Source organism: Cupressus sempervirens, chromosome 3 (assembly GCF_028749045.1).
Source record: "Cupressus sempervirens isolate cs-2001-9-10 chromosome 3, ASM2874904v1, whole genome shotgun sequence".
In the NCBI taxonomy this organism is placed as follows: Eukaryota; Viridiplantae; Streptophyta; class Pinopsida; order Cupressales; family Cupressaceae; genus Cupressus; species Cupressus sempervirens.
Window position 1 is genome coordinate 202592058 of NC_143120.1, and position 72089 is coordinate 202664146.

The 72089-nt window shown below is 31.4% G+C and overlaps 2 pseudogenes; both read right to left on the reverse strand.

Annotated features, from left to right (window-relative positions):
• Window positions 1-25278: 25278 nt before the first annotated feature.
• LOC149565520 (transcription factor MYB17 pseudogene) lies at window positions 25279-27582 on the reverse strand (annotated as a pseudogene).
• Window positions 27583-44836: 17254 nt separating this feature from the next.
• On the reverse strand, window positions 44837-55103 carry LOC149565521 (transcription factor MYB17 pseudogene; annotated as a pseudogene).
• Window positions 55104-72089: the final 16986 nt, after the last annotated feature.

The following is a 72089-nucleotide window of genomic DNA, read 5'->3' on the forward strand; positions in this document are numbered from 1 at the left end:
ATGTTAACATGACCCTTGCATCCTTAGCAAGTAATAATTCAATATCTAGTTCATCATTTTCACCTCCCTAGAGATTAGTACTTCCTTCTTTTGATATAATGTTGTGGCAACTAATTTTGTTAGTGAATGTAATTGCTCTCTATTATGGTTATGAACATTATCATTTTTTACAAATAGATGAATATTATTATCAAATTCCTCCTTAATATTTTGGGGCAATGAAACATCTGTCCTTTTCATTAATAATTTCCAATCATCTAGAGTTGGAGTTGCGTCTTGTATATTAGTGTGTAATTGGCAAAACCTTTGTTGGCATCACTTTCACTTTCTTGTCTGAACACTTTATCCAAAGTAACAATAATCTTGAACTCTTCCCATAATAACTTTGCATGAACATTACTATCATAAGGTGGTTTGTCACTAATAGGAGGTAATTGTCCCAAATCTCCTACTAAAATAATCGATCTTCCTCCAAAACTCATGTTTGAGGGTATGTGCAGGATCATGGTGAGCCAAAAAGTGGCAATCTGGAAAATCTATAGTTCTAAAATATCTCAAACCATTTCAAAATCTATTCCAACATTTTTCCCACCCACCCTGATACTAAATGAAAACAATTAATATCTTTATAAGGTCTACTACATTTTTTGATACCAAACCTATATGGTCAACTTTAAAAACATCTTTAAAATGTGCTTTTGGCTTGTTTTTATAAGATTTTTACTTCAAACATGTACCTGACAACTTTTTTTTCACCAAAATTTGATGAAATGGAAAGGGTTTCTTAAGAATGTTTTTATCTTTCCATAAATGTAAGATTTGTCAAAGTATGAGTTTAGTAAGTAATTATTACTTATTTTCTAATGGAGTTATGCAGAAAGTGTTAACTAACACACTACATGAAAAACAACTATAACTTTCAAATAATACAACATTTTTTAAATCCAAAAGGTGCATCGCATTCTATGTTTCTTCTACTATAAGGAAAATAAATGAAAAAATGAATTTTGTAGAGTTTTGAACTAGTTAAGGTGGTCAGACACGAGAGGTTTCTATTCCAAAAATACTAAAGTCAAAAATTAATTATTAATTTTTAATTATTTATTTAGAATAAAAATACCCAAAAATATATGTCACATCTAGGCATGAGTCTACTACTTATATCTAAAATATTATTAAAAAATATTATCATTTGATTTTGATTAAGGTGGTTAGACATATGTCTACTTCTTATTTTTCCTTAGAAATTTTTCTAATATTGCATTAGAATTCAAAATTTTGACCAATCAATTTTTTTTTTTTGAGATAAATCCTAGTAGTTTAGATACTAGATTCAATTTTCTAGAGATTACTTTCTCTCAAATTTTTGATATAAAGTTAATAACAAGTAAAAAATTGCACATCAACTTGACATAACCCTAATTTTTTGATTTTTTATCGCCACTTAAGAGCATAGTTTGGTTGACCATGATCTGCAGATAACCTTGAATTTTCTAGAAAAGCTTGACGTAATCTTGAATCTATATTTTGTAACAAATTTTGACCAATAAAACTCATTTCATCAATTAATATGTACCTAATATGTTGAAATTCTTCTTGTAATGTTGTGAGCCTTGTGCCTTGTAAGTCAAAAAAATCTATAAGAGGACTTCTTAGAGTTGTATGTATTGTTGATGCACCAATGTTAAAAGCTACAATTCTAGTTGGTGCCAATATTAATAGGGGAGAACATTGTGGTGTTGATACATCATAAAGAGCTTGACGAATGGCTTGAATTGGATATAATTTCCCTGTTCTAGCTATTCCTTCAATTATCATACATAATGGCACGGCATGTTCACCTTGATTATAATGTGTCATAATAATATCAAGTGCTTTCTTTTGCTTAGCACCTAAAGTTTCATATGATATACTCATCATCATATCTTCAGGTATAAGTAAATCATTTTGATTCATAGCATTCATAAAATGTATTTCATTATTTGTGTATTCTTCTCCTCGATATTTTGCACTCCATGGATTTTGTCTATTGATGTCTCTTCTTCTTAGCATATCTATTTCTATTAGATCCATCATTTGTCCATGATTTAGTCTTGATATTGTCTCCCATTCATGTTCAATTATATTTTGATTATTTGGTAATTCACTTTCATCTTCAGAATCATCATGAGTTTCAACATTATTTTCAGATTCATTTTCAATAGTCCACCTATCCACATGTCATGGATTATAATTAAGGGACTCTCAATTGGATACAATTGTAGTATCATCTATTCTAATATCTCTTTGTATATTACGAAATGGTTTGTACAATAATAACTTTGACCAACAAAAATTAACCCAGTTTTTTGAGTTTCATGAAGGAATATTTGTAAATCTTGGAAACACTCTCACAATAGCTACCATTTTCCTTGGTTGCCATTTATTATCTCATTTTCTTCTAGAGTTATAAGTCCAAGATCTAGTGGCATCTATTACTGTGACAATTTCCATTGCATATGATTTATCCATATATCCTTCAATGAAAAGTTTTAGGTGAGCTTCATCATTATTTTCTTCATTCTTTATCACTAGCTTGAACACCTCTCTTCAATCATTTAATATAACAAATACTCTACTACTTTCTACTAATGGCAACTCTAATAACATATGACATGTTTTTTGTGCACCAATGTCTCTTTCAATCCAAGTTTCAGTCAGTAGTCTCTTATATGCCTTTGATGTTGCTTCATCTAGATTTTCAATATTTTCAAGTCTTACCAACATTTGATGATATGTCTCAGAACTCTTTTATGCTTTTGTTGAATACTTCACAATATAATTCATTACAGCATGTCTTGAAAGAATAGGTTGCCAATCTACATTTTCTCTCCATAACTGAAGTATGGTATGATTATGTGTGTTTACTTGATCATCATTTCTTGTTGGTTCATATATTTTATCTCATGTTATTGGATCTTCGAATAATCTTGATCCATCCAGATGTAATGGCGATGGTGCATTGTACCTAAAATTAAAGAAAACTATTAGCTTGTACACTAATTTTTCATCTCTTAGTAGAAAAACATATGAATCTATATAATTATTTTACCTACAAACCATGTTCCCTCATTTTTTACGAAGGCAAACACCCTCTTTGCATATTATATTGTGTTTAACACAATTAAGAAACTCTTCATAGTCACATTCGAAGTCTACTTTATTTAGTTGTTGTATATTTCAAAGGCATGGATGTTGTGTAAAATATTATAGGACCTATTATTGAAGAAATAACGTATTTTATTAAGTAAAATTTAAAAAATAAGCATAATATATGTTGAATACCTATAGAAGAATTGGTATCATACCTATATGTTTCGTAGATGTGCATCTCCCCTTGGATTCCATGCATGTATAATAGAATCAAAATATTTTTGAACTATCTTGATTTCATCATGATTTCTCCAATTAAGGTTGTCTATGTTAGGTGCTTCCTCTAACCATATGAACCTATGCACATGTGGTGATCCTCTGTGTTTCCATTCATATCTTGACCAAAAATCTTTTACTTTCATTCCCTTTAGTAGTACTTCCTTTCAAAACATTATATATCTTAGATGCATGTAATATGCAACAATATGTGGGTAGTCAATAATATTTTTTCATCACCATTTTTGTACTTCTTTTGGATTAGATGGTTCTGTTACTGGCATTAATGCATGTAAGTTAGGTCAATACATATCCGCTGCACTCAAAGTACAAAAAATTATTGGTGTTCCAATTTGATGCAAGAGATCACTTAATTTAGCTCGATATTTTTCCCAATAAGACCTTGTACCCCTTAGAGTTGTACCAAAATGCATCAAGCAATCTACTAGATGTGAGTGAGGGACATTTTCTATATGTTCTCATAACTCATTGATCATGATTGGCATATTTTGCAAGCTCTTTTTGGAAAATACTACTGATGAATTTTGTGCATGATGTCATGTGATCATATTCATCATCTAATACCTAAATCATGGGTGTTGTCCAAAGTGATGATCTCTATATCGAAGTATCTACTTAACAAATTGATGAAGATAGACTCTTCTCAATATTAGTTCAATCTAATCACATCATCCATCCACAAATAGTGTTGGAAAAGCCATATCAAGTAATCCTTTTGTGACATACTCATTCACTAGAGATGTTCTCATTCTTGGCCAATCAATTAGTGATCTAGGATCTACATTTGGGTTATTTATCCATGCATGAATTAGTTTCATCTCTCTTCATGCATTTGGTGGTTTAGAGGCCATTGATGTAGTATGATTGATAATATTTCCTTGATCCATCTCCATTGTTGGACCCGCAAATACATATTCATTTGCATCCAAATCAAACTACATATGAACTAAGTTTAGCTGATCAAAGATGTTATCATCTGAATCAGATGTAAGCTCACTAAGTGAATTTTCATCAATTTGAACATCTCTATAAAACTTATCATGATTTATTTTGAATTGAAGTGCTCTGTAACCCTCTATTTATTGACTATAAAATTATAACTTGTTCCATGTTGATCCTTCTTGAGAACAATGATAATAGGTAAATATTTTATGTGATGTGGTAAGATTTTGGCTATTTATTTTACTTCTTTTGGAAAACTTATGGTATGCCCTTTATATTTAAATTGACCTCCAGTTTCGTGTGTAACTTGAAGAATGGGGTTGATATGTGATATCAACATTTCTTAGATTTGTGTTAGATTAGAAAGTCGTAACGGTTGTGGACCGAGCTCCATGTTGTTTGATACTGAATATCGATGTTCATTCTTTTCTTGTTGACATCGATGACAAATAAGGTCTTTAGGGACCCGTGTAACCTTCATTTAAAGACAACTTTCTTGACAAATGTAGCACATACTCGGCATAGCAAGTTTATCTAGTCTATTCCAAAACATTATTTGTAACGGCCTCAAGTCAATCCCATTATTTTGAATAGCATTGATTGTCCCCCTATCCATTCTATTTTCTGTTCTTTTTTGTCTTCTTATTTATGATGTCAACTCCTATTGTAAATTATAATTGCCTGAATCAACATTCATAAGATCCTCTACTTGATTAGTTGGTGTTTGTAGAATATGATCTATTGTCATAGAATTCATCCCATCGAAACTAAACCCACCATTTTCATGAGATTGAGCTTGTCCTTGATTTGAGTCACATTTACATAGTTGTATTTGTTGTATTTCTCTTTCATTCAAATCGTCTAGGTTCATAGCTCTTTTTGTTTGTCTTCTTACTATATTTTGATTATCCTGAGATCTTTGAGTATGATGTGCTCTAATCTTATCTGCATGTTGTCTCATTTCTTCTTTAATCTCTTCCACTATCATATTTTCACTATGCTTGACATGTCTTTCTCTATCAAGTTGGTTTCGATTATTTATTTCTCTTCTCTTTTTGCATTAGTCATTTGTTCACATCATTGTCTTATATAATTTCCTACATATTCTCTGTGTTGTATTTGTTGGTCTTCATTTGTAAGACTTGTAGATTCTTCTCTTTGATCATTATTCCTTTGTTCATGTCATTGTCTCATATAATTCCAAGCATATTCTCTTTGATATTGTCTTTGTTGCTCTTCATTCTCAAAATTTAGTCTTGGATGAGGCATTCTAGAAAATGTGAATGTGATAACTTTAAAAGTAATAGGATTTAAATTAGTAATCTTTCACAAAAAAATAAAACATAAAACATATTGAACTATATATTATTTTAAATATTTAATACAAAAAGAAAACCATAGCCTTAAAAAACTAATAGCTTATTCAACATATTTTCTAGTGAATATATATTATCAATCTAAACTTGTCAATCTTACTAATTAATAATGTCAAACTTGCAAAGTTTGACATTATTATAACAATGATTTTGAAATCATCATTTTCAAAATTAAAATTTATAATAGATAAAATATGTTAAAATTTGGAAATATTTTTAAAAATAAATTTGATATATTTTCACTATTTAAAAATTTAATATACTTCTACCACAAATCTACTTGAAAAATATGTCTAACTATATATAATAGGTTCCTTTAAAATAATTCACATATGTTTTCCCTTGGTCTAATCGTCCATTTCAATTTTCCAGCTATTTTTTTTTACAAACATGAATATAGAGATGGACTACATTAGGGAAGAAAAAGTCTTCACCGAAAAAAACAATTGAGAGAGATGGCTACCAATATTCAAACTTCAATATGAGTTGTATAACATCATATTGCCAATTGAGAAAGTGATAGGGAGGATATTGAAGAACTTTAGCCTTTCAACCTCAAAAATTTAGAATAAACAATTCAACAGGCAACAATATACTTTTTTTTTTAATCCTTTTATTTTGTTCACAAGTATTTATTAATAAATTTTCAAAATAAAGTTTGATATGTAATAATATTATTTTTTGTACTTTAAAAAAAAAATAAAGAATTTTTATTTTTTATTAAAAGTAGTCATTCATTTTAATACTCTCATTTAGTTCACTGGTAGAATTATTAACAAATTCCAAAGTGATGTTTCATTGAGGTTGACACAAATTTCCATTTCAGGCTACTTGATGTTGTCACGAATTCATTGGTTTTTCACATGTGCACTTAAAAATCTATTAGAAAGGATAGAAGAGAGCAATTACAAAATCTATGAAAAATTCTTTACTATTTTATCTTAATTAATAAATTGATTTTTCCTTTCCACAAAATCAAAAGAAAAACCTGATACATATTGAATAAGCTTGCTAAGAGCTAAAGATGCAACAATATACTTTTATTGTTTAAATTTATTGTTTATTACCAAATAGAAGGAACCCCAAGAAAATAAGTGAATTATTGAAGACAAGACATTCAAAAAAAAAAATCTACTACAATCATATTACCCTTTACCTTATTTCATGTGCCAACGCCCTTCTCTGTTTTAGGTGCGAACTTTCAATCTTCTACCGTTGAAATATTGTTCAATCAAGGTTTGATTTTCAGCATGAATTTGGAAGGTATATTTATATCATTAATTTTACGGGATGCAACAATTGATTATAAATAATTCACATGTAGTTGGCTTAAAATTTTTAATATTAAAAAGTTAACATTAACACGGCCACACCATTTCAATTCACCCCATTCTGTCACTATAGATTATGCCTCTTGGCATAACTAGATAATTAATATAGTAATATATTTAATCATTTGTGTATAAAATATAAAATTCTCATATACTTATATCTCAAAGATGCAAAATCAATCTTGAAAATATATTAATCATTGCATTTACTATTTATATCCATCATTTAGTTAAAGATATTTATTAAAGTTCTCATTGTCAATGAAGTATTAATTTCGTGTGTGTGTGTGTGTGTGTGTGTGTGTGTGTGTGTGTGTACATATGTATATATATATATATATATATATATATATATATATATATATATATATATATATATATATATATATATATATATATATATATATATATATATATATATATATATATATATATATATATATATACATATGTACATATGTATATATACATACATATGTATATATACATATGTACATATGTATATATACATACATATGTATATATACATATGTATATATATATATACATATGTATATATATATATATACATATGTATACATATGTATATATATATACATACATATACATATACATATATACGTACACGATAGAAGCTATCAAACATCAACACTCCCTCTTAGCCAGGGACAATAAACATAAGATAGATATTACACCATTGGTAATACTAAATATTTTAAGGATATCTAATTTGATATCTCAAAAAAATTCCTCCATTTTATATTGCGTTTGATATCATGAGTATTGGCCTCCCAAAATATCAATGATATTCACCAAGTACTTAAAAAGTTTTGATATCACATCTAATATCAACAGTATTTGCCTTCCAATTTATTAATGGTATTCACCAAGAACACAGAAAAGCTTTTATACGACATCTGATATCAAGATTATTGGCCTTTTAGAATATCAATTATATTAACCAAGTACTTAAAAAGGTCTTCATATCACAACTGATATCAAGAGTACTGGCCTCTGAGAATATCAATGATATTCACCAATTAATCTTTAAGTAATGGCCTTCCAGAATGTTGAGATGCAAAACATTCACCATATACTTATTTTTTTTGATCTCATAATACAAGTTACTATAAGATCGTCACCTTACATCACTTCCTCATTATGTACATAGTAGGTAGGTCCATTAAAATCACATAGCCATGAGGTATATTCATGAATCACAAACCTTGTGACTACTACCATTTATTGATCATTGTAGAATCCATCTCAACATGGTTTACTCCCTCTGAATCAATATGACTGAGATCATTGAAGATTGAGTGAATCATATCATCTATCTACTCCCTCTCTTTCAAGGTTGCCTAAAATGCCAACCTTCCTCTAAATCTAAATCTCCCTCTTTTTATTGCAAGAAAAATCTCAGAGGAAGAGATCAAGGTACATAGCTCTCATAATACACATAGAAATATGAATAAAAATTAACTATGAATAAAGGTAGTTCTCAAGATACAATAATCCGAAAATACTTATCTCTTGTAATTAAAGGATGATACTACAATCATGACTCTCCTTTGGATTGATTTTAGATAGGATGTTTATTGCTTGTTATCCCATTTTTCTTCACTGCCATCAAACATTGTATACATTTCCATATCATTATAATTTACTCCTTAATCACATTTGGTCATGACTTATACTAATTACTCCTTGTGACATGGTAAACCTTTCCATCTATTATAATATTACTTAGTCTTGCACAAAACTTGTATTTCTTTGATATGAAGAATTGATAGTATTTACTCAATGTTGGCACATAATCAAAATCAATATAGATTTTTTATCTAGTGTTGGATGTTTTTTTTTATTCCTCTTCTTGGTCAAAACTTGATTTCCTTGCACCTATCTTCTCCTCTTCTCCTCTTCTTCCTATTTGACTCCCTTGAATCAACACTATAATATATAATAAATATTGTCTTACCAGATGATATGTCCAATTTGTTGGTTTCTTCTTCTAATTGGTGACTTGGTTGTCTTTATGGTTGGACAATAACTAGAATTATTATCATTGTCTTATCTGAAGCTCCTTGATGTTCTGAAATTTATCTTCTTTCTCTCTATATATCTTGTAATCAAAATATTCTCATCTTTGGCTCAGGGAGTCACATTTCTTCTAAAACATTTTTTTTTATCAAATGCATTACTTAGTTATCCATTAACTTTTATAAAGTGCTTCTCAAACTTATAATATTTGTTATTCATTGTGACCACTAGCTAACTAATCTTATGATATTTGTAATTCATGGTTTTTGGAAATGTTGGCATAATGGGTTCCTCATATAATATCCTCTTTAGATAGTGAGTCCATATTTAGATTCTCCTAGACTTATATAGTATTGTATTGATAAGATAACTCTGTGATCATCAATATTCTATTATTCCTTCATTCCATACACAGATCTCTCCTTGTGTAATTAAGTGTTGGACCTTACTATTTCTGATAGACTATATAATATTTCCAGTTTTGAATTATGTATTTACTTATTTGATGATGAATGATGTATATACACACAATATTTTCTTACCAAATGAGCTCACATGACCTCTAGCTGACTTGATATCATTTTTCCTGCACCCAATAAGGGTAAACATAAATTCCTTTGAGAATCTGTGCAACTCTACCTATTTCAACCAGAGTCTATATGTCCATGACAAGATATATGAATTGCCAATTACTTTATTTGAACACCAGGAATTGAATGTTGAGTTGTCTTTCAATTAGAATCGAGTTTCTTCCTCTATACTAACTACACAACATCCAACATATATCCCTCTTTATATTTTGAACCTTCTTTGATACCATGTTAGATTTCCAAGGTTCTACTAAAAATGTATTAAGCACTTCCATTGTATTTGGTATGCATGTTCCAAATGAGACTTCTTCTTATATTTATATTGAGAATAGATAGTGAATTGAAATGTCAAATGAAGGGACATGTCTATTTTTTTTTTAGATTATGGTAAAAATAGGTTTTGAAGGGACCCCAAAACCCTTTAACAAAAGCAGAAAAGATAAAGCATTAAAGTCCACCAGGTTTTACAAGGACTTGGAACCTAGGACATGGACATGGACATGTCTATTTGTTAATCAGATGATTAATATAATAATATATATTTAAACATTATATATATATATATATATATAAAATGTTTGTGTGTTTGTGTGTGTGTGTGTGTGTGTGTGTGTGTGTGTGTGTGTGTGACAGAAGCTATCAAATATCAACACTATGCCTTGTTGGTAAGGAAACTCATGCATGAGTGGGACACCATTTGCGGGCCCATTATTAATAATTACAAGTTATACATAATGAGTAGTAAAAATAATTTAAAATGATTTAATACTTAAATAAATAGGTTGACCTATCTATTGGTTTCCATGATGGTAAGTAGAGGGAATAATCCCTATTGATCAGGCACATACCAAGGGTATGAGGAATATTCAAACAACAACTATATATTATGAAAAGGTAACATCCCTCATGGGACTTTGAAGGTATGAGATAGTATATTAAAAATTCTCTATGTTAAATTTATTATTTCATATCCTGTATAACATAATTATGTTATCCATTTTTTAAAGGGTTGAATGATTAGAGTATTGTGAAGAGTTATGGTCTAATGATCTAATCTCAAATATTGTAATAATTTATAATATTTCTATGAAATATAATTGAGTCTAATCAATATATAGGTAATATGATTACCTTCTAATGTGGTTATGTTATATTTCTTTGTAAGGAATCCAATACAATAACTTATACCATTAGTAAGAAATTGATAATTCTATGTGAACCATTGTATTAGTTATGTAAGTGATAGGGAGTGCGTACAAGGGGAGGAGTAAATTGCTCGTGTTGGGGTGATAGAAATCCACAAATATGATGTCCAAACTCAAGAAGCTATAAATCAACTATCCATTATGTGATCTGATACATGGGGAATTTGGATTTTATCTAGAATTATTAATGGAGTTTAGTTATGATACCTAGAAGATTAATTTAAATATGATTAGTTTGACTTCAAGAGAATCTCATTATTTTAAAGATCATTCTAAACATACCTAGTGGATAAGTTCATTAAATAATACTACATCCCTTCTATGTGCTTATTATTCATATGAAACACAATTGTATATAATTTGGTATGAGAGGATAAGTCATTTTCTTAATGTAGTGAGTATTTAAGCTTCATTTTTGGGGTGAACAATTATTGGCCTATGGAATGATCTTTGAACCATTCTATGATACATTTTTTTTAGCTTTGGCTTTAATGGCCACTTAGATTTTTGAGATGGAATATTATTTAATGTAGTGGTCACTTCATTATTTCTAGAGTGTTGATGGATGTATGATAACCTATAATTTTCTTTAATGGAGGTAGTATGAGCTCTAGATCCTAGAGAAACCCTATTGAAATCCTACATACTTCTCAAAGTATCCTCTACTCTATTTTCTAAATTTACCCTTTTTACTTATCTCCAAATTTTATTCCTTGAGACCACCACCCTCCATTCTTAATCTTTTATGTCATCCATATAGGATATCTTAGCCTGGTAATCACTTCCCTTGAATTTGGAAGCAACTCTTTATCTCTAATAATCTTTGTTTAAAAAGGGTTTCCTCAAAAACCTAGGTCACTGCTCCTACTTGTGAGTGAAATCTTCTTGGTTTGTTGTGTAGGTATTAACGGTCTCATCTAGTACTGAGAGCAAGGTTGGACTAGTACACTCAACTCTGCCAATTAAAGAAGAAATCTTGCTAACTATCATTTTTATCAAATCTTGATCAACAAAAAATATTATGAGAGAAGTATTATAAAATCATAAAAGATCACATATGGAAGAATACATCAATGATGCAGATAATTTTACGTGAAAATTCTTAGTGTGTCGATGAGAAACATGGTGGGAGTAATATACCCACTAGCATTTTTTGCAAGTAAAAGGGTGCACTGTTAAAGGCTTACATTTGTTCCTTCTCAAAACTCATTCTATTAGGAATTTATATAATCTCATAGGATTACAAAAACCTATTAAGGCTACCTTGCTAGAGGATTTGATCCCTTTTCTAGATTTTCTTTCCTATAAAATTCAAAAGATAGTTTATAAGTATTCGATGTCAAAGTCTTACAATAGTTACAATGGTAAGAAATCAAACCAAAACTTAGTTTTAAAGATGTTGCACACCTTTCCTTATAGATCCACTATGAAACCCCACGATGTTTCTTTAATCTCCTTTCTCTATTCTAGATTAACTTTGTAATTTATCTGTTAACTTCCTTGTTTTCATGGCTTAGAACTAGTATGTTATTTCTACATTATTGTTTACTATTTTGATCTACTTCAACATATCTCTACTCGTCACAATGACACCAACACCATGATCTTCAAAAATGAAGTCTAAGTGACCTTTTATGTACACTCTTAATCCATGGGTGGAAACCCTAATTTTTTCCTACTTAAATCATTCAATTCAAATTTTGAATTTCATATCAAGCATAGTCATAAAATACCCATGTCTATCTTTTCCTAGGTGCATATTCATATAGGTGTTTTTCTCTACCTATAAGCCTACATCTAGATTTGTTTCCTTGTATCCTTCTGTCACTTTCATCGGTTCTTTTTGTTTCATGTCACATCACTTTCAAATTTTCTCATTTTTTAATCACATCATGGTTAACTAGGAACTACCATCAGATCTACATGTATGTCTTCCTATCAAAGGCTTGTTATCCTCTACATCTTTATCAAGATAGGTATACCACTCTACTAGTGGTTATGCTTACTTACAACACATCAGTCTTCTTGTTAAATAATTTCCGATCAATGACAACATTTAAAAAATTACTCAATTCTTTGAGTTCACTCTTCACCATTTTTCTAGTCAACCAAGCCAGTGACTATTTTAGTCAAATAATCTCCCCCTTTGGCATTGATCAAAAAATATCTATACTTGTAAATATATCTAGAGGTTAACAAAACTTAAACCTTTCTATACATTTACACTTTTCCTGTCTATTCTCTATTTGTTGAAGGGCTTAGATTTAATTTTTTCTTCTTCCTTTGAACTCGTTTCAATATTACATCTACATGAACTTGCACACTCCCACTTCTACATATTTCCCTTATGTTGGTTCATTTGTTACATTATGTTGTTGTCTCCTCTTGTAATTTTGTATCACCCCCTATAGTTATCTTCAAAACTATGTCTCTCCCTTTTTGTCTTCAGTCAAAAAGGTTTATGAGGCTTACAATTTGTGAAAGGTATCCTTGTAGTGCTCCCTTTCTATATTTGATAGAGTCTCCCATGACTCCTTCAAGTGAGTGAGTGTCAGTGTGGTACATCTCACTTCTATTAGTTTCTTATTGAGTGCATTTCATGTGTTTGTTGGTGGTACGACTATTTGAGCATTGATATCCTTTAGATGTTTATTGATGACCATTGTCATTAAGGATTAAAAACATTAAAGCTCATTTAGTTGGCTTTCTTTCTTCTCTTCTTCTACCCTTAATTGACATACCATATCCTAGATCTTTGAAAAATGCTTTGATGCTAATCCAATAAGTGGATCAAAGGCCTATGTTGCATCATCAAGCTCTTGTTGAGATTTCTCTCTCTATTGCTCCAAGTCACCTATTAAGGTACATAATATGTTGGGCTTTTGGAATATGTGATCTATGTGTTTCAATGCTTTTCACATCTCATCTCTTAGTGACATCAGTTCCCCTTGCCTATAGTTATGAAGACTTATTATCTTCCAAACATTTGTTGTAACATATTGTTTCAAGACCTATGTAATCTCATCTACTTTATCATATCTAGTTAACTTAATTAAACTATGATCTAACTTATCATATCATCCTCCTTTTTATACTGAGATTCAGTGCCAATTGCTGAAAATTTTATATTTCCTTTACTAGTATAGTTTCCCTCTCATGTCTTTTGATAGATAATTTCATGAATTTGTATATCTACGCAAGTTTAGTGTAGTTACTTATCTCTTCCCTATTGAGAACCTTAACTATTTTTCCCATTTATTCTCCTCTCTCAAAGATTTTTTTACATTTTTATGGCCTCCTCTGCATTTGCATCATACAATTTTCCTTCATCCACAAATATGGATGATTTGACTAGTTCTAGCGATTTTGGTTTCCCTTTGCTTCACTTTTTGCTATCATATTCATATGTATCTCTTTTCCTTTTGTCTTTTTTCTTCTCTAATTTGTGTACACTCCTTGGTCCTTTTGATTTTGATATGAGTGGTATCAGTTTAGTGGGTTTCTTTTCTTGTTTAGATGATTGCATAGCATCCCTCTCTTTTTCATGCTCTTCCTCCTTTACTAGTTCTTTTCCTTGTCTTTCCTATCATGTTGTGTATCTAGGAGTCTCCTTATAGGTAACTATTGATTACATTTCTAGTTTCCTTCTCTTCAGTTATCTTTTCTCCTTGTTCTATACCTTTTGGACTTATATCCATCATTGTGACCTCTAGATGATGTATGGATTTTCCTCACTAGTATGAGTATCATATTTCTTTTTCTCTACCACTTCTATGTGGGTCTTGGAAGGTTATTCTTGATGAGATTCACTGATTTCCTTTGGTTCCATTTTCAAATCATGATTGATCTAAAAACTCTTCTTTTCTTATGTGGACGGCTTCTCTGGTGATATTTTCTCTCAACTTCTTGTTTTTATTGTTGAGGCTAACTTCATTTCCTTCGGCTCTTCTACTACAACTTGTTATTTGTAGCAGCTCTTCTTTAAGCTACATTTTTCTTGATGTTGTAGAAGAGAACCAAATTTCTTTGCATTTGTAAATGCATCTCTTCTAGGGCTATTAGTTATTAATTCTACATTTGTAAACATGTAAAAATCCTTTCTACATGAATCTACTAGTCCAATTCTTTCAGCATCATCCATATCTGATCTAATCTTGGCTAGACCATTATCTAACATATTATTTTCAATCTATAATTCCTTTGGACCATATTTGACTTTTATGTGTGTGTGTGTGTGTGTGTGTAGTTGATCCTATGTTATTGATAGTGATGATGCTCATGTTGATCCTAAATAGATACACGTAATTAGAGACTACTCTTCACCGAGGAATCTCACTAAGTTTCCTACCACTTCAACTTACTCGTAGCTTGATGCGACACTAGAATGAACCCATCATCACTACAAGTTCATTCCAAAGAACCCACAAAATTAGCACCCTAAGAATTGGAAGAAACCCAATTAGGTGAACCATTCATGGCTTTACATAGGGGGGACAATAGCACCTTTACAATCTTTAGCATCTAGTAGAATATGTGAGAAGGAGATTATTTTGTGATAGGTATTGGAATTCAGTGTTTTCTTTGTATTCACTTTCATTCCTTCTTGAATTGTGAATGACTTTTAATTTATATTGGATCACTTTCAAAAGAATTTTTGCCACTTTACAATACTCAGACCAATCACAAAGGGAAGATCTAAAAAAATAATTTAAGACAAGTTGAAACATCAACTGGAGTTGTAACAAATGCATGATCCCAACCATCACAATCCTATGAATATTGAACATAGTCAATTCCTGGATTTAAAAAATCAGAAATAATCTTTCCCTATAGTTTCATCATCTTTATGTACTTTATCTCCCAAGATATTGAGATGTCAAGGCCCACAAAAAGGTAAAATAAAAAGATTTATCCTTCCCTGCCTATCCCTACCCCCTGGCATCGAACTATAGAAAGTCTTCCTAGTCAAGATGACTATTATCAGGTCCCTCATAGGCTTTGCTGAAGTGATGGGGGATAGTTGATTATATGAATGACCCTCTTTTCACCATACTCTATGCATACCTGAAAGATTCCACATATTTTACCTAGCTGGATGTCAAGCCTTGCCATCCAAGATGAACAAAATCTTTATTTTGTAATAAATTCCCTTTTATGTGAGAGACACCTATGAAAAGTATTATGAGATGGAAATTTTTTGGAAATAGTTTACCCCATTCTATAATTCATTAAATTATGCTCCCTTTTATGCATTACCCTTTTCAAAGGAGAATGTGCCTTAGATCCCTATAAAGTGTTCAAATTATGAATATTTTATTATGTTTCTGCTTGTTTTTTAGATTTATATGTTGCACAGTTCATTTAGTTATATTGATAGCTTAATTTTTTCAATCCTCTTGTCTTTTGGGTACCCCTATTTTTTTCCCTCCAAATCTCACTATGAATACTCATAGATGCTTGGAATGACACTCTACTAGTGATTATCCAATTCTAGATCTCTCCCTCTCTCTTAAAGAAAGTTGGGAGAATAGAAGAACCCTGGGGAACCCTCCTTCTAGGATACCTTGTGCTCTTTTGTGTAAATTTTGAGCACACAATCTACATTCATCTTAGAATTCTTGAGATTGTCTAATTTTCTATGTTTCAGCAATTCATTTTTGAATCATTCTTTTCATCCAATATCTACTTTGGCCAATGCAAGCTAATTTTTTGAGTTTATTTTCTCTCCATCCCAGAACAAGGCATACTAATAAGTTGTAATTTCCTTTGAGGTGGTTTAATACTAATATCTTATCTATATATGGTTGTTTGTTTGCTCATTCTTTGACTATGTAGAATACGGCTACTTGGCTACCTCTTTAGTATGATCTCAAATTTACACACCTTCATTGAAAATTTCTCAATTATCTCCAAATCACAATCAGTTGTAAGTCTAGGAATGCACACCCAAGACCACTATGGAGGCATTTCTAAAAGGGCAGTTTCCACCTTTGCTAACTAACTTGGCTTATGTAAATGAGTGTATGCTCTCCAAATCTATTAGAGGGACATTGAAATTATAAGAAATTCTATAACATATTATCCTCTAAATATATTAGATTAAAGAAGAAAAAAAAGTGGTTAAACCTATTATCTTTATTCTATTTATTTATATCATAAGGTTGATTAATAAAATGACTACCAACATGTTCAAGTAATGGTTTTGGTGCACATATAGCTAGACTGCATAGACCTAGCTAGGAAAAATAATGCATAAATTGCAGAATAAAATAAAGAAAAAATAATAGAGTTGCAAAATGAATAATATATTAATCATTCATGGTTTATAGTATGCATATGATGCACAATATATAGAAATTTAGCCATTGTAAACATTAAAATTAAGCTAAAGATCTCACAAAGAAAACTAGTGCTCTTCCTTGAATCATGGTGAAGGATGAGTTAACAATCTCTTAACTATGGCATTTGATGGTGAATGTGAAATAGCGTTGTCCTTTACTTAGGATTACTTCATGAAGTCAATTTCCCTTTATATTAAAGAGTGCGTGGAATTAAACAAGTCATCCATGAATCATTGAATCACAAGGAGATGATTGAAAAATAACACTAACACTAACCCATAAGGCTAATTGGGGAGAACAAAAAACTATTGAAAGAAAAAAGGTAGCTAAAAATCTTTTGTGCCAAGAAAATTGTACATGAGTGTCAATCAAAACCCCCATAGTACTTAATGAAGAACCTTCTTTGAAACCAAGATGATGACCTAGATCAGTCTGGCCCCAATGACACTACTCGAACAATGAGTATATGACAAACAAAGGCAAAACATCTACTAATCAAATTGAAGATACAATGTACAATAATGTGAATAGCCCTCTCAAATAGAGAATAGATGACAAAAATAAGAAAAAAATCTACCATTGAACGATGTAGAAGGCATGTGAAGATTGTAGAAGTGACCCTAACGACACTACACAACTATGCAAGAATAAATTGTTGATTAAAAAATAGGTGCCAAATGTCAATAAATCTGATCAATTATGCAACCAAAGGAAGCATTCACACCAAGAGGCATGATAGATACACTAAAATAGGTGTCACTAAACAGAAAAAGAATGCAAGATCCATACCGAGAGAGCATGATCTTGACCTATCTCTAATCTAAATTTGGGTTGAACCTCTGTTGTCATAACTTTTTAGTACAAGCATCTACTTGTGAGCCTAAGAATAATTTGTGGCTTCCATTTGAAACAATCACGTGAAATAAGGACATAAAACATTAAAAACTACATCTCTGATCTCTAGCACTTGCAAACAAAGCCTCACATTTCTTTTCTAATAACTAGGTTTTGATACCATGTTGAATTTTGTAGCATAAACTACATAGATCTAGCTAGGGAAACTAGTCCACAAGTTGCAGAATAAAAAAAAGAAAAAAAAAATTGCTGAATAAATTTTGAAAAATAAATCACAACCCTATAAATTTCGCTCGGCAACAATTACTGTCGAGTGCTAGTTTTCCTTGACACATGAAGGTGTCGAGTGGTAGTTTTTCTCGGCACCAATGGATACTAAGTGGTAGGAGGGTGCCAAGCAAGCATGACACAAGAGGAAGCCGAGTGACCTCGAAAAACAAAGGGCAACTCAACTATATGCCGAGTGAGTTCGACAAAAAGCAATGCCGAGTGAGCTTAATAGCCACTTCAAAGTAGTGCTTGATAGAAGAGGATGTTGAGTGAGCTAGGTAATAACTATAGAGAGAACTTGATGAAAGGAAATGAAAAAGGCTTGGCAAAAGACCAAATTGAGTGGGCTGTAAACTGCACTTACAACCTAGATTTTTTCACCATTAAAACAAGAGAGCCAAAGTATGAAGCTTTCAAATATGAACTTATCAAATAAGCAATAATGACTAGAAGATGAGAACAAAAAGATATATATGCCTACTTGCTTGTTTGCTTCTATTCAAATATTATAAAACTATTACAAAATCTAGGAGCATTCGGCTTCAACCAAGAAAACCCTAAAATCTTCAAACTGGTAAAAATTTTAAACTTTAAACTTTAAACTTACAGCTCTAATGGCTACATACAACAATGCCTAGAGCAATCACTACTTCATAGGAAAATCCAATAAATAGAAAACTTAAAGAATGACAAGAGGAAACACGTGCAATTGTAGACACAAGAACAAACTTCCTTCTATCTTCTAAACTCTAATGACTGGATCTGTTGATCAATTTCCTTCACAGCTCTGTGCACTTGCACTTCTCTACAATTTAATTCTTCCAACTCTCTGATCTGCTGAACATATCAAATGAATCAATAAACATTCCTTTTTTGTCTCCCTCAAAAATGTTTTCCCCCTCTTTTCCAAATTTGAAACTCACCTACCAAGCATTAATATTTTTAAAGTGGTCAGGGTGGTAGGTGGGCTTTTGGATCCAAGGGCGAACAATTATTTGCATTTAATATTTCAACACTCCCCCTTTGTCCCAAGACAAAAAAATAAGGATCACTCTTGATCCAAATCAACTACACCAAGACTCTCTCTTAAGTGTACAAAAGTTCCAATGCCTAAAGGCTTTATGAAAAATGTACGTTAGTTGTTTCTTAGACTTAAAAAATTCTATTTTGATATCCCCATTCTCCACCAACTCTCTGATGAAGTGATATCTAATCTCTATGTGTTTGCTTCTCCAATGGAAGACTAGATTCTTGGACAATGCACTTGATGAGATGTTGTCACAATAAATTGTGGTTCCATCCTCTTGCCTTTCATTCAAATCTTTCAAGATCCTCCTTAACCAAATAGCTTGACATGTTGCTACATTTGCTGCTATATATTCAGTTTCTACTATAGATTGAGCAACAATAGGTTGCTTCTTGGATGCCCATGAAATTGCACCTGATCCCATATGAAACATGTGTCCAGAAGTGCTCTTCCTATCATCTAAAATTCCAGCCAAATCACTATCTATATAACCCACCAACTTGAAATCATTTTCTGTAGTATACAATATTCCAAATCATTTGGTACCATTCACATACCTTAGGATCCTCTTTCTCACCTACAAATGGAATCCTTTGGTGTTTCCATAAATCTAGAAAACAAACTTACTGCATGCATCATGTTTGGCTAAGTTGTAGTCAAATACATCAAACTTCCAACCATGCTCTTGTATAGTGTTGGATCCGCACTTTTGTTGCAATCTAGCTTGCTCAACTTCAGACCTACTATTGTTGGTTTTGGAGCTACCTTACTATTTTGCATTTTAAATATCTCCAAAATCTGCCTTGCATATTTTTCTTGAGAGATGAAGATTTCATCATGCATTTGTTTTACTTCTATGCCTAGAAAATACTTCAAGATACCTAGGTCTATCATTTCAAATTTATTTTTCATGGACTCTTTGAACTCACCAATTAGGAAATTATCATTTCCAATGAAGATTAAATCATCTACATACAAGACAACAATTAACAAATTACCATTTGCTGCCTTGATGCAACGAGTGGGCTCACCATCACTTTTCTAAAGACATTGCTCATCAAATATGAGTTAATTCTATTGTACCACACCCTTGGAGCTTGCTTGAGCCCATAAAGAGCTCTCTTCAATCTATAAACTTTGTGTTCTTTACCTGCAACTTCATAACCCGGTGGCTGCTCCACCTATACTTCTCCCTTCAATACACCATTTAGGAAGGCAGACTTCACATCCATTTGATATACCTTACATTTGTACTATGTTGCAATTGCTATGATAGCATGCATAGTTTCCATTCTTGCAACTACAACATATGTCTTATCATAATCTCTACCATACTACTGTTTGAACCCCTTGACCACTAAACGTGTCTTATGCCTATCTATTTTTCCTTCAACATTGCACTTGGTCGTATAAACCCATTTCACTCCAATTACTTACTTCTTGGGAGGTAGAGTAGTTAATTATATGTCTCATTCCTTTTAATAGCATCTATTTCCTCATCCATGGCATTACACCATTTCTCTTCATTCACAACTTCCTCAAAATAAATTGGGTCACTATGAGAAAATAGTGCAAAATTTACACTCTCATCATAATCTTCCTCATACCTTTCATCTTGGTATATCTCCCTTAAACTCTTGGTCTTTCTTGGCAATAGGGAGGCGAGAGTGGGATCTAAATTTTTAGTATTACTACTAGTACTATTTTTTATACTAGCTCGGGACTGTCTTGAAGTGCTTAGAGATATTGCTCGACATTTTAAGGGATGCTTCCCTTTTTGCCTTTGTCTACAATCTATATTTGCTGCTCCATCTTCCTACTGATCACCAATATCATCTTCTTCCTCTCCAATAGTAGGCACTTTGCCTGAAGTGCTTGAGGATTCATCTACTAAGCCATCCCATGATTGATTTTCAAGAAACACCAAATCTCTTGGAATGATGATCTTCTTGTTAATTGGATCATACAATCTATACACCTTTGATTCTAAGTTATACCTTGTGAAGATGCACTTCACACCTTTTTCATCCAGCTTTTTTCTTTATTGCTTAGGTACATGTGCATATGCTACACATCTTAACACTCTCAAGTGCTCAACTATCCATCTATTCCTTGACCAAGCCTCAAGAGGCATCTTGTCATGAATTGATTTTATAGGACACCTATTGATCAAATATACTATTATTGCTATAGCTTCTTCCAATTATTTAGTCAGAAGTCCTTTTGCTCTCATCATGCTTCTTGCCATTTAAACAATGCTCTTGTTTTTCATCTCAACCACTCCATTTTGCTGTGGAGTATAACTGGCTATAAGTTCTTTCTTGATGCAATTCTACCTGCAAAATTTATAAATATATTGGAGGTATATTCCCTCCTCTATCTGATCTAAGGACGTTTACATAGTTTTCACATTCTTTTTTAGCTAGGGCTTTAAGTTCAAAAAATTTATCAAATGCTTCAGATTTGTTCTTCAAAAAATACACCCATGTCCTATGACTAAAATCATCTATGAATGTCATAAAATAACCAATAGAAGTAGTTTGCATAGGGCCTACCAAATTAGAATGCAAAAATTCTAATGGTGCCCTAACCCTTCTAGATTTTCCAAAATTAAACGGAAGCCTATTTTGGTTACCCAATATCCAAGCCTCACACTTTCATATGAATCTACAATTCTTGGAAAACCATCTACCATTCTTTTCTTGTACAACAACTTTAAACGAGCAAAGCTAAGATGTCCATACCTGAGATAGCAAACCTTGGAAGGGTTTTCAATCATGTGCCTAAGAGATGATTACTGGTGTACTACTATACATGCATGCTTGGGAGGTGCAACATTTACTTGAGAAGAGAAACATGTCTCTATTCTCAACGGGAACATCAGGTTCTTTGTCATTTGGACTACTGCAAGTAATCTATTACTCACATCCTTCTCATGAATGACACACTTGTCATTTTCCATCAACACCTTGTATCCATTTTGAATGAGTTGTCCAACACTCATCAAGTTGTGCTTCATATAGGGGACAAAATACACATTTTGTATCTCCTTTTTCTCACCTTGCTTGGTGCAGACCATAATAGATCCTTTGCCCACTATGGGAATAGTTCCATTATTTTCCATCTTAATTTTAGACTTAAAAGTCTTATCAATGAAAGAGAATAGACTTTCATTACTACTCATGCGGTTGCTACATCTACTATCAAGGTACCATACCTCAGGGCTTCCTTCTTCACCAATGTTACACATGATGAAGGCTGTGGGATTATTTGCATTTCCCATGTTCACATCAGCCACATCAGCATTTTGCTTTGACTGATCACCCTATTTTTTCCAACATTCACTTTCATAATGCCCATACTTATGATAGTAGTAGCATTCAACATTGCTTTTGTTGGAGTTGTAATTTTTCTTACCTCCTCTAGAGCTATTTATAGAGGTGCTTGCTCCCTCTTGGTTGTTTACTCTTCCTAAGCTTTCTGCACTAGCATACCTTTGACCATTCCTTCCATGACCTCTGCTTCTTGAGCCTCTACCAGAGTCATTTCTACCTCTCCCCCTGCCTATTGAATTCTCTTGAGCCTTGAAAGAATACTCTTGGGAAATAGTTGCTGACCTGTTTATTCAGTACTCATGGGTTTGAAGAGTTTCCATCATCTCATCCATGGTCAATGTGGTGAGGTCGTATTCTTCCTCTATGGTCATCACAAGGTTATTATATTTTTGAGGAAAACTCCTCAGTATCTTCTTTAAAATTCTCTATTCATCATAGTCTTCTCCATTTGACTTCAGTTGGTTTATCAAAGTGGAGATTCATGAGCTGAATTCTATAATAGGTTCATTATCCCTCATCTAAAGGTTCTCAAACTCTCTTCAGATCATCTATAGCTTTACTACTCTAACCTTATTAGTTCCCTTGAAGTTTTTCTCAAGGATGTCCCATGCTTCCTTTCCATAATTTGTTGGTGCAATCTTGGGGAAGACTGTCTCTATCATTGCTGCCTCAATCAAACTTAATACCTTTGCATCCTTTCTCCTTGACTCTTTTAGTTGAGTCTTTTGATTGTTGGTAAGGGTAGCATACTAAGTTCGATCTTTCACATCATTGAACCTATTAATCACAAACTCTCATAAATCATTTGCAACTATTATAGTTTTCATCTTCTTTGCTCATGTATCATAATTTTGTCCATTAAAGGATGGTGGTTGTTGCCATATCTTTCCTACATCTCCTGCCATGTCAAATATCCTAGAAAAAAAAATGCCCTAAGTCACTATGGATATGGGGCCTCAAAGCTCTGATACCATGTGAAAAATAAATCACAACTCTAAAAATTTCGCTCGGCAACAACTATTGCTAAGTGCCAATTTTGCTTGGCACATGAAGGTGTTGAGTGATAGTTTTGCTTGGCACCAATGGATGTTGAGTGGCAGGACGGTGCAAAGTAAGCTCAGCACAAGAGGAAGCTGAGTGATCTCAACAAACAAAGGGCAACTCAGCTCAAGTATATGCCAAGTGAGCTCAGTAGCAAGTAATGTCGAGTGAGCTTAGTAGCCACTACAAAGTTGTGCTCGACAGAAGAGGATGTTGAGTGAGCTCTATAATAACTTTAGAGAGAACTCGATGAAAGTAAATGAAAAAGACTTGCTAAAAGGCCAAACCGAGTCGGCTGTAAATTGAACTTACAACCTAGATTTTTCCACCATTAAAACCAGAGAGCCAAAGTATGAAACTTTCAATTATGAACTTATCATATATGCAATAATGAATAGAAGATGAGAACAACAAGATATGTATGCCTGCTTGCTTTCTTGCTTCTATTCAATTATTATAAAACTATTACAAAATCTGGGAGCATTCAGCTTCAACAAAAAAAATTCTAAAATCTTCAAACTAGTAAAAACATAATACTTTAAACTTTAAACTTACAACTCTAATGGTTGCATATAACAATGCCTAGAGTAACTACTGCTTCATAGGACAAATCCAATAAACAAAAAACTTACAGAATGACAAGAGGAAACACGTGCAACTGCAAACACGAGAACAAACCTCCTTCTATCTTCTGAACTCTGACAACTAGATCTGTTGATTGATTTCCTTCACAGCTCTGTGCACTTGCACTTCTCTGCTCTGCAATTCTTCCAACTCTCTAATCTACTGAACATATCGAATGAACCAATAAACATTCATTTCATGTCTCCCTTCAAAATGTTTTTCCCCTCTTTTCCAAATTTGAAACTCACATACCAAACATTAATATTTCTAATGTGATCAGGGTGGTAGATGGGCGTTTGACTCTAGGAGATTATTTGCATTTAATATTTCAACATAAATAATCTATTAATCTTCGCTAGTTTACAACATACATAAGATTTATAATATATAGAAAATCAGCCACCATACACACTAAAATTAAGGTGAAGATCTCAGAAAGAAAACTAATGCTCCTCCTTGAATCACATTGAAGTCTCTTAATTTAGACAGCTGATGGTTAATGCAAAGTGGGGTTGTTCTTTAGTTAGGCTGGCTTCATGTTATCGATTTCCCTCTAGAATTAAACAGCAAGTCATCCATGAATCCCAGAAACACAGGGAGATGATTGAAAAATAACGCCTAACAATAAGAGTACAAAGTAGAAACAAAATTTCAGACTATTGATGTTGCAAAGAAGTGGAAATCTGATATTAAAAATAGTTTACGAGAAAACCTTGATAATGCAACTCTTATATCACATTAATATCATGAAACTGACCGCCAAACGAACCAGCTATCCTATTTCATGTATTTCAATTGAATTATTGAGGCAGGAATGCATAAAAGATCAGCCTCATGGCATGGCAAGATCGACAAGGCAAACTTAGTATCCCCTAAACTTCGTCTTCTGTCCACAGATATCGACGTACACAGTCCCAGTTATCATTGTCCTCATCTGCGCATACTCCTTGACATGCCCAATCTGACTCCAGCTGAGAATTCGAGCTAAGTTGTGCCATTTTGGAGGTGCTCTCAGCAGTATTGGTATTGGTATTGGTATTGGTATTATGGTAATCATGAAGAAACAGGTCCTCCCAGTCATCACTGCTAACAGAGGAGTGATTGTTTTTCCTTTCACCCAGCATTAATGAATTCATCTCTTCGTTGTCAGCAATTCCATTTGGGAGATCAGAACTGAATGTCCATTGGGGATCAGTTGTATGATTATCTAGATTAATTGTATCCTCACTACTGCTATTGTTGCTCTTTGTCCTTTTCATGATATCAGAGTTCTCCCTGAAGGCCTTGCCTGCTTCCGAGCTCCAAAGCTTCAAAAAAAGATCACTCGGTTCCTTAGTGTTCTCCATCAACTCATTCTCAAACGAGAGGATTGGATTTGATGTGGAGAGTCGTGCTTCGGCTTCAAGCCTCGCCATCTCCCACTGTGATGAGTGTCTCAGTGCTGCTGTGTGCTGATTGTTGCCCACCTCAGACTTGGGCGCATGGGTCGAAGGATCGAGTCGCATTCGCACCAGTTTTTTCTTCAAATGGGTATTCCAGAAGTTCTTGACCTTATTGTCAGTTCTCCCTGGCAGCTGAGAAGCTATCATAGACCACCTGCGTAAAGTTTATTATTTTCAAATTAGCAATATCACTACTCCCTCATAATCATGAGCATCTCTACTTGGTTTATCAGCTTGCTTTTAGTACCTGTTGCCTAGAATTGCATGGAGGTGAAGGATACTTCGCTCTTCCTCTCGTTGAAACTGCCCTCGCTTAATATCGGGTCTCAGGTAATTCGTCCAACGCAGGCGGCAACTCTTCCCACACCTAAGAAGCCCTGCATATATTAATTGATATAACATTAAGTTACAACCTACCTAGCACAAGCAATGCTGCCAAATGGGTTGGATGTTCCGTATAGAATAGGTTTAACATCATTTATTGTGCACATGCAAATTTCTTTACGACGAATCAACCAATTACTTGTGTACTTCACCTCTAAACAAATTGGTCAGGTTCATACAAGTAAAAGTTAGAGATGATGTCTACCTTTCTGAAGTAGATACCCATTAAGCATAGATATGTTTAAAATTCAATATGTATTAAGTATTTAGGTGGAAAAAGAAAAATAAATGAGATGAAGATAGATCTTAACAAACAGATGAAAGATGGTAGGCTGGATATACAATTCTTCAATATATGTCAACATTCTCGGGAAAGATTAATCTCCATCTAAAATGCAATATATGTGAATATGTTTGACTATTTATAGATTTTCTTAATATCAACATAATGAATCCATTTCTATGATCCACCATCTCAGTCATCCATGGAATATCTGATCCTCAGGAAAGATCACAGAGTTTGACCCAAAACATTGATGTTAAGAAAATGCACACACACTCATATCTAATAATACACAGACAACAAATAACATTACTTAATTTTTAAACACAACCTACTAAAATTCAAGTAATAATTATTTAACTACACATCAAAATGTGAACCAGATTGTCATTTTCTAAATACATAGACACCCATACACAACAAAATAAAATTGATAATTTAGTATCTGATCCCAATTCAGTCCATCTAGTCAACAATTAATTGTAAAAGCTTAATACACAGAATACTCAAACTCTATAATAACCTTAAGAACCAAATATATTTTTAACATATATTAGTAACATTAATAAACAAATAAAGTGTATATATACCCATAAGTTCAAAGGCCCAACATTGTTCTCTATCTATCTAGAAAACTAAAACTAAATATTCATTAACAAATATCTTAATTCTCTGCCAGCTTTAGAAACAAGTAGCCCCATTAGAGAAGAAAATGCGAGGTATCGTGAAATTGAAAGAATTGATGTATGTAAACCCATATCATATCATATATGAGATGCATGTAAAACCTTGAACTGAGAAATTCCTTACCCAATAAACAAAATGTGTATATAATTCCTTTGCCAAATAAGTATGTGTTAAATTCAAATGATTATGCGTGGCTTATACCTCAAATGAAACGAAAACAATATTTCATAGCGAATAATATACAGACCAGCCTGTTTGGAAAGAGCACTCCAGCATCCGTGGCCATTTTTCTGAATGTATTCAAGCAGAAGTTTATCTTCTTCGGTTGTCCAGGGCCCCTTTTTCAGGCCAATTTTGTCACAGCATGGAACTCTTGTCATTATTCTTATGTTTCTTTCTTCCACACCAGAGTAAAATAAAGACAGTTTATATAAACAGTAAAATTGGCCCCACCAAATGAACTGCCACTGTTGTACGCCTCAATAAAAGTACAGTTTGCAAAAGGCGAGATTAGCACGACCACATACATTATTTTCTCATCGTGCATACGACGTGGAGAAAGATTCTCCGCAAATTATCAATGAAAAAATAAATGCTACAACTTAAATATAAATGTGATCTTTGAAAATATTACCATTTGTTTTGTTAATGGTGTTTAATTATATTTTGTTTAAGAAGTATATTTTATGTGTTAATTTGTTCATATTTTTAATATTAATAATTATATTGACAAATTAATTTTATTGGACAAGTTGTTCTTTTTTATTTGCAATATATTATTGTATTTCTTAAGAACTAATTAATTTTCACCAATAATCGCAAAAAGTATTTTTAAGTGATTCAAATATTTCTAAAGTTTTAAAATTTATTTATAAAGTTTATATATTATAAAAATTATATGATTACTAAATTTTTTTGGTGTTATAGAAGTCTTTTTTTAAATCCCCTTTTTGGAAAGGTTTTATATTCTAATTTTTTCACCTTATATTATTTAAACATATTTTATCATATCATTATTTAAAGATAACTATATTTTTCAGTTTATTTTGTAAATGTGTCCATTCAAAATGAAAATATGAAGTCACAAAAATTATAAAACAAATGCACTTTAAATTTTTCCACACAAAAAATAGTTTTATTTTCAAATTTAAACTAATTCCATTTTTTTTAATTGAACTTTGATGCCTATTCAATATACTTATTAAACATTATAATACTAACATTTTTAAAAATTTACAAAACACAAAGTTCAAATTTTTAATCAATTTATTAATTATAAATTCTCTTAATTGTGAAGTTTAAATCATTATGCTTTTTGTGAACGAACCAAAAAAAATTAGGCATTAAATATGTTATAAATTTAAAACGTAAATTTGGTATTTGTATTTATTAATGATATTTGTATTTCAATTGTGAAGTTGAAGTGTCACATCATTATGCCTTTTGTGAACCTCAAATTAACCAAAAAAAATAGACATTAAATATATCATTAATTTATATTAAGTCTAACAAATACATTAAATTTTAATATAAATTAGTTCACCTACTAAATCATTTCATAATAAGAGCAATAAATTCTTTTAATTGGGTAGATGACATGTGAAAATATTGTTCCATAACAAAAAATTTACAAGATTCCTTTGAGCCAATGTAAATTAGCTCATTGTGAGGTTTCATTATGCTCTTTGTAAGCCTAAATACATTATTAATTTATTTTAAATTTAACAAAGACATTTTAAATTATTCCACCTATTAAATCATTTCCTAACAAGTGCCACGTAGTGGCATGTACTTGCCATAAAATTGTAATAGAAATAGAAAGTGATTTTAAAATAAATAAATAAAATATAAGATAAAAAAATAAATAATGTTAAGAAGAAAATCAAAATAATTAATTAAAGTAATATAGTATTTTGAAATGTTTACATTATCAATATCATTAAATTTTAATAATATACACATAACAAATGTATAATGAGCAATATTAATTCTCAATTATCTTTTAAGGCTTTTCTAATTGATAAGTTTATAAGAACTCAATAGCACTGAATTCAACCAAGAACCGATGAAAACAATATTATAATCCAGAAATAATATACTTTAGAAACTAAAAAGGGCAGTGATAAATCTCTTTGTACTTTTGCTCCAATCATTTTCTTAAATAAGTTGAGGCTGCCAACTTCTTTTTAATTCTTTTTAATATAGTTTTGATTGGCTTTGACATGTGCTAAAGCCCTAGGCATCTTCTGTTTTCCTTCATCTGGAAGAATGAGAACTTTCCAATCACAAATTGTATCTTCCATCGTACAAAATTTACACAATTTTAACACCACTAGTTTATTAGTTATTTTGGTTCCAATAAACTATCTTGAGTCCCCAAAATAACTTCTAATAAATTGATTTTCTTTCCTATTGTATTTAATTAAAGATTAAACCACTTCAGAATGACACTCTAAATGTTGTAAAGAATGCAAAATTTATCAACTTTGTTCTCAATTGAATAACACATGCTTTTTATGCATGTGTTAGCCTCACTGAATGCCCCAAGGTAACTGTAAAACTACTTATGATATATTCTCTATTCCAAATATTATTGTAAAGCAATTTGTGCTTTATAAGGGTATTATAATAGCATCCATAGAAAGGCCTAGAATGTTAAGTTATATGTATTTGGGCTTGTTTACAATGTATTTTCTACCAAGAAATTGAGTGACTGGTAAATGTAAATGATTATAAGGTAGCATTTATGTTAATAATATATGCATTGCTGTTAAGAATTATATTTTTGCATCTGAAGATATTGTTGATTGATGTGTGGCATAGCTAATTTAAAATCTTGGTTAAATATCTGCTACATTTTACGGTGTATTATATGGTTTGCTTTCAATTTTGAAGACAACAAAAACAAAGTTGCAAAACAATTAATGTGTGTTAGTGCAAAAGAAAATTAATTTAGAAATATTCAAGGACAAATAAGATTTAACGAGTCCTAAAGCCTTGCTAAAATTTATGAATATTGAGCACTCATCTGAAAAAAAAAAAGAAGGGGGGGGGTCTTATAAGAGAAATTTGATTGAGCCAATCAGAAGTGAATTAAATCAATTATATCAATTTTTAAATTATGAAATATTTATTAAAAATTTAATAATAATCAAACCCCCAAAAAATACAAATATCTAATTGGTTACTGAGTGACCAACTATTGATTAATTCTGTTGAACTGAATGCAATAGTACATTGCCTATGGCAAGTACAATAAGTGAGATATTAACTGCCATATGATAAATTATTTCAATCTACAAATGTGGGTGTAAAAACATTGTCCCATAACTCAAAAAAAACTTTAGGGTTCATTTGGCTGTGAGAATAGAAATATGGAAATAGGAATACAATTTTTTCTTTGTTTGGCTCAGCTAGAATTTGATGGGGAATTCATAGACCCAAAAATTTATGTTTTCTAAAATAAATAAAACTAAAATAGGAATACATATCCCAATTCCACCTATTTAGGTGGAATTAAAAAACTTCATTTTTGGGCCAAAAATTGAAATACATATTACTATTTTATTTTGTATTCCAATTCTAATTTGGTGCATCCAAACGAAGAATTCAAAATTCTAAGAATTTACATATGCTTATTCCAATTGTATTCTCATGCCCTTACAACATTCCTTTCAATGTAGATGTGAAGTGAAGGCAAGTGAATAGTGTATAAATAAATATTAGTTAACCATTACGTTTCATATTTAGAAATTAATTGTTTAAAATTTTATTTATTAAATATTTTGAATGATGGAAAGAGTAATTTAATTTTATCCTTTGACCTTCTTATATGAGATTAAAGTGCACAAATTTTAATATTGAATTAATTATTTTAAATTAATACAATAATTTTTTTAAAAAAATTATTTCAGTTTCTATATAATTCAATGAGATTGGTTTATTGTACTTGGGTAGTATAGTACTATTGCATTCACTTTTTTGGAAATTCAATTAGCTTAAACCAATCACATATAATTATTTTTAAATAATTAAAATCTTTCTAAAGTTTAATCATTTAATTATAAATTTTATATACTCTACAAATTGTTCGATTGGTTCAATATGTTTTGTGTTATAGGAGCCTTTTTTTTTTGGAGGTTCTCCACATTACAAATTTTTTGCCTAAATTCATGTGAAATGGATAGTTACGTGGCACTTTTCAATTATATCTTAATTTATACAATCTTTTACATAAATTCTCAATAGATTATATTTGAATTTATTGTAAAATTTTGCTAGATTTAATAAATTAAAATAGTTTTATATAAAAATAGATATAAATATCATTCTTTTATATGTAAATAATGATAATTAATTACTACAAACATTAATGCATTACAATAGATATAATTTGTAAATATAAATTATATTTAAGAATATTATTATGGAATCATGAAACAATTTTTTTTTTAAGAATTAGTTATATGTATTCTATTCATTTTTATTGTAATTTTTTAATTCTTTCTAGAAAAATAAATTCTCACAATTATAAATATCATATTAAATAAATATCTAGTATTGATGGAATATGCTTCACTCAATATATATAATTTTATGGACATATTCTCACTCAAAACTATTTAGTTTTGGAGAATATATATAGAAATGTAATTTTTTTAAAACTATTCTATCTAATTACTTTTTAAATTTATTTATTATAAATTTTCTTTACTTTTTAGAATAATTTCATTATATTGAATAAAATTTATTAAAATATACTACATATTAAAAATTAAAAATTCAATAAAATCAATACAAATTACTATAAGACAAGTACATGCCACTATGTGGCACTTGCTACTTTCTTGCAAATATCTTTAGAGGTCATATGGTTAGCATGAATTTCAATAATTATTTTAGTCTATTAGTTCGAGGATACTATTTCTTTGATTCAATTCAATTTTTAAATTCAATTGACCAAGCAACTCATACAATTTAAAAGATTAAAAGAAATTTGAAATGTTTATTTCTTTTTCTTATTTTTCATTATTTTAAAAATCACATTTTTCATTCATTCTAATTAACCACACTATTTTTGGTAAGAAGAAAATTTAATTTTCTTCAACAAAAGTACAATTTTTTTTAAGAACTCTACATTTTTAAATTTTTTTTTTGATTTGTAAACAGTCATAGCCTTTAAATCTTTTATATTAATTAAAAAAAAAATTAAAAAGGGTTCCTCTATTCTAATGGGCACTGGTAGGAAAGAATGGAGAAATAAAACCTCTTGTCTAGCTCGAGATTGAAGTCCTATATTATACATCAATAAAAGGGTCATACCCTAGTTTAAAAATCAAAAATAATGTCAAGGTGATTACATCATCAAATGCTTAAATTTGAGTTTTAGACCTTCCTGGCATGCTACAATAGAAATCTTGATCTCTATAAGACATGACATAATAAAAAAAAAGGGGTGTTAGAAGTTAGAAAACCATAATTACAAAATAAATTGTGATAGTGTTTCACAGAATCCGAAGGGAGAAAACTTCACCATATAGCACATAATCTTCAAAAATTGAGATTCAGATAGTAAATTATTACAAATAAATGTTTGATCAAGGGGGCTAATGTGAATAATCCCTAATTATAAGTGCAACTCACTCTGTAAAGTCAAAGTAGATGAACGAGGGAAATGTCAAAAACTATACGTGGCAAGAAAATGATCTCAAAAGTGACACATATGCAAACGAAGGAAAACCCAAATTAACAAACTAAAATGATGTTCGCGTGCTAAAATTATAGAGACCATTAACTAGATTATGAAGCTAGAAGAAATATCATAAATTAATTTCTTTATCTATTATGGTAATAGCATTTACATATTGAAATCATATACATGATAGATTCGGGAAAATAAAAGGATTGCTTATAAAATACATCCTCTCAACCAACTTGTTGAATAAGAAACTATAACTGCAAACCAATCTATAGAAAGTAATGTACCGATACCTATATTGTAAGTACTAAGCCCTATATCTAATTGGGTCAAAATATTACTATCAACATGACTAGAATTACAGATAAGTATGTCATTACTATTTTTCAGAAACCATGATAATCTTTGAAGCCTCATGTTGATTGGTGGCCTTTGAACCTGGAGGAAACTCGTAGGCCATCCTGCCTCTACTTGATTTATCGTAATTTGGGAGGTAGAATTCCACATTGTCCAAATTAGAAAGATCTACTTCCAAGTGAATGTATGCATCAAAGGCCCTTAAATAATTCAAGAGCTAGTCTCTACCAAGATCCTCAATTATTCATCTCCATCTTAGCAAGAAGTTAATGCTTGCTTCCATCCTTGGCTACTCTTTGAAAAACTAAATGTTGTCCTTGATTACCAGACACGGTCGCTTTGGGCTTCTAGCGAGCTCTGGACTATCCAACTCGTATTCCATGTATGCTTTAGGAAGGGGGATTCAAAGCCTAGCATCAATGTTAGTTACCACTATCTCAAGCCTTAGCAACCAATAGGGGTAACAAATGTTGTAGCTCAATCTAGCAATGTCCCATTTCTCCACCCCTGCCCTAGCTAGGCAACCTACCCATAGGCCTAAAATATCACTATTTTTCCTCCATGAATACTCATAATTGAAAACCCCCTCACTCAATGCTCTACTAACTGCAATTGGGCTCATGTCATTTATTGGACGAAATAACCTATTCCATCTCTCTTGCTTAATCAAACTACAGAAGGCCATGGTGCAATTTTCGAACGCATGATAAAGATAGATATTTGTATCCATGGAAAAAATATATTTGTAGACCACCGACTATAGTGAATATAAACACTTCTAAGCTGAAGCCACTAGTTATGGATTTAAGAAGGAAAAATCTAGAAATAGAAATAATGACAAGGACAACCTAATGGGTTCAGAAATGCTAGTCAAAGTCATAATTGAGCAGATTTTCATACATGAGCGAGAGAGAGAGAGAGAGAGAGAGAGAGAGAGAGAGAGAGGGAGATGACTCATAATCTAGTACAAGGTTTGCTTTAATGATTAGTAAAATCTCGATAGGGGAATAAGATGGGAAATAACTTAATTGAAAGAATATCATAAGTTTTGGTTATAAATTAATAAGTTTTCTCCATCCATTTCTTTATTAGCTAAGTCATCAGCTTCCTTGTTGCCTTCTTTGTAGATATGTGAGAATCTTACTTCTTCAAATTTTTCTAGTAGTTTGAGTATCATTTCTAATCTAGAATTTAGGATCTAGTTTGGCATTTCCCCTTTTCTGAGAGAATTTAATATGATTTGAGAATCCCCTTCAATCATGATCTTTTTAATGCTAAGGCTATTGCATAATTTTATACCTTATTCTACTACTTCAAGTTCTACTACATTGTTAGTCAATAGTTCTAGTGATTTGGATCCTTTTGCTAACCAATTTCCTAATTCATCCCTTATAATACATCCTATACCTACCTTACTTGGATTGTCTCTTGATGCCCCATTGAAATTTAGTTTCTTCCATCCTAGCGATTGGGGTTCCCATTTACAAGCTTGCCTAGCTAGATTGTTTTTCTTTTTATAGTGGAGAGTAGGATTAATGATAAAATGCCATAATTTTTTAATCTTTGCATCCCATTTTTTAAATGCTCCTTCTTCTCTTGGTCTCTTCCTAAGATCACTATGCATAACTTCCGTAATAACTACTTCAGTCTTTGTAAGGAGAGCTTGCACATTAAGATCTTGATTTTGAAAAATATGACGATTTCTTTCTTTCAAAATCTCCCAAATTAGAATTGCTGGGGATATATTCCACAGTTTCCAATAAATTTTATTAGGAGGGTCTTTAGGCAAGCCCATTAGATGATCCATCCATTTACCTGCAAGAGGGGCAATCCAATTGAGTTTGTATTGGAGCCACCTCTAGTAGTCTTGACTATATTTACAAAGGTATAGGAGGTGTTCTACAATTTCTTCACTTTCTTTGCATAATATGTATCTCGAAGGTCCCTCAAAACCCTTTTCTTTAATTCTATTTGCTGTTAGTATTCTCTTTTGCATGGCTGCCCAAAGAAACATGCCTACTTTGGGGAGTCCTGCTAGATCCCAACATAAATTAATTGGGATGGTACTAGCTACCCATCTTTGGTAGTTTGTGATCAATCTGTACCCTTCTTTGACTTTATAAATCCCATCTTTAGAGGCTCCCTAAATTAGTTTTTCCTCCCTATTTTTAATTGAAATTGGACAATTTTTAGTATGTTTTCAAGTCTCTCTTGATACACCTGGTTGAGTCCACAGTTAGAGAGGGTTTTCCATTTCCACATCTTTCTTGATTCATAGTTGTTTTCCTCTAAATAATCTTTCACTTTTGACCCCCATTTTGTTTTAAGGTGATTCATAGCTTCTAAGGTGATATCTGAACAATTTAGTGGTGGATGTTTATTCCACGAGTCTTCCCAAAATAGAGCTTTGTCTCCTTTCCCTATATCCCAAGTGAGGTATTTGGATATCAGGTTCTAGCGGTTAATAATAAAGTTCCACCTTACAGAACCTTTAGGGGGTTCTGTAATTTTGAACAAGGACGTACTATCCAATGGGTTAAGATATTTGTTAAATAGGATTCTTGCCCATTTCTTGTGCCTTTCTTGGTATAGTCTCCACACTTTTTTAGCTCCTAATGCTTCATTCTGTCATTCTATATTTTTGACTCCTAGGCTCCCCAGTTCTTTAGGTTGGCAAATATTGCTCCAACTGATTAGAGCTACCTTTTTTTTATTCTCTAATCCATTCCAGAGTTTCTTTTCAATTTTTAGGTTTATTTTTTTAGGTAATTGTGTATAAGAGAGCTAGTAGGTGGGAATTGTTGATAGAACTACTTTGATTTTAGTAGTTCTCCCTACCTTGGTCAGCCATCTTCCTTTCCACAATTTTGTTTTGTTATCAATTTTCCCTAGTATATGCTCACATCTTGGGCTAGATTCGCTTCCTTTTTATAGGAACATTCCTAGATATTTAAATGGCAAAGTACTCTTTTGGAACCCTAGTTTATTGCATATCTGAACTTCTCTATCCTCGGGTGTGTTTAAGAAGAAGATTTCTAATTTCTCAAAATTGATTCTTTGACTTGATGCTTTAGTGTATTTCTCTAGAATATGCTACATATATTCTGCCTCATTCAAAGTGTTGATTCCAGCAATAATACTGTCATCTATGAACTATTGATGGGTCATATTTTCTATGTCGTTTGTTACTTTAACTCCTTTAATATTCTCAAACAAAGAAACGACCCTAGATATGATATGAGGGCAATGGGGATATGGTTTTGACAGTCTTTTACCTTATTCATTAGATGAGCATTTTCCACTTTAAGGGATTTTTCTTGCAAAACAATAAGAACATCAAACATTCGTAAGGAACAGAGTCAGTACAGTTGTGAGCAATAAAGAATTTTTAGTAGTTTTATTCATGCACTCTATAGCAATTTAGGAAGCACAAAATATATTTTATTAATTGAAGAAAACAATAATACAGAGTTTGGGTAAATTAATCCAAATAAATTTTTTAGGATAGTCTAAACAACAATAAACATTTATAAAACTAATAGGTAGCAAGAGTAGCACTAGTAAGAGGAGAAGCATAATCATTTGGTTTACCTCATAGAATAATACAATCATCAATAGCCTCTCAGAGAGTGAGAGTGCTCTTCTCTGATTGTTCATTTCTTCAATCTCTTTCCCAATACCATTGCATTCATTCTTACACTTGAACATTTGTAACTAAATAAATGTCTAATTGTTCCTACAATTTTTTACCAATTTAATCCATAACTACATCCACAATCCATTTTTATACAACCTACCATTTATTCCCTCTTTGATTCTCTATTCCAACAATTTTCTACATAGTGACTCTTCAAACCATAGAGATTTAAGTCCCAACATCTATCCTTTGTGTGCCCTTTCCTATTATAGTGTGAACATTGTACAATCTTTATTCCTTCATTTAATTCTCTTGAACCTTTACTCTTATTTCCATTATCTGTACAATATCCAAGATCTTCATATTTTGGCCTAACTGTAGGCTCAATTAGATTTCTTATTCCTTTGCCATGCTTTCTTAGACCTTTACCTTTGAAACTCATTCTTTCCATAATCTTCAAACCAATACTATGATTATCATAACAAACAAAATATCATAAACACTTTTAGCTTAAGAAAAATTACATTTCTCAACTATATAATCACTCAAATTATTTGTGTGACATAATACATCACATACAAATTGTTTCACATTCAAGCATTCTTTCTATTCTTTTAGAGTAGTCAATTCCTTCTTAACGTGTTATTTACCTCTTCAAATTCTTCAAATTTTCTTCTGAAACTTTGTTCATTTTCTTAGCATCATCAAACAACTTTAACTTTTCTTTTAATTCTTTAGTTTTTTCTCTAACCTGGCATGTTTCCTTCACTTGCCAATTATGTACTTCCACAAATTTTAGCCTATCTTGATGTAGCACACCGATCTTAATTTACAGAGAACTTAATAACTCATGACAAAACTCAATATAAATTCAAACTTTGAATTGTTCATTACCTAAATCTACTTCTCCATGGATCTCTAACTCCATTGAATAACAACTAACTTGAAAAAAGGCAAAATACTTGAAATTTTTTAATTTGGTAGATTTCAATAACTAGAAAAATATGCCATTTTTGGTAACTTCTAAAAAACCTTCGAAAGCAAATTCAAATTTTTCTATATCTACCCTTTAAACCATAAGGAAAATTTCCAACTAATATTTGAAATTTAGAAAGAAATTTGAGAGTTATTACAAAGCATAAAAAACAAAAAAACACCTAAGATATTTGAAAACTAAAATTCAAAGGTCAAGATGTAACTTTTGGCTCTTGAAAAATAAATCGAAATGGCCCCAATAGAGCTGGCTCAATTGGAATCCACCTCAACTATAGATTTTGAAAAAATTCTAAAAAAATCTAAGAAAACCCATATCTGAGCCAAAAGTTACAACTCTCTGAACTCCTGGCATCATTCTCCCCTTCTTGAAAGAAATGTTGCTCCTACAAGTGACTATTGGTGAAGTGATGCAACTCGGAGGGATCTAACTACAACACTACCCACTCAGATAGCCATGTGTTTTTAGTGTCTGCTAAGCCATCCCACTGTACTAAATAGTGGTTGTATTAACCGTGCCTTGTGGAAGTAGATTGTTTGTCAAGATTTTGGTCAATGGTATCTTGTTTCTTATTTGGAAGGTGATGTTACCACTCAACTTCCTATCCATCAGCTACCTCTGGAACATTTCCATGAAATTTATGTAAATCAAGAACATTAAACATAGGAGAGATGTCTAGATTGTTAGGTAAACTAACTTCATAAGCATTATCATTAATTTTCTTAAGGATTTTGCAAGGCCCAATCTTTTTGTATTTTAGTTTGTGATATGTGCTGGTATGAAACTGCTCATGGTGTAAGTAAACCATGACCAAGTCACCTTCAATAAATGTTTGGTGTCTTCTAGTAACATCTGGAAGAATCTTGTAGATGTCATTGTTGAGTTGTAACTTGTGTCGGACATCTTGTTGGAGTTGTTATAGGTGTTCAACAAAGGCCACTCCATCACCACTAATCATGTCACCCAATGGTAGAGGCATGAGATCTAGAACATTTGAAGGATTTCTACAATAAACAATTTGGAAAGGAGATTTCCCTATTGACCTATTAACAAAACTATTATAAGAAAATTATTCTTGGGGTAATGCCAAGTCCCACTATTTTGGCTTCTCACCAACTGATAGAGGGCCACACCACCCTTACCCACTCATAATCAAGAGTGCAACAATATGGAGACCAATAGAAATAAAAAAAATGCTTCACAAGAAATTTTATTATACTTGAAGATCCTTACAACACCCACAAGATGATATCAAGCTTCTCCTTGAGCTTCTCCTTCTCAAGCTTCTACTCCTCGAGCTTCTCCAAGCTTGATTAGAAATGCTCATATGCCTTGCTTAAATAGGCACTTACCACCCCATGCATGACTTATCCACAACCTTCTAGAATTACAACTAAGCACCACCATGTGGCCCAATTAGAAAATTACATTTCCTTTATGGATCACAAGAAATATTTTAAGAAACTTTCCACAAGCTTCTAAGATGCCACCTCGATTAATGTAATGACAACTATTTTTCTTAATTTTCTATTTATGCCACCTATGCACCTAAAAAATAAAAATCCTCTTTTCCTTTCTTTTTCTCCTTTTTCCCTTTTTATTTATTTATTATTTCTCCTCTAATTTTTGTCACTTTCTCTCTCCTCCAGATTTTTTTTTTTTTTTCAATAATTTTTCCATGCAAGATGCTCCTGCATCACCAACAATGCATTGTAAAAAATTCTCCAAACTTTGATTGACTACCTCTATTTGTCCATTAGTTTGAGGGTGGTATGCACTGCTAAACTATAACTTGGTTCCCAATTTCTTCTATAAAGTCCTCCAGAAATGACTCAAGAACTTGGTATGATAGTCAAAAGTAATGGTTTTTGGTAGACCATGTAAGAAAACAACTTCTCGCTGAGTGTGTGGAAGACCTAATACAAAATCCATACTCAAGTGCATAGTTCAATGGGAACTAGCAATGACATGTATAAAACTATATTCAGTGAATGTCCCTTAGCCATTTGACAGATTCTACACCTTACCACATACTTAGTTATGTCTCTCTTGATCTCTGGCCAATAAAACTTATCTGCCACCAAGTGTATTGTTTTATCCCTTCTGAAGTGTCCAGCCATCCCTCCACTATGGAATTCCCGAATAATATTTTCTTGCATAGAGCTAGCCAGTATGCACAGTTGTCTTCCCTTAAAGAGGCAACCATCCTACTAAAAATAATCACCTTTGACATGAGATGTCCTACCAATGCTTAAACCATTAAACTATTCCACAATTTCCCAAAAATCATCATCGACAACATATAGTGTTTTAATAGTATCAAATACATTTACTTTGGTTGCCATTGTGGTTAATAGAGAAGTGTGCTTGCTCAAGGCATCAACAATGTGATTTTGTTTCCCAGATTTATGCTTTAAAACAAAGGTGTATCCCTACAAGAAAGAGACCCACTTGGCATGTCATGTATTCAACTTCTTTTGGTTCTTGATGTATTTTAGAGAAAGGTGATTAGTTTAGAGCACAAACTCTTGTGGCACTAAGTAGTGTCTCCAATGGCGTAATGCATAAACAATGACATAGAATTCTAGATCATAGGTGGAGTAGTTTTTCCTTATATCATTCAGTTTTTCACTAAAAAAGGCTACAAGTTTAACTGCTTGACTAAGAACAACATCAATTCAGGTATCACACTCTACTTCAAAAAATTTATCAAAATTCAGAAGTGCAAGTATAGGAGTTGTAGTTACCTTATCCTTCAAAAACTTGAAACTTTCTTCTACATCTGTTGTCTAGGCAAAATCCCTTCCCTTTGTGCTATCTGTTATAGGTGCTACAATGCTACTAAAATTCATAAAAAAAACTTTTCATAGAAAGTGGCTAACCCATGGAAACTCCCTATCTCTATTATCTTTGTAGGAGTAGGCCATTCAAGAATCCCTCTAACCTTCTCTGGGTCCATTTGGATACCATCTCCAGAAATGAAAAATCCTAAAAAGGTTAAGCTAGTTTGCATGAATCTGCACTTCTTTCAGTTTTTATAGTCTCTCTTCTCTTAGTATAGCTAAGATAACTTTCAAGTGTTGTAAATGTTCTTCTTTGTTCTTGCTAAAAATCAAAATCTCATCAAAATAAACAACAACAAACTTACCAATATAAGGTTGTAGTACAACATTCATCAATCACATGAATGTGCTTGGTGCATTAGAAAGTCTGAATGGCATAACCATCCATTTGTACAAACCATCCTTTGTTTTGAAAGTTGTCTTCCATTCATCCCCTTCTCAACTATGAATCTAGTGATAACCACATCGAAGACCAATCTTGCTAAAGTACTCAACACCTACCAATTCATCCATCATGTCCTCGACACAATGAATAGGAAATTGGTACTTAATGGTAATCTTATTAATTTCTCTACTGTTAGTGCACATCCTCCATGTACCATCTTTTTTTGGAATCAACAGTGCTAGTACTGCACATGGGCTCATGATTTCTCTAACCAAACCCTTTTGCAGGAGTTCTATGACCTATTTATTTAGCTCTGCATGTTGGGTTGGATTCATTTGATAGGCTACTTGATTAGGTAGGTGGCTCTAGGGATAAGATCAATGTGGTGTTGGATATCCCTCTTTGGTGGTAGGCCATCTGGTAATTCATTAGGCAACATCAAAAAATTCCTCTAATACCTTCATTGCATCAAATGGTATTGGGTTCTCCTGGTGTTCTTTCCTTTTCACTACCAGTGAATAACAACACCCTATTACCTTCATTTCCTTGCCAACTTCTTTCTTAGAAAACATGGCCTCACTCTTCCTTTCATCCTCAAGTGGTAATAGAACCACATTTGAGCCATCCTTCCAAAATGTGTATGTATTCTTCTTGCCATTATGTGTGACCTTCTTGTCATACTGCCATGGTCTCCCTAATAATATATGACAAGCATCCATGGGGATAACATCACACCATATCTCATCCTTATAGAGCTTTCATATGGTAAACCTTACTAAACATCTTTTATCAATAGCGACTTCATTTTTTAATTCTTAAATCATGCGATACAATAGGGATGAGGGTGCTTTTCACATTGTAAACCTAGTTTCTCTACAATTCTTCTAGACACCATATTCTCACAATTACCCCCATCAATAATAACTTGGCATACCTTTCCACCTGAAGTGCACTTGGTTTTGAAGATGTTAGTTCACACCTATGAATTCTCAAATTTATTTGCAAGACTTTCGTCCTTCTCTGGGATGATCACTGATCTCCTCATCATGAGATTTTCTCCTACATCTGGTGAGACTTCTTTCTCCTCTTCTTCTGTCTACATCAGGTTCACTCTAGTTTGTCCTCCTTGCATTCTGTCTGGCATGTTATCGTTTGAGCATTTAAAAGCCCTATGTCCTTCCTCTCCACATTTGGAGCAAACAAAATGCCTCCTTTGATTTTCCCATTCTCTTCTTCTACCATAGCCTCATCCTCTTTGAAAACCCTTTCCTCTTTCTAGGTTTTGATGTTCTTCTCAAGTATCTATTGCTTTATCGAATCCCAAGGATGAGTCTTCTTGACCATAACTAGAACTTCGTTGAAAAGGGTTTGATGTGCCTCTTCATCCTCCTCTATCCCTCTAGTTATATTGTTTGTTTTGTTTCTCTTCAGCCTTTAGAGCCAATTGATAGGCCTCTTCCATACTATTGACATGATGCATGCTCAACTCATCTTGGATGGTTAATTTTAAATCATTTATATCCCTAGCCACCATTTGCTCATCATCTTCTTGATGTTCTGTATGTATGGATGGCTTATAGAATTCATTTGTGTATTCTTACATAGAAGATAAGTTCTACTTCAAATTTTGGAACCTATGAAAGAGAGTTTGAGAATAATCTATATGCAAGAATTTTTACCTCAATTTTTTTTCCATCTTACTTTATGTCTTGATCTTATCCTTGTTTTTCTTCACCCACTCGTTTTGGAGATGATCCCACCAGATCATGGCATGACCTTTTAATTTAGTGCATGCAAACTTCATCTTCTTTTCCTCTATCATAGGCTTCAAGTTAAAAAATTTACTCATCTCATTTAACCAATTTATCAATTATTCTACGTAAAGGCTACTGGCATAGTTTGAGACTTCAATTTTGATACCATCATTCTTTCCTTCTAAAGCCCTTAGGACTTTTTCTTCGTAGCTCATTCATGCTAACTCCTAAACTTTATCTTCTACATTTCCATCCATTTGATCATTGCTTCCTCTGTTTGTTTCTTCCTCCAATACATTATCATTTCGTGTTCTTTGATTATCAACTCTTTCAATAAGCTCCTCAATCTATCTTTGCAAGTCCAGTATGATTCTTTGAAATTGGGCAATGCCTCTTCTTCCTCTTCCTCTACCAACCATCTTGTGGATTTGAACTTTTAATAAGTAACTTAATTTATTTTGGAGATTATTTAATAACTAATAAATGGATATTGGGTCCAATTAAAGTTACGACTTCTTAATAACTGTGGAATTTTCAAATAATATTTTCTTCTTTTTCTCAGCATCATCAAACAACTTTAACTTTTCTTCTAATTCTTTGTTTTTCTCTCTAACCTTGCATGTTTCCTTCACCTATCAATTTTGTACTTCTTCCACAAATTTTAGCCTGTCCTCTAACTCTTCCACTCTCTCTTTATATTCACTAATTTTATTTAAAAGTCTACATTTTTCTTTTTACTTCTCTCTAATCATTGCAAACTTTTATGTCTCTAATTTCAATATTTTTTCTTTTAAAGAATCCATCTCAAGAGTCAAATTTATATTTTCCTTTAAAACTCTTTTACCTTGTTTTCCCATTTTAATAAACTCAAATTTATCAAATGAAAATCAAACCTCCCTCTTAAAACAAAATTCTAAAAATCTTTGTCACCATCAACTATTAACATCAAATTTCATACTTACCATGATTCATATTGACACTCCTCAATGATAGTGATTGTGATCTCTTTTCATAGACTCAATGTGCTCTACAAACACTTCAATTCCTTCTTCATGACAATAGTCTCTTTCAAGGAAACAATAGAAATCCTCCACAAACAACTGCCTCCAATAAAATGCTCATCGACAAGAGCAATGATTTTCTTCTTCTCCAAACAATTTTTTTCACACCAACAGTTCTTCAGAACTTCCACATGATCTAACTCATTGGTTGAACAACAACAATCATATACTTCTCTGTTTTAGAAGATATTATCTTCATCATATGAACTTCACAACTTGACTCTGATACCAAATTGATAGAGGTGAATGGATTGGATCCATAATGATAATTAAACACAAAATACACAATACAGGCACTTATAGAAATTATAAAATAATTTCATTGTGTGATCATCAAAAACATTACATTGTGCCTCTTTATAGAAGTCTTTGATTATATCTGAAAACATCTAAATTAACCAACATAAGACAAAAATAGACGTTTCTACAACTATCTAAATATAAATAATTTATAGAACTTTACAAACTTAAATATTAATTTGACCTAAACCTATTCAATAATCTAACTGGAGTTTCTAGAGTCCTTTAGTATGATTTTACATTTCATTTGAATCTCACAAAGAAAACGAATGCTCTGCCTTGAAAGAGGAGTTAACAATCTGTTAATTTAAAGGCAAATTCAGTATCCCCTAAACTTCGTCTTCTGTCCATAGATATCGACGTACACAGTCCCAGTTATCATTGTCCTCATCTGCACATACTCCTTGACATGCCCAATCTGACTCCAGCTGCGAATTCGAGCTACGTTGTGCCATTTTGGAGGCGCTCTCAGCAGTATTCGTATTGGTATTGGTATTAAGGTAATCATGAAGAAACAGCTCCTCCCAGTCATCACTGCTAAGAGAGGAGTGATTGTTTTTCCTTTCACCCAGCATTAATGAATTCATCTCTTCGTTGTGAGCAATTCAATTTGGGAGATCAGAACTGAATGTCAATTGGTGATCAGTTGTATCCGTCCATGGAAAGGCATTTGTATGATTATCTAGATTAATTGTATCCTCACTACTGCTATTGTTGCTATTTGTCCTTTTCATGATATCAGAGTTCTCCCTGAAGGCCTTGCCTGCTTCCGACCTCCAAAGCTTCAAAAAAATAGCGTTCTCCATCAACTCATTCTCAGACGAGAGGATTGGATCTGATGTGGAGAGTCGTGCTTCGGCTTCAAGCCTCGCCATCTCCCACTGTGATGCGTGTCTCAGTGCTGCTGTGTGCTGATTGTTGCCCACCTCAGATTTGGGCGCATGGGTCGAAGGATCGAGTCCCATTGGCACCAGGTTTTTCTTCAAATGGGTCTTCCAGAAGTTCTTGATCTCATTATCAGTTCTCCCTGGCAGCTGCGAAGCTATTATAGACCACCTGCGTAAAGTTTATTATTTTCAAATTAGCAATATCACTACTCCATCATAATCATGAAAATTTCTAGTTGGTTTATCAGCTTGTTTTTACCACCTGTTGCCTAGAATTGCATGGAGGTGAAGAATACTTCTTTCTTCTTCTGCTTGAAAGTTGCCTCGCTTAATATCGGGTATCAAGTAATTCGTCCAACGCAGGCGGCAACTCTTCCCACACCAAAGAAGCCCTGCATATAGTAATTGATATAACATTAAGGGTCAATTTGGCTGCGGGAACAGGAATAGCTATTTTGGAATATAAAATGGGGGTATGTATTCCTATTTTCTATTAGGTTCAGCCAGAATTTGATGGAGAATTTGCAGAGCTAAAAATTTATGTTTTCTAAAATAAATAAAATAGAAATAGAAATACGTATTGCAATTCCACCTATTTGGGTGGAATTGCAAAACCTCATTTTTGAGCTAAAATTGGAAAATGTATTCCTATTTTACTTCATATTCCAATTCCAATTTGGTGCATCCAAACAAAGAATTCAAAATTTTAAGAATTTACATATGTCTGTTCCACTTGTATTCCCTTTGCCAAATGGACCCTAAGTTACAACCTACCTCGCACAAGCAATGCTGCCACATGAGTTTGATGTTTTGTATAGAATATGTTTAACTTCATTTATTTTGCACATACAAATTTATTTACAATGAATCAACCAAATACCTGTGTACTCCAGCTCTAAACAAATTGGTCAGGTTCATACAAGTAACAGCACACACAAAAGTTAAAGATGATGTCTACCTTTCTAAAGTAGACACCCATTAAGCATAGATATGTTTAAAATTCAATATGTATTAAGCAATTAGGTGGAAAAAGAAAAATAAATGAGATAGAGATAGATCTTAACAAACAGATGAAGATGGTAGACGAGATAACATAGGAGAAGAAATAATTTACCAAGAATCTTCAGTATATGTGAATATTCTTAGGCTAATTTCCATCCAAAATGCACTAAAGACAAAACAAAGTCATACCCATTTTTATTTTTCTAGATTCACGAAAACTTAGATATTTTTTTCCAAACTATGCAGATCATGAAGATCAAATGCTATAATTTTTTTTAAAAAAATTATTTGAAGCATCCTTGTCAGAAAAGTGAATTCATGATATTTTAGATTTTTTAAAAATTGGTCAACTATACAGTTTGTATGTTTATATGTTTGACTATTTATAGATTCCCTTAACATCAGCATAATGGATCCATTTCTATGATCCACCATCTGAGTCATCCATAAAATCTCTGAACCTTAAGAAAGATCACAGAGTTTGTGTTGGAATAGATAAAATCATTGGAATAGACCAAGTCCACGTCATTCTCTTATTGCAACTAAAACTGTAGTTAACTCCACCATGTATGTGCATGATTGAATATGTCTTCAAACACATGGCAAGGTTGTCAAGTGTTGGTGCTGTCATATTGGACCATCCACATGTATGCTCTAGACTCTTCATTTGTAGCTAGAAGTCCTCTATTTATAGATGCTATCTAATCTGTATTATTGTGTAGCCAGATAAATAAAATAGTCTTGTTATCTATTGTCACCACTTTTTTTCTTAGTTTTAATTTTCAATATGGTGTCAGAGCTATTGGTGATTCTTGGGCAGTGTTAGCTTTTCCTTGGGGTGAAATTCTAATATTTGGTAGGAGGGATGAATTTCATTAATTTCATTGAGCAACAATCAGAGTTTCCTCCTCTCTTCCCTGCATTCACACATTTGAAAGGATGGTGTGGAGGAATGTGCTCCAATGAATAATTCCGTTCAACTGAGTAATATTCTATTTTTTGAAAAATATCTTCCGTCTACGTTTAAGTGGAGTGAATTATTCTTATTCGGCCTCGCTCCCTTTTAGAGCCACTAGGTTTCAGATCAATCTACAAACGGGTGGCATTCAATTCATTTTTATCTTTTTGGAGGGAGGGCCAATTGCGCTTGCTGCAACTTTTTGGGTGCACAGTTTTAGCTGGATTCTTGTTGATTTGAGCAATTTGGCATGGTGATCAGCGGTTTGTTCTTCTGGTAGATATTTTCTATTTATATTAAAGAAAAAGAAAAATGGGTTTGAAAAGATGTCCGATGAAGCAACTGCTAACTTTGCAATATTATAGCTAAAGAGAATTCTACTTCATGCATCGGGACCGATTTAGTGCCTCATCTCACATTGGGGATCAGATTCAAATTCTCTTGGTTGTTACATGTAACGCCCCGCTCGGGAACCCAAGAGAAATAAACCTAAAATGTTACAATGTTTACTGAACTATTTTTTTTTTAAAAGTTTAAACAACATCAAGATAACATTAATGTGGAAGCAATATAAACATATACATCAAATACACATATGCAAATATAGATATAGTTTCAAATTCCTCAAGAGTTCCTTTACGTTGAGTCACATTTAATGATTTTAAATTAATTAGTTTAAGTTCCAAGTATAATGTCTCAAGATCATAAAGAAATAACAAATACATAAATCGCATAAGCAAATGCATAAGTATAAACCATACAATGAAAGCACATCCACTAAATAACATCCACTGCACATGTCGCAGGGTATGTGAAAATAGATACAATACACCAGGATATATGATAACATATATACATCATCGGAAAAGAAGTCTCTGAGATAAGAAATAAGAATGATAAAGGTACATCTTCTACAACGAACATCCAACAGCTGGCAATGTGAAGGGGAACCCAAATGGTAAGAAGGCACTACCTCCCAACCGCGTGGTTACCTAGTCAGGCTTCCACTCCCACCGTGCAGGGAAGATAATGAACGATCCACAAACGGCTATCAAACATAAAACACTCCTAGGCATGGAATACCTACTAGCCAAAACTATCTCAAAGGTAACACATACTACTTAAGAAGATAAAATAATCCAAAGAAAGAACACTCAATCCAATACCGACACCACATAACCAAACATCATACACAAACCAAGTATAAACCAAATACCAAGATCATAAGATAAAGTCAACGAAAGATAATCATCTCAAGTCAAAAACCACATGTCAAAAGTACAACATAATGAAACACCAATCATCATCAATGAAAGTAAGTAACCACAATAAACACATCCAACAATAGATACACCACCAACAATAAGTACACCACATCCAAAAATAAGTACACCACTAGAGATACACAAAAACTACAGAGGAGACTTAGGCTACATACTAGGGAATGTCATCACATGGCTGCTTGAGTTACCCTGGACTGATCTCTTAATAAACCCTGGACCCTCAAGCGTTGAGTTACCCTGGACTGGTTACTCTGAACCTCGGACCCTCAACATCACACATATGGAAACTAGAAATCCCTCTCAAGAAGACGAGGCACTCATCTCATTCCCATCCTTAGTCTATACAAGCACTAAAGGCATGGGTAGATCAAAAATCTCTAACTTATCTTTTTAGTGTGTTTCCCCCCATAAATTTTAATTACTAGATTATCACTTATTACATAACTTGCATTAGGTTACCCTGGTACTTACCACTTTGGGTCCTGGACCCCTATGCAAGCCACTCCCAAGTCACATACCTAGACAACCTCTCCTAAGCACATAAAAACACAGTTGTGTCCCATACCACAACACCCATAAAAATCAAACTTGGTTCCTTAACAGGCAACCTGATAACAAGATGGATCAAACTAAATCCAAATACACATAAATGCTCACAAAACAAATCTCATAAGTATAAACTCCAATTTGAATCACAAGAATCATCATAACATCTAGCCACATAATAGTATCCAAGAAATCTCACAAAACCTCTAGTGTACATCCTAGACTGGTCGACATCTAAACAACACCAAAATCCAAAAAAGAAATATAGACAGTACATAGAAAACATCATAGTCTCACAGTTGGATTTGATTGATAATATATTGTTGAATTAATGTAAGGTTTCAATTTTCGTTTTCAATATAAATTTCAATTTGCGTTTCAATGTATATTCAAGTGTATACGATTCTCAGTATTACTCATACAATACACCCATGTATTTGTTTGAATTAAGGTTTTAAATTTCCAGTTTAATACATGTTTTCAAGTAAGTAAGTTTTTCAGTTAACCTTCATAATTAACCCTTGCAATTAAACTTATTCTTGTTCATATAATAACATATCAAGACTTAGAAGTAATATTAATCATTTATTAAATTATTCAATTACTAAATAGAAATATTTTCCAATTCCATTAATAATTCAAATGGTTAAATAGTAAATATTATTAACCATACCACTGCTGTCGTAGCCTGCGTCAGCAGCATACGGTGTCGGCAGGGGTTATAAAAAAAAATTTATTTATTTATTTATTTTTTTAATTTCTTTTTTTTTAAAATTATTATTATTATTATTTTTTTTTAAATTTTATTATTATTATTATTATTATTATTATTAATTTTTTTTTTTTTAACTAAGTCAAATTTCAATAATTTTGTTTATTAGAAGAACAACCCTTCTAATAAATTTAGATAAATTATTATATATGAAAATTTTAAAAATTGTATTATAATTCTATATTCTTTATTTTATAATATTTTTCTCAACGAACTTCATAACAATATTATTTTAATATATACATATTTTAATAATATTTACGATATTAATCTGATAGGAAAAATAAATTGAACCCTTCGAATTTTCAATCCTAAGATTTTCATTTCCAAAAACAAACCCCTTCCAAATTTAAATTTCTTAATTCCATTTTAATTCAAAACCCAAATTTCAATTTAATACTAAATTTCTTTCAGAAGTAAAACAAGGTTTTCTAAATAGTTTTTCAATCCCGATTCCTAGAAGAAATCAAATCGCAAAAGATTCAGAAGAAAGGTAGCAATATTCATTCAATAAAATTTGAGAAAGCAATTTCCAACAAGCACAAAGAAGACAAAGATCCGAAAGTGTTTCTAGAATGGTTCACAAACCCTACCTTGATCTGATGCTAACAATATGGTGAAACCCTTGCTAATCCGAACCCTTCCAAGCTTCCAAAGATTTCTTTGCTCCCTTTTCCAAAAGTGTGTTCCTTGAAAACCTGTCCCCTTAATAATGACCCCAAAACCCTCTAATATAGAATTTAATTACCTTTAGGGTTTCTGTCTCCACAACTCTAAAATAATAATTATTTTATTTAATTAATTCTTCATGCACAATTAATTCTCTTTTAATTAAAATATTATTTTATTTTTTCTTCATGCACTTTAAGTGAACTATTAAATTACTTTATTTAACTAGCCACTTGACTTCTATTTTAATCAATTTATAACTTATAAATCTCATGCACACTTAATGCTATTAAATATCTTTATTAATTTCACATGTTTAATCTTTTCAATTAATTTCTTTTATTTTCAACTCATGCATAATTCATGCAAACTATAATCTTTATGATAATTAAATATCTTTTAACTTTTAATTTCATTTAAGAAACTTAATTGATAAAATATTTATTAACTTAAATAACAATAATATTTAGTATTTATTTAAAAATGCACTCTAAATATATTATTATTAAATTAAATAAATATAATCATGTTCTAAATTTAAACTTTAACTTTTATCTCCAATATTTAATTCTCTCTTATTTAATTAATTCATTCATGCACAATTAATTTTTTTTTTAATTAAGATATTCTTTTATTAATCCTTCATGCACTTTAAGTGAATTGTTAAATTACTTTATTTAACTTTCCACTTTGACTTTGCTTTTAAAGTTAATTTATAATTTTAATCTCATGCGTACTTTATTAAAATACCTTTATTCAAGTTCACATGTTTTTATCTTTTAAATTAATCTCTTATATTTAAAACTCATTCATGCGAACTTAAATCTTTTTTTATAATTTAATATCTTTTCACTTTTTAATTTATTTTTGAACTTTTTAATTTGATAAATATTTATTAACTTAAATAACAATAATATTTAGCATTTATTTAAAAATGAACTCTAAATATATTATTATTAAATTAATAAATATTATTACGTTCTAAATTTAATCTTAAAACTTTTATCTTCAATTTAATTCTTTATATTTAATTAATTTCTCAATTAATTAAATATAATTAAATATTCATAATATCATAATAATTTTCCATTAAATTAAATTATTAATTTAATCTATTAATTAGACTTAATTAATAGAAAATACATCAAACACTCACAAAACAACATACACACAAAAATACTCACGGGTTTTAAAAAGGGTAGACAGTCTGTTATGAGTCCTCCTTGCAGGACAAGTATTATAGGCTTATGGCTAGGATTGGACCTCATCATTATCTTCCCATTCTCACCATTTGAGTATTTGTAATAGGGCGCGCTCATCCTGGCAATTCAGGGAAGTCGATGCCCGATACCTACATCCTGCATAAAAGACAAGCATGTACATGTATATAATATATCTAAACTAAACAGACAATGGCGGGGAGTGGTTCATCGTGTAGATCCCGACTAGCAGGTGAATACGACTCCCTCCCTTAACCACATCAAACACATCAGACAGAAAGATAAAATAAACACGCACACCATACACATGCAAGTATGGGGTAAGTATAATAATCACAAATCTAAGATCAAATGCGTACATATAATAATGCATCTCTATCAATACAACATAATCATCATTAAAGACATCATGTTAACATTTTTATGAAAAAAACCACATTTACTAACTAGGATCATCAAAATACCATTAACAACACATGAATGACATCAACTAAGCAATAATAACCGATGCATTTGTAATCAAAGTCGTAAAATAATATCATAATAATGTAAATCTAGTATCTCTAAAACTAATCAATGCATAAAATTAGCTTAAAAGAATTTGACAATGATAATAGAATGTGAACTAGGGGCAGGCACTACATCCACCCCCCCTAGAATTAGGCTTACTCCTAGAAGCCCACAAGAATGATAACACTAAAGGACTCACTGTGCGGGTCCCATTGAACCCTTCCCCCCTATAGAAGGATATGACTCTACTAATAACATTACAACACACTTAGAGCAATATGATTCCAGTTTAATAATAAACCGAAAATCATATTGATCCAACATTCAACTTTTAAACAAATACTGAAATAGATCCCCTAGCAATGGATCTAGAACTAGAAGTCATCTCTCCTACAACACCCAAACACAACAACGACATCTAAGAATCCATCATAACCATAGGGTCATAACTAACTGACATAAAGCAATAATCCGAAAAGTTTTATAAGTTTTTTTAGTTCCATGTTTAGAATCTGTCTCATTTCAAAGTTTGTTGTTCAACAGTTTGGTTTCAAGTTTGATGTCAATATAAGTTTGTCGTTTAAATGCGTTGTAAGTTTACTAATTGCTCAAATGATGGCGCACATAATGCCCACAGTTCCCAATGTTGAAACTCAGGCTCTGATACCAGATGTAACACCCCGCTCGGGAACCCAAGAGAAATAAACCTAAAATGTTACAATGTTTACTGAACTATTTTTTTTTTTAAAGTTTAAACAACATCAAGATAACATTAATGTGGAAGCAATATAAACATATACATCAAATACACATATGCAAATATAGATACAGTTTCAAATTCCTCAAGAGTTCCTTTACGTTGAGTCACATTTAATGATTTTAAATTAATTAGTTTAAGTTCCAAGTATAATGTCTCAAGATCATAAAGAAATAACAGATACATAAATCACATAAGCAAATGCATAAGTATAAACCATACAATGAAAGCACATCCACTAAATAACATCCACTGCACATGTCGCAGGGTATGTGAAAATAATCAGACTTTAATTTTATTCCTTTATATAGGCTTAGTTTGGTTTATAGATAAATCATGTGTGCTTAGTGCACAAAGTTTGGATTGTTGATGGGATGATATCTTTAGTTCCAAAGAATAAACTAAAAGTCATGTAGATTAAATTATCAGTTGTGCTCGACACTTCAAAAGTTTTTAATTTTCTTTTAGTTTAACATATTGATGAACCATGTATCTAAAAAATATTCTTAGAGAATTAGTGATCACAGTGGCTGGGTACCCATGTGACTCGGTAGATAGATTATTTTTCATATGAACTCAATTTTATTATGAATGACAAGAGTTTTGAGCTAGTTTCCTCATTATTGGATTTTGTGAAGTTTGAAGGGTTTGTGGTAATCCAAAACCACTTGTTTGGGTGAAAGATCTTAAAGCATTTTTATAAGAGTTTGTGATAAGCTAAAACCACTTGTTTGAGTGAAAGAACTTAAATTATTTTTTGAAGAGTTTGTGTTAAGAAAAAACCACTTGTTTGGGTGGAAAACCTAAAAGTTTTTTGAAAGGTTTGTGGTAAGTTTAAACCACTTGTTTGGGTGAGAAATCCAAAAAGGAAAATCAATTGCATTAGTTGGGGTAAATCCCAAATGGTTATGGGTAAAACCGGTCTAAAAAAATCCATATCATAATGACACAAGAAATAAACTGATAATGAGAAGGAGAACCAAATGTTTTATGTTGTAAAATAGGTACCTAACAAGGCTCAATGCCATGACCTATTCTATTTGAATTTCTTATTGTAATTTCTTACACATAAAGAGCCCTTAGTGGTAGAAATTAAGGGAGGGTGTTGGAATAGATAAAGTCATTGGAATAGACCAAGTCCATGTCGTTCTCCTATTGCAACTAAAACTATAGTTAACTCCACCATGTGTGTGCATGATTGAATGTCTTCAAAGACATAGTAAGGTTGTTAAGTGTTAGTGCTGTCACATTGCACCATCCACATGTACACTCTAGACTCTTCATTTGTAGCTGGAAGTCCTCTATTTATAGAGGCTATCTAATTTATATTATTGTGTAGCCAAATTAATAAAATAGTCTTGTTATCTATTGTCACCACTTTTTTTCTTAGTTATAATTTTCAATAGTTTGACCCAAAGCATTGATGTTAAGAAAATGCACACACACTCATATCTAAAAACACACAGACAACAAACAACATTAGTTAATTTTTAAACACAACCTACAAAAATTCAAGTAATAATTATTTAACTATACAGACATCAAAATTTGAACCAGATTGTCATTTTCTAAATACATTGACACTCATACAAAACAAAATAAAACAAACCAACCAAACTAGATATAATTAGTATCTGATCCCAATTCAGTCTATCTGATTAACAATTAATTGTAAAAGCTCAATATAGAGAATAGTCAAACTTTATAATAACCTTAAGAACCAAATACATTTTCTACATATATTAGTAACATTAATAAAAAAAATTAAGTCTATATATACCCATAAGTTCAAAGGCCCAATATTGTTCTCTCTCTATCTAGAAAACTAAAACAAAATATTCATTAACAAATATCTTAATTCTCTGCCAGCCTTAGAAACAAGTAGCCCGATTAGAGAAGAAAATGCGAGGTACCGTGAAATTTAAAGAATTGATTATTGTTACCATTCATTTCAATACACTTCTAGTGCAAATCATATCATATATGCGATGCATGTAAAACCTTAAATTGAGAAATTCCTTACCCAGTAAACAAAATGTGTATATAATTCCTTGCCAAATAAGTATGTGTTAAATTCAAATGATTATACCTCAAATGAAATGAAAGCAATATTTCATAGCGCATAATATACAGACCATCCTGTTTGGGAAGAGCACTCCAGCATCCGTGGCCATTTTTCTGAATGTATTCAAGCAGAAGTTTATCTTCTTCGGTTGTCCAGGGCCCCCTTGTCGGTCCAATTTTGTCACAGCATGGAGCTCTTGTCATTACTGTTATGTTTCTTTCTTCCACACCAGAATTAAATAAAGACAGTCTATATAAACAGTAAAATTGGCCCCACCAAATTTACTACCACTGTTGCACGCCTCAATAAATGTACAGTTTGCAAAAGGCCAGATTAGCACGACCACATACTTTTTTTTTCTCATCGGGCATACGACGTGGAGAAAGATTCTCCTCAAATTATCAATGAAAAAATGAAATGCTACAACCTAAACATAAATGTGATGGTTGAAAATATTACAATTTGTTAGTCCCTGCTTTTATATATATATATATAGGCAGGGCACTAATGTTTACCCCTCTTACTAATTATTTGTGCAACTCGAAAAAATACTAAGGTTTAAAGTTCAATAAATTTTATATTTTTAAATTAATTTATATTGATTTATTACCTTTTTTTAGTTGGTCCGTTGCATTTTTGGTGAGGTTTATTTTATTTTCCCACTTCAAAAAATACAATATTTTCTAACATGCATTAATGAAATCATTAATTACAATTCTATCTTTTTCATATCTGTAACAAATTCATTATTAATTACAACTTTATCTTTTGCATATTTCTCACAAGTTCATTAGATTTATAAAATAATTATAATTTCATCTTTTGCATATTTGTCACAAGTTCATTAAATTTCTAAAAAAGTCATGTTTTTATCTTCCACAACAAAAATAATATTTACCAATATTAATATCACAATTTTTAGTTTTCAAAATAGTTTTAAAAAATGTTAATATATTTTAAATTATTTTTTAAATTAATTTTATATAAATCAACAATTATTAAATTTTATTTTTTATTAAAATATATTATTGCTATTAAGAGTTGTATTGCTTTATATATATAGACTTTAGTATATATTAATTACAAAAATTAAAAATAATTAATTTATAAATTTAACTTATGTAATAAAATTTTAATTTTAAAAAATTTCTTGGTTAAAATTCTATTAATTCAAATCTCGTGATTTTACAATGCATTACATTAAGTTGTATATTTTTAGACAATTGCTATTCGCCACATTATTCTATAAAACTAAAATTTAAAATATTAATTAAAAATCTAAATTATATTTGCTAAAATTTATAACTTCTCTTTTCAAAGCCATAATTTTAAATATTACGTCCAATTTGTTTCCCTAGAGCAGGGACTCCAACTCTCAAAGAGCTCTTGTTTTGTTAATGGTGTTTAGTTATAGTTTGTATAAGAAGTATATTTTATGTCTTAATTTGTTTATATTTTTAATATTAATAATTATATTTATTGGACAAGTTGTTCTTTTTTATTTGCAATATATTATAGTGTTTCTCTGAAACTAATTAATTTTCATTAATAATCACAAAAAAGTATTTTTAAGTAATTGAAATATTTCTAAAGTTTTAAAATTTATTTATACATTTTATATATTATAAAAATTATATGATTACTAAGTTTTTTGGTATTATAGGAGTTTTTTTAGAATCTTTTTGGTAAGGTTTTATATTCTAAAATTTTCACCTTATATTATTTAAACATATTTTATCATATGATTGTTTAAATATAATTAGATTTTTTAGTTTATTTTGTAAACATGTCCATTAAAAAAACAAATATGAAGTCACAAAAATTATAAAACAAATGCACTTTAAATTTTTTCACACAAAAAATGGTTTTTTATTTTCAAATTTAAATTAATTTGATTTTTTTTAATTGAACTTTGATGCCTATTCAATATAGTTATTAAACATCATAATACTAACATTTTAAAAAAATTACAAAAACATAAAGTTCAAATTTTAAAACAATTTATTAATTATGAATTCATTTTTAAGTGTTGCATCATTATGCTTTTTGTGAACGAACCAAAAAAATATTAAGCATTGAATATGTTATAAATTTAAAATGTAAATTTGGTATTTGTATTTATTAATGATATTTGGATTTCAATTGTGAATTTGAAGTGTGGCATCATTATGCCTTTTTTAAACCTCTTGTAGAACAAAAAAAAATTAGACATTAAATATATTATTAATTTATATTAAGTCTAACAAATACATTAAATTTTATTAGTCCCTGCCTTATATAAACGCAGCGAACTAATGTTCTTGAATGCTAATTCATTAATTTTGGCATCTAAATAATATTTATACCTTAAGGTTTCTAGTGCAATAATTTAATTATCAATTTTTAGTTCTTTTTTCTCTTTTTTTGATTGGCTAAACTGTATTTTGCTAGGGTTTTTGGAATTTTTGATGAAAAAAAAGAAAGTGAAAAGTTGTACAAAATGACAGTTGTAGGCATACATATATTGAATGCGATAGACAAATTATAAGGATCAACTTACTGTGACAAATGAGGTCATGCCAGTTGTTAGTAACAAATCAGACTCCTAGCTAATTGTTTCCTCTGTTGCACACATAAATCTCTTTGATGGATAAAAATCATTATCAGCTGATAAGGAAAACATAGCCAAAAAAAATTATGTTGATATATAATCTATATTAATATTTAATTAGATATTTTAAATTTATATATGTATAAATAATATATTTTTAAATATCATTTCATTATAATATTGCATATTCAAAAGATAATAATTCTATGATAAGTTAAAAAATTTCAACACTTTTATATAATTAGTTTTAATTTATTTTTCTATTTTATATTTGACAGTTTTTTTGTTTGGCTATGATTTTACCTTGTTTGACTTCTCTTTAATCATTTTACCTTATTTTGACTATAAATATGAAAAAAAACTCATAATTAAATTAAGAAACATATATTCAACAAAGATGGTCCTCTCAATAAAATAACTAATTCAAATTTTATTTAAATTGAAACCATGAAATTAATTACTTGATAATTATGTTTTAACCATCAAACAAATCTATTTCTTATTTTTTACGAAAGATAGCCAAGTTTTAAAATTTTAGTGCAAGATTTCTAAGGAGTTTACAACATTCACAATTTTGTCACATCAATTACCTCAATAAAGTGAAATTTACTAGAAAGATAGGTAAGATTTTACTACATTCACAATTTTCCGACCTCTTAATTTGTAGCCTCAATTATCTCAATAAAGTCAAATTCACCTTTATACTCATTCTAAATTTTACAATGTTTTTTTAAATTTCTCAACTATATTTCGATACATTAATTTCTATTTTTTTATTATTTAGTACTTAGTATCTATATTGTTGGAAGTAAAATTATTTTTTCAATTAAAAAAAAACAAAAATAAAACTTTAATAACAGTTTTTTTTATTTACTTATCATTTTTCTAATATATTTTTTAGAATATTAATTTTCAATTACTTACATTTTTTATATTTTTATAATTTAATTGATAATATCAAAATTTTAATCTTTTTAAATTTCTATATTTCAAAAGGTAGGGACTCTAGCTTGTATAGAGCTCTTGTTATAAATTATTCCACCTACTAAATCATTTCATAATAGAAGGATAAATTCTTTAATTGTATGGATGACATGTGAAAATATTGTTCCATAACAATTTTTTTACAAGATTCCTTTCAACCAGTGTAAATTTGGTATTTGTATTTGTTAACCATATTTATATTTCAATTGTGAAGTTTCATTATGCTCTTTTTCAACCGAAATACATTATTAATTTATTTTTCCTAATAAGAGAGATATTAAAATCTGCCATATGTAGGGTGTAAAAACATTGTCCCATAACCCAAAAAAATCTTTACAGCATTCGAAAAGGCAACATTTTGTAGGTACCATCGATCCAACATAATACTCTACTCTCAGTCTTGCCGACGATTGTACCCTGCAACTGCACGTATGTTTGCATAGGAATAAATATTAGTTAAGCATTACTTTTCATATTTAGAAATTAATTGTTTAAAATTTCATTTATTAAATATTTTTGAATGATGGAAAGAGTAATTTAATTTTATGCTTTGACCTTCTTACATGAGATTAAAGTGTGTGAATTTTAGTGTTGAATTAATTATTTTAAATTAATACAATAAAATAAAAAGTTTTTGTATTTTGGTTTCTATATAATTCAATGAGATTGGTTTATTGTACTTGTAGTACTATTGCATTCACTTTCTCGAAAATTCAATTAGTTTAAATCAATCACATATAATTATTTTTAAATAATTAAATTCTTTCTCAAGTTTAATCATTTAATTATAAATTTTATATAGGAGCCTTTTTTTGGAGGTTAGCTATATTACAATTTTTTCACTCAATTCATGTCAAATGAATAGTTACGTGACACTTTTCAATTATATCTTAATTTATACCTAATCTTTTACATAAATTGTCAATAGATTATATTTGAATTTATTGTAAAATTTTGTTAGATATATTAAATTAGAATAGTTCTCTATAAAAATAGATATAAATATGATTCTTTTATATGTAAATAATGGTAATTAATTACTACAAACATTAATGCATTACAATTCATATAATTTGTAAATATAAATTATATTTAATAATATTATTATTGAATCATAAACAACAAAATCTTTTAAAAAGTAGTCATATGTATTCTATTCAATTTTTTATATTTTTTTATTTCATTCTAGAAAAATAAATTCTCACAATTATAAATATCATATTAAATAAATATCTAGTATTGATGGAATGTGCTTCACTCAATATATATAATTTTATTGACATATTCTCACTCAAAACTATTTAATTTGGGAGAATATATATAGAAATGCATTTTTTTAAAAAACTATTCTATCTAATTACTTTTAAAATTTATTCGTTATAAATTTTCTTTACTTTTTACAATAATTTTATTATATTGAATAAAATTTATAAAAAATATGCTACATATTAATGATTATATTCAATAAAATCCAATACAAATTACCATAAGCCCAGTACATGCCAACACTTGTTACTTTCTTGCAAATATCTTTAGAGGTTACATTGTTAGCATGTGAATTTCAGTAATTATTTCAGTTTATTAGTTCAAGGGTATTATTGCTTTCATTCAATTCAATTTTTTAATTCAATTGACCGATCAACTCATACAATTTAAAAGATTAAAAGAAATTTTTAAAAATTTATATCTTTTTCTAATTTTTCATTATTTTAAAATTCACATCTTTCATTCATTCTATTGCACCACACTATTTTTGGTAAGAAGAAAAATCAATCTTATTCAACAAAAGTACACAGATTTTTTAAGAACTCTGCATTAATTACAACTTTATCTTTTCCACATTTGTGACAAGTAGATTAGATTTTTTTGCATCACGCCACTTTGGACAAAAAGGAATGTCTAATCAATATTAATCATCACAATCTATTTTTATTATGAAATTTAAATATAGAGTTAAATATTTTATATTTATTATTTTAAATATGTTTATTAGTTTTACTTTTTGCCAATTGTAAAATGACATTTCTTTAAGTTTATACTATATTTTACTAGCTACCTTTTAACAATCTTGCTTTATTTTTTCTTATACTATTTTACAAATTGTAAAATTAATACTACCCCTCAAACTTACTAGATATTTTGGTAGTTTAAATTGAGTAATCAACAATTTATTTTTAAAAAATAAATATTTCAATTTATAATTATAATTGAATTGGTAGAAACGAGTAGTTCATTCATATAATATAATTTCTATTGTAGTTTATATATTTATTGTTATTTATATATTTTTTTAAATAATATATTTTTTAATAGTTTTTAAATTTCCTTCAACTCTCTCTCTATCATTCTACATTTACTTGTCCTTACAATAACATATTATTTTCTATTTTAGTTGTCTTTGTATCCTTCCTTTCTATCCATAAATCTCTAATTATTGGCAGGAACTTTGATGCATTCTGTCTCTTGTTAATATCGTATTTTTATACAAATGCATTTTTAATTTGGGTTTAAAGTATATTCTATCTATTTTATTTGAAATTGATGGAGTAGATTCTATGAATACTTGGCAAGAAAACTTGGAAAGAGAATTCATAAAATAGATGATTTAGGGTGTTTATAAATCAATAAAATAATTTTTAGTATCTTTTAGAGTTATTTTAAAGTATAACTTAAAATCTGACTATATAATTTCATATTGGATATGGAGAAATTTAAATTTTAGATATGAAAATTGAAGCTCGAAGAATGAGAATTAAATGAAGTTTGATTTTATGTACAAATCTATGCAATTTTGTTGTCCTTATAAATGAATAGTTTACATAAACTTCACCACATTGTAGTTTTAATTTTATAAGATTTTTTATGAATTATATTTTGATTTAACATTGTCAGTCTCAAATTTTTATTTTATAATAATTTGGCGTGGTGTGTGTGTGTGTGTGTGTGTGTGTGTGTGTGTGTAGATAAAAGATTTTAATGAAATTAATACTTCATTAACAATGAGAACTTTAACAAATATCTTTGACTAAATGATGGATATAAATAGTAAATGTAATGATAAGTATGTTTTCAAGATTGATTTTATATTTTTTTTAATCATTGATGTTTTGAATAATACTCTATGATCCATCACTAGGATGCGAGAGCTCAACAAAATATCAAATGTTAAGTTGCAAATTGATAAGTTGCAGACCAATCCAATGTTTAAAAAGGTGGGAAAGGAATATAGGGTATCCAAAACCCCAATGAGAAGGAAAATAGAAATAAAAAGAAGAAAAATTATTTTTAAAAACTATAGGGTAGCTTACTCATTTATTCACTTTCATGTATTTTCTTCTTTTTATTTATATTTTCCTTCACTCTTTAGTTTTGTATACACTTTCTTCCTTTCCCACCTTTTTAAATGTTTGTTTGGTCTACAACTTATCATATTATGTTTCCTTGAATGCTATCATCATGATGATTGATTGTGGAATATCATCTAAAATGTTGATGTTAAAAAATATATGCAATCAATCCCATAAATATACTTGTATAGTTATGGAATGTGAAAACCAACTACTATGAACGCAATGATGCTAATGTGTTATCTATCTTATATGAATATAGGTCTTTTAAAAGTCTTTACTATAGAAATGTGATCCATTTAAATTGTGCACAAACCCATTTTATTATGAATGAAGCTTTGCATAAATGGAAATGTTTTGTGGGTGTGTATGTAAGATGCCACCTCTTATAATTCCTTTGTTTAGGAGATTATAAAATAGAAGACTTTCTGATTCAGGATCCACTTGGGTTCTTTGACAGTCATGTATCAACCAAAAAAAATTTGTACATTCGATGTTGTCTCTTGTTCGCAAGGAAAAAAATGTTGTTCATGTTTGTTTCTTTTGTGAATGTGATTTTTTAATGAGGACTTGTCATGGATCCCTTTCCTATGTTTGTGGACCTTAATTGTACTCTATGTAGAAGTCATCCTTCATCTTTGGTTGAGGTTATTGTTGGCTAGCATATTGAGTAAGATGTGGTAAGTTGCTTTGCTAAAGTTCATATGGTTAAGCAACCTATTGTGGTTTTGCAAACATCTTGTTGAAGCAAGTGTGGACCTATCCTTATGCTTTTAGACATTTATTTTCTTAGTTATAAGGTCAATTTCCCCTTTTGGGTAGGACTTATATTGTTGATAATTATATCTTCCAGCCGACTTGTATGTCCTAGTGGCTATATATTTGTGATCTAGCATGTATCTAGGTAGTAATATTTTACATAGAAAGAATAAGGTTCCAAAGTGTAGAAAATCCAAGCCTCCTTGTTGAATTTTTCTTATTAAAGAATGCAACCAAGTAGGCCTTATGTTTGGCACATTGTAAAAATATTGTCTCAACAAATCTACATTGGAATGCAATATATTAGTTGTTCTATCATATCTTTATATTGTGCTCCCATGTGTAACTCTAGCAGGATGTTTGGAATTAGATTCCTTGAACCATTTTTCATCCTACCTTGCATTAGGTGGTATCAAGTGAAAGTTTCTTTCCTCATGAAGTCTTAGGATCATGGAGAACCTTAATTGGATTAGTTGTACAGTGGAAGATTTAGTTTCTAACACATACCTTGTAGAGGGTTAAAATTCTAGTATGAGCTATTATCAAAATGCTTTGAGTTAGAGGAAATGAAAATCATTCTCATATAGAAATGCTTAAATTAAACCAAGACTTGAAGATATTGCAACAACCTAGAGAAAAGGATCACCTCTTGATGATATAAGTGATGATGAAGAAGTAGTTATACCTAATACTTAACATGAAATAGAACAAGATGAAGAAACATTCTTCAAAGATTTGACTAGAGAAAATTTTAGACCCTCTTTTGATCCTTCTAATTGCTATAGAAAAAATGACTTCAATACTTCATTTGATTCAATCTCTGAGGCAGAAAAATATTTTGATTATGAGAGGACATCTAATGATAGGAAAGTGAAATTAGGAAGCACTAAATTGAGATGGTATGCATCTCTTCAATGGGAACATTTGTAGACTAATAAATATAAGAGAGGAAATGAAAGGATGAACACTTGGATTAAGATGGTTGGTAAGATAAAAAGGTGTTAGGATTTAACCAAGGATATAAATAACAATTATACACAAATATAAACAATATCATAAAATAATGGATCTCAAAGAAAAGAACACAAGACCAAGATTTAATATGGTTCACCAAAATCCTAGGCTACGTCCACCAAATAAAAAGTCTAATATTATTATGATCTAGTGATTATAACCTTATTACAATCTATAATCCCTAATAGCTCAATACTACCACAAGAACCAATTTTTTCATCACACCTAATCAAAAAATCTCTAATCATAAGCCAGTTTATACAAGTACTTTTGCCACTTTAAGGTTAAAACATGTAGCCCAAAATTTTGTGCCATTGTTGAATAGTATCCCTGAACCCCAAAATATTTATGATGTATGTACAGTACTTCCCTGATCAGTCACCACAAACTAACAATCTCCCACTTGAGGACTAATCATACTCAACACTAGACAAAAATCTCTCAATTGGAGATTCATCCTATAGAAATACCATTACCACATGGGGCTCCCACGAGATCAACCCACCTTAGACTCTATTGTTCTTTTATTCCATTTAGTCTAGAAGACCAACCAAAGCTGAAGTGGAATTCAACTTCTCCCTTGTCACTACCTTTGTAAACATATTCACTAGATTGTCATCTATATATATCTTGTCTAGCTTTAACTATCTTGTTGGATAAAATTGATTAATTGTGTGTTGTCTTTGATGTTACACAAATGTAATATTAGTTGTCAGGCAGTGCTTACCAAGCTCATTTGGTTAGTGAAGATAGTTTTTCTTGTCTACCAAGCACTCACAAGTTTACTCTGAATAGATGAAAGTGTCTACCGAGCTCACTCAAGTGTCAAAGGAATTGAGGCAGAAAAGAGTGTTAACTAGGCTCACTCAGTTAACAAAGGGAAAGCTAGATAGAGTTAGTATTCACTGAGTTCACTCAGTTGCCAAAGGAATTCTACAAGTTCACAATGTTAATTGAGCTTCTATTGGCTAACACAGAGAATCATTTCAAAGTTTGTTTCTACCAAGCAGGGTCAGCTTACAAAGGATTTTTCTTGTTTTGGCATATGAAGCTTAATTACTTTATGTATTGATTCTAGTTGACTATGGTGATGAATATTGTTTATTATAATTTGAATTTGGGCTGACTTGACAATCTAGAAGGTATACATAAAAGGTCAAGTTGATATTTCTAGTGTGTGCAAGTGTATTGTTTGAATTGAATAAAAGGAAGGGAGAAAACTTGAAGGATAAATAGGTATCCTTGTGGAGTAGAAAAGTAATATTCGATCAGGAAGGATAAAGTTTAAGTAGAAAAGAGATCTGGATTCACCAATTCATTTGCATCACAATCAGGTCATTTTATTGTTACTCTAAAACCATTGTAGCAGTGATCTAAAATCTCTTAACAGAGTTGGTTTAACAGCCAGTTGTAAATCCTCTAACAAGGTGGCAATTCCATTGAATTATTTTTAAGAGCTCTTGCAAGGCCACTCCTAGTAGGGTGATTAAATCCCTTAATAGGGTCACACCTAACAGTGTGTTTTGTAACCTTTAATAGGGTTGCTCCTAATAGGGCTCACTTTACAAGAGTGAAAAATAGTAACTAATTACATTGGTTGTTTTTCCCAAATTGGGTTTGCACGTTAAATCCTAGTGTCTCATGTGTTCATGTTATTTCTCTTATGCTTACAAGTTAATTACTTAAGATCTACTAAAAGTAAATCACACTCTTCATTTACTGAGTTACAACATTTTCTATGTGTTTATCGAGTAACAAAAACAATAAGTTTTCTCAGTCTAAATTTTATTGTTGACATCTAAGGGATCTAGGATTTATTCTAGTGGTAACTAATTCACCCCCCCTCTCAGTTACTCCTTGTGTATTTCCAAAAATTGGTATTAGAGCATTTGGTGCTTGCAGGAAAGGTTTCAAGGACCTAAACTAAAGATCAAGATGTCTTACAAGAGACAAATTCCAAAGCTAAAGAGATAACTTTTCGGCATGGTAGGGATACATGATACTTCATCTAGCCACCATTAATGATTTAGGTTGCAAATACCTTGATAAAGAATAAAAAACTCCTACTAATACATTATTTGTTGGAGATCTTGCTGAGAAAAAGAACCATAACATCATGATGATTGATATTACATATGCTCTCAGCTATGATGAATTTGATGAGATCAAAGACTGCAACACTACTTCTGATATGTGGAACAAGCCAAAGGACATCTACAGTGATGATGACAATGTAAGGAGACCCAAAGCAAAAAGCCTTAGAGGATAGCTTGATTAGATGAGAATGAGAGAAGATGAAAATATTGCGAAATATGTGGAAAGAATCAAAGCTAGTGTCAGTGCAATCAGAGCTTCTAGAGGAGAAATCAAAGAAGAAACTATTGTAAGTAATTTTTTTAGAAAATTACTTCCTATCTATGCAATTAGAGTATCTGCTATTCAAGAAAAGAGGTGTGATCCAAATCACAAGTTAAGTTTGGATTCCTTAGTAGGAAGACTGATAGCTTTTGTGTTAGACAACTTTGACAATTATGTTCCAGCTTCCAAAAATGTTGAGTTTGCATTTGAACCTAAACTTTCACTCAAAGATAAAGGAAATTCAGTCAGAAAGTGAAGAGGAAATTTTTGATAGTGATCTTGAAGTTGTTGAAGCTTTACTTGCAAAGAAATATTCTAGAGGTAGAGGAAAGTACAAAGGTAAAGTTCCTTTAATCTGCTTTTTATGTGAAGAAATTGGTCATATTGCTGCTAGGTGCCCAAACAAAGAAATAAAGGATGAGAAGAAGAGCCACAAGTACAAAGGCAAAAAGGAATCCAAAAGTCACAAATCCTTCAAAGACAAAGGTAAGAAAACTTGTTCTATGGCTAAAGATTCTAATAATAGTAAAGATGAAATAGTGTACAATGTTGTAAAAGATGAATCTGATAAAGAAGAAGATAAGATGGCACTTATCTCTCATGTTAGTAAAAATGACACATGGATCAGAGATAATGGATGTTCACATCATATTACTAGAGATAAAAAAAAATTTGAACACTTTGAACACTATGACGAAGGTAGTGTAAGGTTTGGAAACAATGAACCTTGTTGCATAAAAGGTAAAGGTTGAATCTCATTAACCAATGAACTTGTATGTGATAATGCCTATTGGGTTGAAGGACTAAAACATAATCTGCTAAGTGTGGCACAACTAATCAACATTGGATTCAAGGTAGAATTCATGCAAGGCAAGGCAAGACTACTAGATGACAAAGGAAATCAGATTGGATTAGGCAAACAAACAAGAGGTAACCTATTTTATTTTGATCTTGGTGATTGCTCATGTTTTATTGCTCAAATGGAAGAAAGTTGGTTATGGCACATAAGACTATGTCATGTAAACTTTGATAATATGGTCAAGATAAGAAAATTTAGAAAATTAAGAGGTACCCTAGTTTGAAGAAACCAGATGTTGGATTATGCAAAAATTGTTAGATTGGCAAAACAGGAAAGACTATTTTTAAGAGCAAAAACTATTAATCTAAAGATGTCTTGGAAATTGTGCATACTAATCTTTGTGGACCCATTGGAATAGAAAGTTATAGTGGAGAAAAATTCTTTATTCTTTTTGTTGATGACTATTCCAAAATGATGATTGTTATGTATCTTAGAGAAAAGTCAAAAGCATTTAAGAAATTCAAATGGTATCTAGCAAGAGTAGAAAAAGAAATTGGAAAAATATTGAAATTCTTAAGATCAAATAGAGGTGGTGAATTCATCTCCAATGAATTCAATAATTTTTTCATTGAAAGAGAAATCAAAAGGCAAGTATCAACCCCTAGTACTCCTGAGAAAAATGGAATAGCTGAAAGAAGAAATAGATCCATTATGGATTGTGCAAGGACTCTAATGATTGAAAAGAATGTTGTTATCAAATACTTGAAGGAAGCCATCAGCACTACAGTTCATACTTTGAATTGAGTATAGTTGAAGAAGGACTGATATAAAAGTCCCTATGAATTATGGTATGGTTACAAACCCAATGTAAGTTACCTGAAAGTTTTTGCTAGTAAATGTTATATCTTGAAAGAGTCTAGAGAAGGCAAGTTTGATGTAAAAGGTGATGAAGGTATATTCTTAGGATATTCTTGCAAAAGTAAGGCATACAAATGTTTAAATTTGTCTACTCATAAAATCATAAAATATGTACATGTGAGAATCAACGAGTTTACAGAAAAGACTAAAGAAGAAAGCAAAAGGGAACTAGACGATTACAAAATATTTGTCTACTTCAAACTTGATACATTGCCAAGCACATCTAACAATAAGGAGACTTCACCTCCCAAGTCTTCTAGAGCTACCAATTTGCAAGAAGTACAAAACGAGTCACAAGGACCCGAGTCACATTCTGAAGCTACCAAGCCAATGTCTACTGAGTTTGAACAACCCAAGCCTAAAGTTGAAATTCAAAATGAAGATAGTGCATCTCATTCAAAAGGAAAAGATCCTATATTGGCCAAATATGTTAGAAGGCATCATCCACCTAATCAGATTATGGGAGATAAATTAAAAGGTACTATGACAAGAAGCAAATTGAAAGGTACATGTTTACTTATTGATTTTGAACTTAGAAGTGTTAAGGATGCTATAAAAAATGAAAGTTGGATTGAGGAAATCAATGAAGAAATAAAATAGATAGAAAAGAACAAAACTTGGACTCTTGTTCCTAGGCGTAAAGATAAAAATGTGATTGGAACAAAATGGATATTCAAAAAGAAGCTAAATGAAGATGGAAAAGTATCAAGAAACAAAGTTAGAATAGTGTGTAAAGGGTATTTTCAAGAAGAAGGAATTGATTATGGTAAAAATTTTGCTCCTATTGCAAGACTAGAAGGTTTCAGGACCATACTTGCATATGCAGCTCACAAGAGGATTCAAGGTATATTAAATGGAAGTAGAATTCTTAATGAAGAAGTCTACATTGAACAACTAGAAGGTTTTGTTGATCCTCACAAAAGGGACATGGTCTATAAATTACATAAAGCACTATATGGTCTCAAACAAGATCCTAAGCCTGGTATGAAAGACTACATAACTACTTGATACAAATTGGTTTTCAAAGAACAAATGATAACAATAGTCTATACATCAAGGAATGACCAAATAACGAAATTGTGTTGGCAGAGATATTTGTGGATGGCACTCTATTTACAGGAAATGATGATCTATGCAAAGCATTTTCAAAACAAATGAACAAAGAGTTCGAGATGTCCTTGTTTGGTGAAATAAAATTCTTTGTTGGATTATAGATATAGCAGAAGAAAAATAGTATCTATATCACCCAATCCAATTATATAAAAGAGATACTCAAGAGGTTTGTTATGGAAGATTCAAAACCAGTTGGTACTCCCATGTGTAATAGACTCAAGCTTACCAAAGATGATGATTCCAAAGAAGTAGATCAAACCTTATATAGATCAATGATTGGAAAATTATAGTGTGTAGTTCACACAGGGCGTAATATTGCTTTAGCAATTGGGATAGTGGCAAATTCTCAACTAAACCTAGAGAAAATCATATGATGGCAATCAAAAGAATCTTGAGATATATGAAAGGTAATGAGGACTATGGCTTGTGGTACAATCTTGGATGAAACCTAGACCTAAGGGTATTCACTAATGATGATTGGGCAAGAAATCTTGATGATAGAAAAAGCACAAGTGATGGAGCTTTCTTTCTTGGAAAAAGATTGGTATCTTGAACAAGCAAGAAGCAAAACTGCACATCCCAATCCATAGCAGAAGCAGAGTATGTAGTAGTAGTAGTGAATTGTTCCAACATTGTTTGGTTCAAACAATTGCTAGAAGGAATGAAGGTTGAAATCAAAGAGCCAATAGTTATGTATTGTGATAATGCTAGTGCAATTAACACAAAGAACCCAGTAATGTATTCCAAAACAAAGCACATTGCTATAAAATATCTCTTTGTCAAACAATTGGTGCAGGACAATGAAATCAGATTGGAATATGTCCATACAAAGGAACAAATTGCAGACATATTCACCAAGCCATTGCCTAAGGATGCATTCTTGTATCTAAGAGGTAAGCTAGGGGTCATTCCCCTATCTGAAGCTCATTGAATAAAGTTCAGTGATGCATCAACAAGAATTGAGTTAAAGATCAATCAGTTGATGCAACATAATCAAGAGAATATTGCATATGAATTAGTACTCAAGGTACATTGATACAAATTTGGCATGTGTTATTGTTGTCACTTAGGTTTGCACCCTTGTTCAAGGTCTAAGTGCGAGAACAACCTAGTGAAACATGGAAACAACCTCCAAGCTGTGGGACTTGAACTACAAGGTTGAGTCTCCAGAGAAGGCCGGCTTCATCTTACTGTCAGGGCACACCTATCTATTCTCAGAAGGGAAAGGGAGAAAGAGAGCATTAAAGAAAATCTACCTAGTCTAATCTAAGGTGGTGATGCACCAAAATAGAGTGTTCAGACTCATCCTACCCATATATGCACTACAAAACTAGGGTAACATACAAAAGTCATACACGTCCAGACTTATATCGATCAATAATCACATACAGATTAGAAAACCAACTGAATGACACCAGGAAAAGGAGATTTCACTTGTATATTATCCAATAGGCCAAAGATAGATACAGTATGTGGACCACTAATCTCAATAATGCATCAATGAGAGGCAAAATGAAGCACATGCACATTGACCACTGAAGAGAATGACACAGGATGCTATGTAGCTCAAAGACACAGGGATTCTACACTGCAAGTCTGCAAGCAGTAGCAGAGAAAACCAAGAAGAGTTGACCCTGAGAAAAGAATTACAAAATTGCCTTTATAGTTTAGGCATAACTGAGATTTTGCTTCTACATTTACTGCTCAACCACTGGCATTAATTCTCCATACTGAAAATCTGATCAAAGATCACACTTGAGCATGGTGCAGGTACAAGACAATATGATATTCCTCTGAAAGAGAACCTTGAGAAGATAGAAATGGCACCATGAAAATCCCTCTGACCAGGTAGATGGATCGACAATGAATGGAAAGTCCCTTCGTTACTTTAGCATTCATTCTGGAGTGGGTGGCATCGATCACAGAATCAGATTATGGAAAAAAATACGAATATTTTATCATTCTGAGTCGTGAGACAGCAAGGTCAAATGGGTCAACCAAGTTCCAACAACCAGCTGGGCCACGCGGGCTAATCACGTCCCATTATTTTTCCACCTATGATAATCTTAATGGATTTGACCATCATTTACTTGACTGGGCGCTATGTCGCTATGGAGCATTTACCCTAAAATTCCAATAGCGCCATAGCACCCAGTGGTTAGATTTTAATTTACTAACCACGCCAACCCCAAACTGTCATGTTTAACTGCGAAGTCTCCAACCTTAACCACAACACAAACTGCCAACCATCCCCTGAACTGTTAATACTTTATGTGCCTCCTCCCTGGGCCCACGAGGACACGTGTCCTCTAGGTGCCATGTCGCCATCGTAAACAGCTCGCAACTTTCTCATAGCGTGATGACGCCCATCATGGATTTCCCTTTGATCGTGTGGCCTGTGTTTGATGCACTATTCTTAAGAACGTGGTGGGTTCCCTGGGCGCTATGTCGCTATGGCATTTTTTGCGCAACTTCTTGATAGTGACTTAATGCCCACCATTGATTCAATCTCATCTGACGATCAGAAACCTCACCGTACTCTACACATTCTCCCTTGGGACCTCTGAGCTCATGATCCACCTAGCAACCTGACCTGATGTGGCACCTAGGTGCTATGTCGCTATGCGAGAATCGAGGGGAACCTCCCATAGTGCCATAGCACCCACTGTGAATTTCTCTTGTCTGATGCGAATGTGGCTCCAAGGTGTACTAAAAAATTTCCAGTTGCGCTAACTGTGATGAAGCATAACCATCTGGGACCCGCCCTGCCTGAGGATCCTGCTGCGACCTTTACTTTCTATTCACGCGACATGTCGCTAACAGAAAACCCATGGTTTTTCCGTTAGCGCCATAGCACCTACCATCCTTGCTACCTTTCCCGGATTGACTGTGGACCCACCATGAAACTCATTTCCTGGCCGGGCGCTATGTCGCTAACGGTGGGAAGGGCCAATTTCCCATTAGCGCCATAGCGCCCTCTGGCGACGCACTTCCTTTTTTGGCTCATCCTTGACTTCTGCTCTATGAAACCCGGACCCATCGTGCCATGTGTTGAGAGGGCGCTATGTCGCTATGAGTGAAGAGCTTGGAAATTTCAATAACGACATAGCGCCTGACCCTTGATTCATGTCGATCCAACGGTGGAGAGGTTGCGGGTGGGGAAACAGACTTAGGGAAATAGGAAATAACCCTAAGGTTGAACATTTGTTTTTTTTGATATTTTTGTGGGCGATAAAAATAATATTGAAGCTAGGGAGATGATCGTTGAGGTGGGGCAAACATTTGAAATTTGAATTTTGGTGGGGAG